General features: G+C 32.2%; 5 protein-coding genes across 6 annotated transcripts; 3 read left to right on the forward strand and 2 right to left on the reverse strand.

Annotated features, from left to right (window-relative positions):
- Positions 1-229: 229 nt before the first annotated feature.
- LOC137823026 (E3 ubiquitin-protein ligase UPL3-like) lies at positions 230-10682 on the reverse strand. 2 transcript variants are annotated; one of them, XM_068628095.1, is made up of 18 exons: positions 9389-10682; positions 9005-9115; positions 8770-8886; positions 8446-8616; positions 8206-8367; positions 7785-8033; positions 7520-7641; positions 6012-7440; positions 5655-5750; positions 3054-4625; positions 2733-2957; positions 2545-2649; positions 1843-1923; positions 1676-1744; positions 1449-1577; positions 1177-1299; positions 620-858; positions 230-462 (listed from the first exon to the last, which is right to left on the reverse strand). In XM_068628095.1, exons 1-17 carry the CDS (start codon positions 10226-10228, stop codon positions 793-795), a joined length of 5667 nt encoding a protein of 1888 aa, XP_068484196.1. In that variant the 5' UTR covers positions 10229-10682; the 3' UTR covers positions 230-462; positions 620-792. The 2 variants fall into 2 exon arrangements, with proteins under 2 accessions (XP_068484196.1, XP_068484197.1); XM_068628096.1 differs by having other exon boundaries at positions 9005-9257; positions 9389-10579.
- A 1996-nt stretch (positions 10683-12678) lies between these two features.
- On the forward strand, positions 12679-18535 carry LOC137821677 (synaptotagmin-2-like). Its single transcript, XM_068626386.1, has 12 exons — positions 12679-12823; positions 12912-13010; positions 13097-13147; positions 13217-13340; positions 13650-13768; positions 14180-14281; positions 15344-15418; positions 15898-15974; positions 16071-16317; positions 16767-17117; positions 17647-17775; positions 18307-18535. The coding sequence occupies exons 1-12, from the start codon at positions 12713-12715 to the stop codon at positions 18442-18444; spliced, it is 1623 nt and encodes a 540-aa protein (XP_068482487.1). The 5' UTR covers positions 12679-12712; the 3' UTR covers positions 18445-18535.
- A 1636-nt stretch (positions 18536-20171) lies between these two features.
- LOC137822279 (uncharacterized mitochondrial protein AtMg00820-like) lies at positions 20172-20495 on the forward strand. Its single transcript, XM_068627167.1, has one exon. It carries the CDS (start codon positions 20172-20174, stop codon positions 20493-20495), a length of 324 nt encoding a protein of 107 aa, XP_068483268.1.
- Positions 20496-29357: 8862 nt separating this feature from the next.
- LOC137821929 (myb-related protein 308-like) lies at positions 29358-30844 on the forward strand. The gene is made up of 2 exons (XM_068626737.1): positions 29358-30112; positions 30203-30844. Exons 1-2 carry the CDS (start codon positions 29850-29852, stop codon positions 30717-30719), a joined length of 780 nt encoding a protein of 259 aa, XP_068482838.1. The 5' UTR covers positions 29358-29849; the 3' UTR covers positions 30720-30844.
- A 31374-nt stretch (positions 30845-62218) lies between these two features.
- Positions 62219-64925, reverse strand: LOC137821433 (subtilisin-like protease SBT1.6). Its single transcript, XM_068626025.1, has one exon. It carries the CDS (start codon positions 64749-64751, stop codon positions 62409-62411), a length of 2343 nt encoding a protein of 780 aa, XP_068482126.1. The 5' UTR covers positions 64752-64925; the 3' UTR covers positions 62219-62408.
- Positions 64926-67820: the final 2895 nt, after the last annotated feature.

Genomic DNA, 67820 nt, shown 5'->3' on the forward strand with positions numbered 1-67820 from the left:
AAAATTATAAAATAATCACATAACATATTTTTATTTATATAATAACTTATTTAATTCTCTTTTTTATGTCATTTTAACATCTAGCTTATCAGTTTATTTTGTATTATGACAATAAGAAACTTGTCTGACTAATAATTAATTCATTAACTAGTTTTTGCTAAACAAATAACAAACTTATGATAGTTTTGCTAGGAAGACATTTGCTTAATAAAACTCCAAAAGGCAGAACTAAGAGCCAATAATCAAGCATAATATTTTAAATTATTTCTCTTCCCTTTACGCTTTCTTCGTACATGCTAATTGCGAATAATTGGACTTACACAAACAGAATAATGAAAAAAAATTAAATAAAAAAGAATCAAAATCTCATGATTGCTATTTTATTTACAAGTTCTAATAGGTAAAAATAAATAAGAGCTCCGTAAATGATCCTACACTTTGTAATGTGGCCACCCGATTCGACTGCAGTTTATAGGAGAAATTCTTAGTAGTTTCTCAAAAATAAAAAGGAAGAATGAGGCACTAAAGTAAAAGATCTTAACGAGCTGCAGCAGAGAAAATAAGATGTATATATCAACAGACACAGAAACATCCTCACTGGCAGAAAAGGCAAACTCACCTGAACTACTCCACAACCTTGCAATTCCCATTCAGCACGGAAAACGAGACTATTATTCGAGACGCGAGGAGGAAACTACATCCCAACCAAAACTTAACTGAGCCTCAATAATAGACTCAATAAACCCTGATCCATCTATTAACATACAGGGTAAGGTTGGTTAGTTCCAGAACTCATGATAAATCAAAGGATCCTTGGCCTTCACTGATTGCATAGAGTAGCTTCTTGTACATAACATCCTGTTGAAAATTGGACATCATTGATCAGCAACAAAAGACGCAATAAGCAAAGTAATGTATTTTGGAAAATAATTGCTTGGTTTTGCCAAGCTTTATAAAATGAGCAATCCAACTCCAAGAATTAATCCCAACGAAACATGGACGTGAAGATAAAATCAGTTTTATGACAAACCAATGTTTACTTGAATACCATTTTCACTGCACCACTTCCATTTTGTAGATTAAAACAAGTAGAAACTTAAAAATACACATTTTCCCCCAAATATAGTGCAGAGATTGCGTCGCAAAAATCATTTCTCGTATGCTGTATCACAGTACCTTGGTAGAGTAAGGAGGAAGCTTCAGGTAATTAGCGCATGTCATCACACTAGGCAAGTCATCGTCCGCGGATTCTGAAGGTCCGTTCCCGTTTGATGAAGTATTAACTGCAGTTGACGAAAGCTGCACCGAGACAAAAAAAAAGGCCATGAATGCAACGGCAACAACAAATTTTATATATAACAAAACTAATACACAAAAAATGGAAATATAGAAGTACAGGATGAATAAGCAACGAGTCATCATGTCATCACAAATCTATTTCCAAGTACCTTCCTCACAATCGTTAGTTTGGGATTTAGAACTGCCAGCCCACCAGGTGGCAGCCTAGGTGCGCCGGTAACAAATTGACAGAAGGCACGCTGCTGCTCCGGTGTGAATTCTCCCATAATTTCAAGTAACTGAAAATAGCATCCAACAGGACAAGTATGATAAACATACAACTATCTCTAGTCTTCCATAATACCCTATATTACTTATAATTGGGGGAGAAACATACATTAACAATGGGAGGGCTCTTTGCATTGTACCCATGGTCAAATTTTATATGATCAGCAAGTGTCTCAGCCTGCAGTAACAGTTTTAACAAAAGATATTATGATTTCAATGTTTTGTTTTATTAGTTTAACCACTATTAAAAGCAGTAATAAAAATTGGGTAAAATACCTCCCACAACTCCCGGCGGCCACAAAGCAAATAGTCTAGTTCTTGAGGAGTAAAAATTTGTAAAGATGAGATGTCAAAAACCTGCATTAAACAGCACAAGCATGCAAGTTATGTTCAGTTTTGAACTAAATAAAACGAGCAAAAAAATACTAGTTCCCTCTCAACATCTTCCTCTCCTCTACAAGAGAGACAAGCAAAACCATAACTACCCACTACCCATTTCACAAACAATTAGAACGTTGGAATTTTAAAATCCGATAACCAAACATTTCAATTTCTGTTTTGTGCAGGGAAAGTAATGGTTGGTGACTGGGACCAAATAAGTAAACGGACAAGTGCATATATTACAGAACACCAACTTAAGAATTTCAATGTAATGTCATCAAATTAATTTCATGCATCATATATAGTCATTCCAATCCAATCTACAATAACTACAATAGTTTTATTCCACTACACTTAAGTGATATCAGCTACATAAATCATACAACACCATCATTGCACACAGATAAAAACAAAATCCTCAGGGATGTAGTCGGAGACAAGTAGGGGAAGATATATAAAAAACGATGACAACGTTACAAGAAGATATTTTCCATTTCATTAGGAAGGGGAGGGGAGACACCTTTTTGAAAAATAACATACTCCACACCAACAATGTGCAAACCTTTTTAAATTAACTAATTAACACAAACAAGAAACCTGATTAAACCCTGCTCTAAATGCTTCTATTTGCCGCATGGTTCCACTCTTGACTGTTGCATCAACCACCAAGGATATGTACTCCTCCAAATTGTTGATATTGACCTAATAATTTGAGAGCAAGTTAAAGAATTTTTTATACCACGAGAACCAAGATCCAAGAACTAGTTCAGAAATTAACTCCATACTGTTTCATCTCCAGGTTTCAAGGTGTACTCAGGAAAACCAGGAAGTGTAAAATCTAAGCAAAGATCTTCAATGGGCGCACCATGAAAATGTAAGTTAAAAAGTGTATCAGTATAGCTACCACCAATAGATTCTACATAATGTTTCCGACGAACAAGGGCATTCAACTCTTGCAAAGTCTTCCCAAGTTCAGCATCAATGAACAGAATGTCATACAAATCAAGCTCCTGCACCAAAATGAAGATCAGAAACATACACTAGAATAAGTTTTCATTCTACAAACATCAAAAAGGTTGAAACATCAACATTATTCAATAACATACTTGGCCGAGAACAAGCTTATAGAATGCCACAGACAATGGCAGATCCAATAGTCGTCCATCTTGAAGAGCTTTTGCCATAACACGACCCAGCAGCCGAAAATACTCAATGACTTTTGCAAATGGGCTACCCTCTGATGCATCAGAATTTGTAGGCCAGGGCCGAGGAAACAAACCCATAGGAGCTTGAACAAGTTCTTCATCTCCAGCCAAATCAGGCCTAGAGACCACACTATTCTCTCTCTTCTCATCTCCATCAACCTCCATTACATGTTTATTTGAAGAATGGGATCTCCACATTTGCAGTCCAACCTTTTGTAAATCATGACTTAGGATTGTATAAAACTCAAGGGTGGGGCCCAGGCCAGTGCCAACCTCGCCAAAATATTCTACTTCAAGCACTGCTTTTTGGCTAGAATACATCTCCATAACTTTTGCAGCAGAATCCAAGACACGGTTTCGAGAGACGCGAACCTTTTGGCGCTGTAATCTCCCAACTCTAATCTCTCTCTCAGTTGTTGATCCATGACCATCAGCACCTTGCTGCTGCTGAAGTCGATACAATGCTCGAGATAACCCAAATGCAGTAGAATAGAAGTACTGTCGTCGAGTCTCAAAAGGAAACAAGAAAGGGCATGCTTTAGTCAACTGATAACACCATAAGGGAAGACTACCACTGCATAGTGCAAGCGCATCTTGTATTTGCCTGGCCAATTTTGGAGTAAGCTTCCCACTAACGAATTCCTCTGGAACAACCCTAGCACCAGTTGTAACAACTAGCTGGTCAAAATTAGAGATTTTTCCCTCAGCAAAGCTATCAGAAACCATTTGAGCCCTCAAACGAGGCGCGAGCTGGTTCAAACACTCTAACACACGCAGGAGTGCCAAAATATTGTAGGTGGGATTAGATTTCTCCAGATCACACGGCAATTCTCCCTGCAATATACTGTCTAAAACAGAAGTCTGATGCAACTTAGCTTCTGGGCTGGAATTTGAGGCAGAGCCAGATTTGGCAGGTTTTGAAGTATTTGAACTTGATCCTCCAATAGAAGCCTTATCTGTCTGGTTTTCTGCTCTTTGATAAGTGATAGTATAAATATCACCCCACAGACTGCTTCCATCACTGGATACAAAGTCACTGCCAGCCAATCTCTCATCATCATCTTCATCTAGCACAAGCTGTTTTTGAATTGCCTGGTATATAGTCAAATTCCTATTAAGCTGCTTCCCAGCAGCAGTAAAAATTAATTTTGGAGGATCATTAGAAGTACCAAACAACAGACGCCCATGCCTATCTCTGCCACCCCTGAAACCTCTGCTATTAGCATATCCAAGCCCAGCCATAGCAGCTGCAGCAAATGACATTGCACCCCTTGAGCTAGATGAATACCCACCTTTAAAATCAGCAGAGTCAGATCCCCTGGCTGTAACAGCTTTGCTACTAGAACCTGAGGCTGCGTTAGTCTGGCTATCACTTGTTGCTGGAGGAACAGTACTATCCTCAGCTGAGTCACCCAATTTCACATCATGTACTTTGTCAGGTAAGCAGAGAGGAAGAGAATCATCCCTCAACACCTGTAGAAAAAGATAAATAAAACAAGTAGATGATACATTAAATCATGGTTAGTGAAATAATATCACTTCTGTTTGATAAATTCAATGTCTAGGATGAATGCGGTGGAATCAAATGATAGATCCAATCTTGGAATCAACAATTAATTATCAATAAAGGTTATAAAATATATAAGAAACAATAATACCAATATGGTTTCATAACCTAAAATCAAATCAGTTATCCAAACTACTAAACAACTAATGATAGTATCCAATCAAGGAAACAAAAATGGCACGTATATATCAGGCAAAACTCAATTGTACTAAAACAGCCGCAATAAGCTAAAGGTAGTTTCCACTCTTGGAAACAACCAATGTTGTCAAGATCGAAATCCTACCTAAGATCACAGAACAGTTGCAAGTTCATAAAATGTAGATTATAAGATCGTATAAAACAATTATGCGCGTGGTTGTTTGCATATAAAATAGAAAATATAAAAATATACAGATGGCATATCACTAACACATACAAGAAGGTTTGCTAAAGTTCAAATATAACACAACAAGAAGTCAACAAAAGAAAATACTCCAAATATGATTTGAAATTGACAGATTTTTTAATCACACTTGCACAAGATTGCACAATTTCACCAGTTCAGTGATCTTGAAATCTCCTAACGTGTGATATAAAAAGGAAAGTGGCAGCAAGATCATACAATCTTGCAATCTTACAATCTAAATCATAATCCTGACAACACTGGTAACAACAACTAATGCTCATGATCTGATAGATAGAGGCTATAACTACAATAATGTCATTTATGTTTGCTGAAATCTCTAAAAATAGTAGATAGGAGAATAACAACGGAAGTAGATACAATGGCAAAACATAAATACATGAAGAAATTTAACATACTGAATGACAACTTGAACTGAAGAAAAAGCAAAGGCGTACACTCAACCTAAACATTTAAATCATTAATGGGGTATGAATATAAGAATAACCAAAAACAACAAAAAGATTAATTCCTAGCAGAAGTATAGACATACATCTTCCTGGTCTTCATCCTCATCATCAGAAATATCATCATCTTCAATGACCAAAGCCTCATCAATTTCAACAGGAGATATATCCAATTCTTCATCCTATCCAATAAAGGTAGAGAGAAAATAATGTCAAACAATAGAAAGACCTTAAACAGTAAAAGACACCACTCAAGTAATATGATACAGGAGACCAAATCAAGTAAAAAAATCAACTAACTATTAGATGAAGAAGGCTCAACAATGGTTTTTTCTAAAAAAGGAGGAAAGAACAATAAGCATAAGTATAAATAATATCCAATAATTAAATTAAAACAAAATTATTCTACTAATAAGACTCTTTCCCAAAATTTAGCAGCATACCTCAGAAGTTGATTCTCCACTTATAGGTTTCATTTGAGCATCTTTGTCAATATCTGCTCTTCTACGAACAGCATTTCGCGTTTGGGGTCCTCGTGCTTCCTCCTGTGTAGCCTTTAATACAGCTTTACCCTTGATCTTAGATGAACCGATGCTTTTATCTTGTAATGTTTCTTTTCTAGGTGCATCTCCTATATTAAAAGATGATCTGGATCTAGTTGAATGACGTCGGGTAGTGGATGGAGTATAAGAGCACGGAGATGAAACACCTGCCCCTGCAGGAGCTGTTCCAGATTCAGAATTGTCACCAGCTACAGTAGACTTTTGACCAGAATCACTACGCTGGACCCGAGTCCACAGAAATTCCTCAATAGCTGCTAAACTTGCTAATGGATCAATCAGTACCACATTGGAAGAATAATCCCTAAGTGACTTTTCACCCTGGGCTCGACAGAGACGCAGCTTTATGGGCTGAGATAATGCACTTAGCCCAGAGGAGAGACGTGCACTCCCACTAGATGAACGAGATGAATTACTTAGCATTACAGGGAAGCGCTCCAAGGAGGACAACGCATTTTGAAGCTTCTGAACCAAGACAGTCATAGGAGCAACAGCCCCATTATCAATACTCAAAGGTAGTGCAATAGCAACAAATGACTTGAACCTTGCAAGTGCCTGTTGACGAAGCTTGGGGAGACTGGTTTCTGACATTTGATCTTTGGCGAAATACCCACAAGATAAATAACTCAGCAAGGCTTCAACTACACCACTACCAATAAATTCAAAAGTAGATACACCATCACCTTTGCCAAGTTCCTTTAACATGTCAGATATCACCCCAATCAAATATTCTTCTATGTTACTAGAATTATCATCCAGACCAAATCCAGAAGCTTTAACTTTTCCCTTTGCCTTAGTTTTTTTATCATCAACACAAGTGTTCAGCTTTAAGCAGAGATTTTTCAAATGCAAAAGATCATCACTAACACCCACTTCAATAGACCCAGGATCAGAAGGAAAGTACTTGTCTTTAAACCCTCTAGCAACTGAGCTAATAGACACCCGAATACTGGAACTAGTGGTTGGGGTTTCTACAGAACTTGCTGGCAAACCAACATTTACCGGAACTGGACTCTTCATCAAATCATCCAAATAGTTTGCATCGGGATTTGAATTACCACTACGCAGGCGATAGTGTCTGGGGCGCGAATGAGTTCCAGATACAGAATCACTATCCTTCTCAGCAGATGTTTGTATAGATATATTAGTTGAATTTCCAGCCAAAATAAGTTGGTCAACTGCATGGACCACACCTTCTCTGATAAACATCTTAGAGAAAGTTCCAGGAAGCTTTTCCATAAGAATTTCTGAAATCTGCAAGGCAGGTACCAAAACATGCGGATCTTTCCATGCTAACACACCAGCTAAGAAACTATATCATCAAATTGACAATGCATAAGTTTTCTACAGAGAACATAGAGCAACAGCAACCCAATTGAAGTTCTAGATACCTTGATATATTTGTTACACTCAACAAAGACTGGATCATCTCAGCTGTGCTGAAATGCATCAATTTTCCAATGACAGAAAGACATCTGTGGCGAACAGGACCATTGACACTGGCACCATATATCTAATTCAAAAGCAGGGAAAAAATATTGGTAAGTTGCGGGATGGAGGAGTGAAGAAGTCAAGGACACAAAAATAGAGCTAGTTTTATAAAAATTTATAAATAATGAATATATCTTGACAATGAAACTAGTTTAAACATTTAACCTGCATTAAAACTGGGAGGAGATCCATCCCAAATTGCTGAAGTAACTCCGGCTGATCGTTTAATAATTTCTCACGAGCTGATATCTCATGAACATTTCCATTGGTGGTGTCTTCTTGTCCGGAACTGCCAGAAGGACATTTTTTCACAAAATACCCTTTCACAAACAAGTTGGAGCTGACAGGAAGAGAAATGGTTCCATGTGGCAATGGAGGCAGAAGTTCATTTGCGAGATTCACAATCTCAAATATCTAAATATTAGAAAAGAGAATGGGATAAATTCATTTTTAATTAAAAGAGAACTGAAAAGTTTTAAGGGATTTAAATGATGAGATCAATATCAGAATCTATGAAAATGAACCGGAGGGAGGTAAAATAAAATTATATGTAAAAACAGAAAAAGAACTCCAAAGTACATCATACCTGATCTGCCGGCCTACTTAATGCTGGTGAAACAGAGGTGATAGAAGAAACACCAGAACCGGATAGTATATCTTTCAGAATGCCACTAATTCCAAGGAGAAGTAATGTTTTGGGTCCAAGAGGGGATCCACTGGCACATGTGGAAAGAAGGCGAATAAGACCCTGCATGCACCAATGATGTCAAAGGAACATCCTGCCAAAGGTGAAAATATAAGATTTAGCGACAAAGACTACACTTACGGTATATGTTGGAGTGCTGAGAGAAGCCTGACCGCCTCCAGAACTGCTGGTAGAAATGAGAGAGGCAGCTTGTGTTACCAGTCCATGATTGCATAATTCATCTAATTTGTCTGGAGATGAGGCAAATGCTTCCGCTATTCGAGTCAGACAAACAGAGGCATGTTCCAGAACCTAGAAATATTATAATTGAAAATTGTGAAGACACAATTAGATAATTGGCAACACTGTCTGTAGGATCATTATTTACTCAAACAATATTTTCTTAAAACTAACGAGTGCTGTTTCCGTTTTATGACAAGTATAACAACAAAAACATAGCCTTACCTTGGAGTCATGGTACTGAAGAAGGTTTGTCAAAAGAGGAACAGCTTCCATTACAAAGTCAGCTGCATCAGGAGGAAGCTTTTTGCACATATTTGCAGCAGTAGACAATGCTACCCGCTGAAAAATATGATCATGTCAATATAGGCTTGCTGATTAAGGGTAGTATATGCAAAATGAATCATCACCCTTTGAAAATTATAAGCACTCTTATATGTAAGGATTTCGTTTGAGTTACCTGAACTCCTGTTGAGAAGAAGTCCAAGTAAGAAAGTACAGCCATCAGAGCTCCAGCTCGAAGACAGGCAGTTGGGTGCTCCTGAGAAATCTTCTTTAGCGCTTGAAGAGACTGTTAATATCAATAATCGCATCTGTTAGAATTCAATGCAGACAGCCACAGGTGTATCAAACAAAAAGAACCTCGTTGAAGACAGCAGCCCATTCGAAACATACTTAAACAAATGCATAGCCTTAGACAAAAAGAAACCAACCTGCGGTTTAGGAACGTCATACACAAGATAAGACATTTCTAAAAAGAATTCAACGTAAAGCAATCGCAACATCTGTTCTAGATTCCTGATACATAAACCAACGGCAGAAAAGAGATTGACTGAGAAATAACCTGTTCAGCCAAGTCCATATACTCTATCGTAAGCAGCCTCGCACAGAATATAGACACTGCCCCGTAATGCACTACAGCAGCGCAGGATGAGGGAAGAACGTCGCATAAATGGGTAAGCGCCCTGGCCGCAAGTAGCATAACATCGGGGTTGCTCTCTTGATTAAGCAACCCCACTAACACAGGAACAAACGAGTCAACGGAAAACGTACTAAGGGATTCTTCGGTGCCAATGGAAAGCATGAAACAAAGCTGCGACAATGCCTCGAGCTGACGACCTTCTTCTCCCTCAGCACGCAATCCAGCCAGAACTTTCTTGAGTCTACCACTCAGATGAGAAGAGGACGCAGAACCACCCATAGCCGTGGCAGGAAGCAGATCATCCAAACCAGCACCAAGTTTCCGAAGAAGCCCTTGAAGGGTACTAGCAGACGTCAAACTCCGATGCACACCACCGTCACTATAATTATCATCGTCGTCCCCAACACCTTCACTCTCCATGTTCAACGCCAAGACTCGCTCTCTTTCTACATCCCTAATTCCAACATCCTGTTCTTTCTCCTTCCCTTTGTCCGAATTGTCCCTTTCTAAATTCTTGCCACGGCGATCACGTCTTGACCCGGAGGATTCGTTGGTGGGGTCCATGAGAGAAACGGAATTGGTGGTTGTGGTGGTGGTGGTGGTGTTAGTCCTGACCGAACGAGAACGTGTATTAACAGTTGGGGTGTTCGGGATCGAAGAAGAGGAAGAAGAAAGACGAGAACGCTTGGCGGAACGAGTGATGGACGAGGATGAAGGGGCAGCTGAGGAAGCCTCCGCCCGCTTCCGACTACGAGTTTCCATACAAAACCCAGACTCACCCTTTCAGTTTCTCAGACCTCTCACCGATCGATTAATCCCTTGCATCTGTGCCCTATCGGATAAAGAACAAATTAAATCGACGAAAACCCTAAATCCAAAGAAAGTCCGAATCGGTGGTCGTACGAATACGAAACCGCCTTAGATTATTATGAACGGAATGAGATATTGAAGAAATAGTGTAGCGAATTGGGAAATGGTAATTGAGAATCTGGAATCGAATGGAATGCGTGCAATGTATTGCGTTTAGTGTAGAACACCGAAAGGAAATTGTTGAATGAAAACCCTAAGTAAGGTCATGTAATGAGCATCGAAGGGAATAAAAAAGGAACAAACAGGACATAACGCAGAACAGAAATACCCCTTTTATACGTAACTTTCTTTGGGCAAGGGCACTCAGTGACAACAAGTTCTCACTTCATTCCAAATTCAAAAAAACACAATTATTCCACCTACCCATCCATTCAAATTATGTTTTTATATTCATGAAAACATTATATCTTTCATATATTTTTAATTTATCAACATCGTTAACCATGTTCAATTTTAATATCATGTCTTCCTTTTTCATGCAATATAACAAGACGTAGTATTTTTTATACACAATGTATAAATTAAAAAATAATTAATATAAATTTGTAGTTATTTAAATTTCAGTAATTATTTTTCATTGTTTCAAAATTTTATTCACTTATTTTTTTAATAAAAACTTTCATGTTATTATGTAATTTGACATCTCAGTTAAGCTGACATCTCAAATAACAACAATCATTTTATGAAAAACGATACATAGAGAGACTATACATATTAAAAAAAATTTAAAAATAGATTAGATAAAAATTTATTATACCAATAAAGTTATTTTTTTATAAATAAATCATAAATTAGATAATTTATCAACACACGTATATTTCTTCACGTTTTCTCAAGATTTTTTTAATTTATAGTCAATAACTTTTAACCATATTAGTGTTAGTAATGTGATATTGTTAAAATTTTGAATACATTAACCTTGTTACAATTTAGATCAAACACTCAATATCAAACAGTCAAATTTATCTACTGTTATTATTTGTTCTTTGATTTTAATTCCAATATTTATTAAATATTCTAAAGTTATTGAGCTACGATTTCTTAAAATAAGTTAGAGGAGTACAAATTATTACAAGTTCAAATTTATATCTTATCATTTAATTATTGTTTACTACTTATCCATAAGAATGATTATTTATGTGTTATTTTTATTTTTAGTATGGTCTTTTCACGTGAAAGTGTGCTATTATTTATAATCAAATATTCCACAGAAAAAATATTGTATATCTCTTGGTGTTTTCATTTTGTCACAGAAAGTACATGCCACGTTTGTATAAATTAAAAAAGTTCCAAGTTTAAATTTTGTAATTAAACACACAATGCTTGTTTATTAATCGTGTTACTTAAAAAATTCACAATTATGTCAGCGTAATTATATCTGTCTTTTGTTCCTTAAAATACTCTTATACCATTTCATTAGTTTTACTCGTGATATATGAGTAAATTAGCTTATACGATTTAATTTATAAAGAAAAACATAGAGAAAGTAAAATTTAAAAAACTGAATAAAAATAAAAGAAAGTTATGTCTCAATAGTCTGATCTCTTACATGATCTACTGGGGCTAAAATTTTGCTTATTCTTTTTCAAAATTACATGTGACTTTCTAAATTAGGTGACAAATGAGACAATTAAAATAATACTTAACATATTTTTTTTAAATATATGTTAGCACAATAAATAACACTTTGTAATATGGTAAGAGAGTCATTTTGAATCTATTATAGCGAGTATTTATTGGGTTCATCGGGTCACTCACTATCGGACCGTTATCGGACCACCCATCATATGTTATCTCACACAAGTTGTCGGCGTGAGGGTGTGTTGGAGATCACACATCGGCTAGAGATGATGACGATTCATTGTATATAAGTAGGTGCAAACCTCACCTTATGAGTTGATTTTATGAGGTTGAGTTAGGCTTAAAGTCCACTTTATAATATAGAAACTAATTTTAGAAACAAAAAATAATTAGTTGCAATTAGAGACCATTTTAGAGACTAAATAAATTTTTGGTTTCTAAATTAGTTTAAATTGGTAGTTAAAACATTGGTAGCTTCTATTTCATGGTTTTCTTGTCGTGTAAATGACATAAAATTAATGTTTAATTATCTTTATACCCTTAATATATTTTGTAATTACAATTTAATTTGATTTATTTAGTAAAAATAGTATTCTTTTTTAGGATAAAACAAGATTCGTTTTATACGTCTTGGTTTGAAAGTAGGAATGGTGATCCGAAGAGAGCTGAACGATATTGGTAGTAACATATTTGTGAGGTGATTTACATTTAGCATAGAGCAAAGGAGAGAGAGAAGAAGACGAAGACGAAGAAGACGAAGAGAGAGATTGTGATCAAACAAATTTGAGAATTGAAATGGGTTTCTTCGGCACCATATTTGGGTTTTTTGGCTTTGGATTTGGGATTTCCATCGGTCTTACTATTGGTTATTTTCTCTTCATTTATGTTCAACCCAGTGATGTTAAGGTAAGAATTACATTACATCACACGGTTTCAACATAATATCTTATGTTTTTTGCTGTGCTTGTTTAAGTTTTGCACTTATGTATGGTAGGACCCTGAAATAAAACCATTGGCAGAGGAAGATTCAGAAAATGTAGAGCGAATGATTCCTGAAATACCACTTTGGATAAAGAATCCAGACTTTGATCGAGTAAGCAATTGATTACACTTTATGTTCATCTTTTGTTATGATCTTTTGCAGAATTGCAATGTTGTTGAATGGTGTTTTTCATGCAGGTTGATTGGCTTAACAAACTTGTTGAATATATGTGGCCATACCTAAACAAGGTGTTCAATTTTTATATATATTAACTCAGCTTCAACAGTGTTTGATTGTTTGAGCATGTGGTTTCTCAGGCTATATGCAAGACAGCAGAGACCATTGCAAAGCCTATAATTGATGAGCAAATACCACAGTATAAAATTGACTCTGTTGAATTTGAAGAGCTAACACTAGGGTCATTGCCGCCAACTTTTCAAGGTTAATTTATGTGGGTGGCATGCATTTTTGGATGAAAACCTTTTAGTTTGCACAAACAAATTGCTAAATATTATTTTTCTTATTTGTAAAGTATTTTAATCACATTTTAGAAATTAAATTTTGTTCTCAAGATAAATCATATTTTTTGGAGGGAGGTTATGTTACAACAAAGTGTTTTTGATGATAAATAAATAAAGAATCTCAAAAATTGTATTAAATATTTAGATCTAATTTGATTTTCACTTATATGATATATTTTATATGAGTTTTCTCACGTTTCTCTTTGAATGCATGATTTATTCTCAATAGGAATGAAAGTTTACGAGACCGAAGAGAAAGAGTTAATCATGGAGGTTTCTGTAAAATGGGCAGCAAATCCTAATATCATTGTTGCTGTTAAGAAATTTGGGTTGAAAGCAACCATCCAGGTGAATATTTCATAGTATGGAAATGAATATATTAATAAGTGAACTTTAAGACTAACTCAACTCTATAAAACCGGCTAATGAGGTTGAGTTAGGCTTAAAGTCAACTTCTTAATATGGTATTAGAGTCATTTCAAGTCTATCCTAGCGAGTGTTTGTGTTACGACTATCGTGTCATCCGCTATCGAACCACTCATAATATATAGTTTCATGCACGAGTTGACAATCTTGGCATGAGGATGTGTTGGAGATCCCACATTAACTAGAAATTAAAGTCTTTCATAGTATATAATTGGGTGTAAACTTAACCTCATTAAACTGATTTTATGGGATTGAATTAGATTTAAAGTTGATTATATACTCAGAAACTTATATATGTTTCTTGATTTTAAGATTTTTTATTTTATTTTTCAGGTGATGGATCTGCAAGTTTTTGTTTTACCACGTATTACTTTGAAACCTTTGGTTCCAAGTTTTCCATGCTTTGCCAGTATTTATGTGTCTCTCATGGAAAAGGTTAGTGTTGATTTGTTATTGCTTTCCCTACCCACTTATCACTTAAATACATGTAAAACATTTTATTTACTCATAACATATACTGTAATATTATATAGCTTTGTAATGTTTGTGTAAGTGCAACTTTTGAGACCAACATGAATATCAAGTGCAATTTTTTTGTAGGTAATTCCATTCTTATGAAAAAAGGAAATAATGATTTTTCTTTTTGTAATATTTAAGTAGTGTAATAATATAAAAATACAATGCAGTATTTTATCGTTGGAACTGATTAAATCTTAAAAACATCACTTTTTTTGAAAAACTTTTAGATCGTAGTTTAATTAATCAATATTGTTATTTATGAGTGATATCATACTTGGTAACTTGTTTTCACACCACTTAGTAACGTAGATAATCATTGCACTTGGTATATCAAAATGATGCATAAAGTCATTAAGATATTAAACATTTAAAAACTGAAAATATTGTTCTAAAATTAATTCTTTTTTTAGCAACTGACATGTTATTAAAATGACACTTGTTTTCATTTCTTTTTGGTTGTTTGAGCATTAAAAGAAAAAAATGATGATTGGACCTTTTTAGGTATTTTTCTTTTCTTCATGTCTTAGTAAATGATATGAAAAAGTCACACACAAATTTATCATTTTTTTTAATCAACAAAGAATAAACTATTATTTATACCTCGCCAAATTATATTTGACGTCTAATTTTTTTTTATAGTACATAATGCTCCTAAGAGGTAAACACGGTAGTATTTTTTAAAAAAAATGTTATATTTATATGTATAATGTGTGATTATGGTATTATATATATGAATGTGTAATGAGGGATATTGCAAAATTAAAGAAAAAAAAGACGAGTGTAGCTTAATCTTTTAGTTTTGTAGTAAACCTTATTAATATGATAATCATCAACTTTTATTCTCATACTTACTATGCTTATTTTATTTAGAAAGTTAACTATAGTTTATCTCATTATTTGTGCAAAAATTATTTGTTTTTATTACAACACTTAAATGATTACATTTGCATTTTTGCTTTGACATCTTTCATCATGTAGCCCTATGTTGACTTTGGGCTGAAGCTTCTAGGGGCTGATCTTATGTCTATTCCTGTACTTTACAAGTTTGTTCAGGTATACAACTCATATTTTATACTTTTATTTCATTCTTATGTAATTCAGTTAAAGTTGATTATACTTGTCATTTTAGAATAAGAGCATTCATCTCCCTTAGTAATATATAGTATTTTCTTTGTAAAAGTGAAATAGTGATTACTTGTGATCAGTATAATATTTTTAAATATCATAAACAACAACAAACATGTTACACAAAATAGAAAAATAAATAATACTAAACAAAGATGAGATGAATACAAAAAGAAAATATGCAAGTAGTGCTCAATTATAAGGTTTTGAAGATTGATGGTTTAGGTTTAGAAATATAATTTATTCATTTTGAAAAAAAAAAATTAAGGACGTTATTTTAAAACATTAAGTGGTATGAAAATAACAATTAGGTTATGTGTTTACTTTTTGCTTTTTAAGTTTAGTTATTACAAGGTAATTGAAAGATTTATGACTTTTGAACAACTTTATAAGATTGTTGTTTTCAGGAACTTATCAAGGATCAAGTTGCAAATATGTATCTGTGGCCCAAAACTTTAGATGTTGAAGTTATGGATCCGACGAAGTATGTTTATGCATTATCTACAGTATTTTTATCTTACGTCTTTATGATGCTTTCGTTTTTGCTATTTTATATTAATGAACTTTGTTGGGATTTTAGAGCATTGAAGAAACCTGTTGGGATTTTAAATACAAAGGTGTTAAGAGCAATGAAGTTAAAGAAGAAAGATCTTCTGGGTGCATCTGACCCTTATGTGAAGTTAACACTTACCGATGATAAATTGACATCGAAAAAAACTACAGTAAAGCATAAGAACTTGAATCCTGAATGGAACGAGGAATTTAGCCTGGTTGTTAAAGATCCCGAGACCCAATCTCTAGAGTTTCATGTTTATGACTGGGAGCAGGTTGATTTCTACGTCTGATTCTATAAATTTTTACTATAAGAAAATCATGAAATAGAAATTAATTTTAAAAACAAAAATAATTAGTTGTTATAATGATTAAATTACATATCATTTTAAATACTTTGAAAAATTTTGGTTTCTAAATTAGTTTCTATTATTGTTAGATGGTTTCTAAATTAGTATCTAATTAGCTACCAAAGTTTTTGCTACCAAATTTAAAATCTAAATAATTGGTAGTTAAAACCTTGGTAGTTAATTACATAGCAATTTTAAAACTAATTTAGAAACTAAAAACTTTTTGCATTCTCTAAAATTTTTCTTAATTTAATCATTATAACAACTAATTTTATTTTGATTTTAAAATTAGTTTCTATTTTTTCTTACAGTGTTTATCCATATATTATATTATAATTATACATTTGGATTGAATATTATTTTTGCACACGTAGGTTGGGAAGCATGACAAGATGGGTATGAATATGATTCCTTTGAAAGATCTTGTATCCGAAGAACCTAAACTTTTTACTCTTGACCTTTTGAAAAACATGAATCCAAAGGATGCTCAAAATGAGAAGTCTAGAGGGCAAATTATTATGGAATTGACATATAAACCATTTAGGGCTGAAGACTTGGCCAAAAGTTTTAAACAAGCACACTCGATAAAAGATCCTCCCGAAGGCACTCCTCCTGGTGGAGGTTTACTTGTAGTTATAATCCATGAAGCTCAAGACGTTGAAGGAAAGTACCATACTAATCCCCACGTACGTCTTATTTTCAAAGGAGAAGAGAGAAGGACTAAGGTAATAGTCTCAATAGAATCATTATACTTCTATGTTTTTATTTTTCTTTTACACAAATCATTAAAATTAAAATATAATGTTAGAGATTTCACATCGACTAAAGATGATGACATTTCATTGTATATAATTAGTGGGTGTAAATCTCATCTTATGAATCGATTTTATGGGATTGAGTTAGACTTAAAGTCTACTTCGTAATATAGTTATCACACCACCTATAATATGTTGTCTCACCCACGATATATGGATGCAAACCTTACTTCATGAGTCGGGGGTTGAGTTAGGCTTAAAGTTCACTTTGTAATATATAAAAATAAATTTGTAATTACTATCAATTTTATTTAATCCAAAATTATTTTTGTTTCTCTATTAAACTCGTTTTTTTCACTAATTAATAAAAATTATTGTAGATTCTACGTACAATTTTTTTATTTAAATAGTAAATACATGTTACAGTCAATCTTGATATGAAATTAGTTTGTGTGTGATATGATATTGATGAATGCATGTTTACTGTTAAAATTTATAGATAATGAAAAAAAGTAGAGATCCAAGATGGGAAGAAGAGTTTCAATTTTTGGTGGAAGAGCCTCCCACCAATGATAAATTACATGTGGAAGTTGTTAGCACTTCGTCGCGAAGCCTTCTACGTCAAAAGGTACATGATTTACAACTTTTGTCATTAATTATTTATGAAAATTTTAAAACATTTTAGCGATCTAAAATAAAAATATATGATCCAAAGTTATTAAAAAAATTCAAAAAATGTGTTAATGTTTTGCTTCTATAAAGTATGATGCAATTTGTTTATAAACTTTATTGTATTTATCGTAACTAATTTTTAATGCTAAAGTATACAAAGTTTTAAAGGTAGATGTACCTTGTTTTTATTTCGTAAGAGGATATTTTTCAAGGTATTGCAATTAAATTGAATTTCATTGGTTGTGTATCTTTGTATGAATCTTCGAGATTATAAGGTCATGTATTTTAGTTTGATTCTTTTAAATCATTAGCATTTTACTTTATAAAATAAATTGTTTTGGTTTTTTTAGATTTTACTTTTGTTCCGTTATCTTGTCTAACAGAGGACTATTTTTCACATGAAATCATGTTCTAATTTAGTTCCTAAAATATGTGAAAATCATTGTTTATCTTATACACTAATTATTGTTTTGTTTTGTGACACTAGGAATCTTTGGGCTATGCTGACATTAGTCTTATGGACGTTGTTGCGAACAATAGAATCAACGAAAGACATCATCTTATAGACTCCAAGAATGGTCGTATCCAAATAGAACTACAATGGAGAGCTTCACAAGCTAATTAACAAAATTCTTCATGGATTTGCTCTTTTTTCTTCTTTTGAAATTGAGTTTTACATGCAAATAGAGAATTAAGGATGAAAATAACAATTATTGGGATATAATTAAAGTAGGTTGGTTTATTTGTTAATCATGTACATGCTTGTAAAAAAATTCATTAGAAAACATAATTACATACATGATTAATAACATATGATTTGACTTGGACATAAATCATATGATAAATGCACGACACAATGGAGTTTGAACTTGTGTCCTTTGTCAATTTTATATAATTTGTGGAACATTTTTCATTTGCATAACATTGTGTGGGAAAAACACGTGATAGGAAAGCATTTAGACTAAGTTATTGAGTTGTTAAAGTGTCAATAAATGATTATTTTATAATCTCCTTTGAAATTTTAATAAGAGAGATGCAATTTAATAAATCTAAATATTTTTATTATGTATAAATTTTCATTTATGTTAAAACTATAATTCTTTTTTATTTATTTATTTATGTGTTCAATCAATATTTGAAAATAAGGATATTTGACTTTAACTTTTATGAAATATCTCTCCATAATCACTAATCAATGGATGATTATTGAATTGTCTCTTTAGGTGAGTATAAAATATGAAAAGAACCATGATATTTTGTCATGTAATAACTTTTTATATTCACTATTTTATCCTTTATCCTTTCATCATCTATATAAAAAAAAATATTTATTAATGAACTTATTATCTTTAAAAGTAATTTATCAAATGGTTGGTATGATTGTCAAAAACGAATTCTCATAAAAAGTAAGTACCATTTACAAGGTTGCTTTTTTGTTTGTTTTGCATAATATAAATTTAAATGTAACAAAAAAAAGTAACCCGATACTTAAGTGAAAATGTAAAAAAAATAAAAATTAATGAAATACTAATTTTATTCATGAACAAAGATGTATGCATAATAAATTACCTAAACATGTTGGAAAGATATTTAAGTAAATAAGGGATCTAAATCTTTATTAACTTAATCTAGCCAAGGTTTCAAAAACAATTTTATTTTGATTACATAAAGTCTAATTGTTTCATTTGTTTACAATACATATACTTAATTACATTATTAAGAATTGAGAATTGATTATTTTAAAGAGGGTAACTTCCCTACCGTGGCAAAGACAATTTGTTGGAGATCCCACATCGACTAGATATTAAAGTCTTTCATAGTATATAAGTGGGTGCAAACCTCACCTCATCGAGCCGGTTTTATGGGGTTGAGTTAGGCTTAAAGTCCACTTCGTAAAATGGTATCGTAACCCGCTCTGCTCTCCACTACGACTGGTTCTCTTCTATCTCTACGTTGGTAAAGGGCTTGTTTGTCAGATACAGGAGAAATGTACTACGAAGATGATTGGTCGCTGCATTGGTCTTATGCGGTTCTTCATTCTGTGCATCTTATAAATCGTCTTCCTTCTCCTGTCATTCAAAATGAATGCCCATATAAACTAATGCATGGAAGGACTCCTGATCTTTATAAACTAATGCATGGAAGAGACCACCAACTTACTTGGAAGATTACCATCACAGCATAATGGCTTCACCATGCAACAATGCAACGCAGAAAACCAAGGCATTGTACCCTCTTAGCTCTGTTATATCTTACAAGAATTTGGCATAACATCATTTAAAGTATGCTTTATCAATTTCATGTCAAAATGAACATCGAAACTATAAGGAAGCCAAGCAATATCTAGAATGGATGGAAGCCATGAAAGCTGAAATAAAGGCTCTTGAAGAGAATGAAAGTTGGAAGATTACGGAACTCCCACCAAACAAGATAGCCATTGGATGCAAGTGGGTATTCAGAATCAAACGAAAAGCTAATGGAGACATAGAAAGATACAAAGCAAGGCTTGTGGTGAAGGGATACACACAGCATGAGGGCATTGATTACATGGAAACCTACTCACCGGTGGCAAGACTCACAACGATTCGCACCATCCTTGCAGTTGCCTCCACCATGGACTGGCATCTTGGACAACTCAATGTCAACAACGCCTTCTTGCACAGTGACTTAGAATAAGAAGTTTATATGGAAATTCCACCAGGTATTGCTTCCAACAAAACACATCAGGTATGCCGATTGATGAAGTCTCTTTATGGTCTAAAACAAGCAAGCAAATGCTGGTATGACAAGCTCACTTCTTTTCTTTATTCCATCAAATTTACTCGCTCTAAAGCTGGCAACTCTCTCTTCGTAAGAAACACTGAAGGTTCTTTCATTGCTCTACTTGTATATGTTGATGACATCCTCATCGCTGGAAACAATGCCAATGAGATCAATATTGTAAAGGGTTCTTTAGATGCAGCCTTTAAAATAAAAGACTTAGGTCACTTAAAGTTTTTCCCAGGACTTGAGATAGCTATGACTGGAGAGGGAATTCATATTTGTCAATGTAAATATGCTCTTGAGATTTTGGCAGATGCAGTAATGCTGAGTGCAGAGCCAACGGCCACACCCATGGTGCAAAAGAATGAAAAACTGTTTGACGGAAATACAGAGGTACATGACATGTTCTTGTATAGAAGAATCATTAGAAGATTGCTCTACTCAGTAAATACACGACCATACATTAGCTTTGCTGTGCAATTCCTTAGCCAGTTTGTTGAATCTTCTACGAAGGCACACCACCAAGCTGCACAGAGGATCCTCCGTTACATAAAGGCTTCTCCAACACAAGGACTATTTTATCCCAAAAACACCAATTTACAGATCAAGGCATTCAGTGTTCAGACTGGGCGTCATGCATTACAACACGACGTTCCACCACAGGATTCTGTATTTTCCTTGGAGAATCCTTGATATCATGGAGAACCAAGAAACAAAACACCATATCTCGCTCTTCATCTGAAGCTGAATACCAAGCTCTTGCGGCTTCTAATTGCGAAATTCAATGGTTGAGTTTCTTGCTCGAAGATCTACATGTAACCACTAATGGAGTTGCTAGCTTATTCTGTGACAGACAGTCAGCAAGGCATATAACACAAAATAACAATTTCCATGAACGAACCAAACATATAGAGATAGATTGCCATGTAGTAAGGGAGAAGCTTCATGAAGGTCTCTTTCACTTACTACCAATCAGCACTGAAGATCAACCTGCAGATCTTCTTACCAAATCTCTTAACAGAGAGATTTTTTTCAAATTTCTTTCCAAGCTAGGTGTGTCAAACATTCACCCACCAGCTTGAGGGGGTGTTTTAGTATTTCTGTTTTATGTTGGATTGGACCGAAACCATTGGGCTGAGCTTTTATCTCTTTTAGTTTATGTCTATGTATATTTGTTGGCTCAGTGTGAGGCACTAAGTAAGATGTCCACGTGTAAAAAGTCATGCAAAGTAAATGAGTTAGAATAATATTCAGATTCTCTCTCTCCTTAGCACTATTCATCATCGTCTTCTTCTTTCACCTTTACGCTTCAACAACCATAAAACATATGTAGAACGTCAAAATGGTATCAGAGCCATTTCGAGCTTATCCTAGCGAGTGTTTGTGTTGGGCCTATCGTGCCACCCGCTATCGGGCCGCTATCGGACCACCCATAATATATAGTCTCACGCACGAGTTGGCAGTCTCGGCGTGAGGGGGGTGTGTTGGAGATCCCACATCGACTAGAGATTAGAGCCTTTCATAGTATATAAGTGGGTGCAAACCTCACCTCATCGAGCCGGTTTTATGGGGTTGAGTTAGGCTTAAAGTCCACTAGTTAAAACCTTGATTGCTAATTAGATACCAATTTAAAAACTATTTAACAATAATATAAACTAATTTAGAAACCAATTTTTTTTAGTTTCTAAAATGGTCCCTAATTTATATACTATTGCAACTAATTATTTTGGTTTCTAAAAATTGGTTTTTATTTCATGATTTTCTAGTAGTGAATATTCATTTCTACGCTTACCTTTTTTCTCCCTTTCCTTCCCATATTACCTTTCAGCAATTCATCTTTGCAGTTTCATGCTCAATCTTCTGCTATTCGCATCTCTCTATGTGCATCAAATGTATGGATCTATTTTAATTTTTGCCAATATTACAATCCCCATTCGGGGAATAATCCAGTCTCCTTTGTCTTAGATTTTATGGCACATGAAGTGAAGGCCATGCATGCAAAGGTTATATATATATATATATATATATATATATATATATATATATATATATATATATATGCATATTTCTACCAGGTGAACATTGTCTTCATCGAGTTCCCATGAAAACAGATGCATATTGTCTTATTGGGAGTTAGTTAGAGAAGCAGGAAGGGGAGGTTAGATACACTGAATAATATTTTCCTGGGTTTAACGATGATTTCTGATGTGATGCAATATTAAGCATTAATCTTTATGTACTAAAAAGTGATACACTTCTTATCCTAATTTAATAAAAGGAACACACACATTAGAAAACATAGTGAAATTTGAAACCATTCATAAGAGATTATATTATCGAAGATACTCTATTTACTTTACAATAATGATAATAAGAGAGGTAATACCTAAATTCTCTATCACACCCATCATTTGTTTGTGGGCTAAAATATTCAATTTCTACTCTTGTTCTGAATTCTTTAAATAAAAATAATAGGATGAGTTGGCTTAAACAAGCCATTTTCACTTCTATGCTATGTTAAATATCATCTGATATGGAATGGAGTGAAGCATACTGTAGTTACTATTCCATTGTTATAATATTTTATGATTGAATTGGGAAAAAAAGGAGTTTGGTTCTTTCCCATACCTCCCAAATTGGAGGAGTGAAAAAGATAGGTGTTGTAGCTAACTAGCTATGTGTGCAATATTTCCTCTTACCATTATTCTGTACAAGTTTGTAGCCTAAAATCTCTAGGTTGGAATTTGTTTCACTTATTTCGAATGCCTACATATATATTGAACCTACTGCTGTAAATTATCGTAAAAATAATATACTTCTTCATGACTCAAGACACTCTTTCCTGCACTGCTAAGAAAACCTTAAGCTTTCCTTCACTACAGTCATAACCACCTTCCTCAGTTGATTTCACTGTTTCTGCATTTTTTTGTAGAACTGCATCCAAGCCAGCCACCATTCTCCACTTTAGACTTCTGTTCACCACCAGTTTTTAGACCGACAACACGACTGACCATCACTACATTAGTACAACACTGGGCCACCCACCATCAGAAACCATTTCACTTGTTCTCACATATTCTTTTTCTTGGCATGTCAGAGATACATGTGTTTTGGTAGATTGCAGTGTGACCATTTCAGGTGTCTTATTTCAAATTCTGTCCCTAATCACATTATTTGTTCTTGTTGGTTTCATAGTTGTGAGGGACCTAAGACCGTTTTGCTGCCTCATGGTTCAACCGAACCGATTTGAGAATTCATGAACTTTCAAATGGATTTGCACACCCCTTTGGCAGGATGAGTAAGCATCTTTTAAAGTTTATGCCGAAATCTTACAAAGAGCGGGTTTGCTCCTAGTTCAAGAGGCAACAGGTGACTGTACTAGCTCAAATTCCAAAGTACCTTTGGTTATTATGGCACCGCTGCTATCTAGTGATCCTTAATTACAAGTATGAATTTTGTAACAGGGTGAAGTAGACTTCACATTGTTGATCTCTCTTGTATATATAATGCTGCTACATGAATTCATTTTTGCAGTTTCACTATCTGCGTATTTGTGCTTAGTGTCAATAAGAGTGACGTGACAGTCATTATAGAGATATGAATAGCTTAAGAGTAATATCTAAACAAAGGCAATTGTGGTTATATCTAAATAAAAATATTTCTATTCTATAAGTGGGTTATGAGCCGGTTTTATGGGGTTGGGTTAGACTTAAAGTACACTTTGTAATATGGTATGAGAACTATTTTCAAGTCTATCCTAGCAATTGTTTGGTGGACTTATCAGGTCACCCGCTATCGGACCGTTATCGGACCACGCACGAGATGTCACTCTCGACGTGAGGGGGTGTGTTGGAGATCTCACATCAACTAATGATGAGCATATTTCATTGTATATAAGTGGGTGCAAACCTCACCTCATGAACCGGTTTTATGGGATTGAGTTAGACTTAAAGTCTACTTCGTAATATGGTATTTTCAAGTCTATCTTAACAATTGTTTGGGGTGTGTTGGAGATTCCACATCTACTAGAGATTAGAGCATGCAAACCTCAACTTATGAATTGGTTTTATGGAATTGAATTAGGCTTAAAGTCTACTTTATAATAAAATATCTTAGATTTGAGTTGAAAAAGCAAATTCTGGACAGATTAGGAGTCTAGTTAAGTAGACTTGGTGAGAGAGAGAAAGCTCTATTGCAGGTTTATGTCTTTGATATCACAAAACAAATCGCAGGGAAAACACCCGAGATAGTAGTGTTTATGATAATAAGTAGTTGAAATGAGATGGATAATCATGTCCTTTAACTTTAGACGAGCCTTCCCGTGACTTGGTACTTGTGTTTTTTATTTATCAATCCAAAATCAAATGTATTTGTCTATGAAGCAAAATGTTGTTTAAATCCAAACATTGGCATTGCGATAAGATGAGTTTTGTGAATGGGGTTGTTTTTCCTACACGATGTTGGTTCAGAGGAATTCACGCTTACTGCTCAAACTAACAACCTGTTACTATTGGTACTCGTATATTGCAGTATGTCCGAATTAAAAAGGAAAGAAAGGGGAAAAAATAAAAAGGAGAAGAACGAAAGACCTAAGGAACAACGTGAGACAGGTCGAGATAGATCTGTATCTGCAGTTGGTGTCTGTCAATCACAATAATGTTACCAAACTCCATAAAAATAATTGTCGTATGTGAAGAACATATTTCTTGAATCACGAATGATAACTATTAACTCTTTATCCACCCTATAGTCATATACGTGTCGATGAAGCAGACATATCGAAAAAGGTTGGGGTTTTGGGAGACCCACGTGGGAAGGACAACCAAAGTGGTAGGTAAGGGTTCTCAGGACAACCTCCCACAAGTACCTAAGCACATGACATACTCTTTTTGCTGTGTTGGCTCTCACTACATACACTCAAACAATCATGTAAATGCAATTTTTTGCCCACAATTTCTTCCTAATCAACATCACTCAATCCCTTTTTCTATTCATACTTTCCCCTCAAAAATTTCGAGATTCCTATTTGGGTGGTCTTCTTATTGGAAATAATTTTGCATGGTGTCTCCATGAGGATTAGGTATTCCTTACACTTTTTAGTTGGTTTTCAATGGAGATCCACAAAAAAAACTCTATGATGCTTAAGTATATGGAGTATAAAAATGATAAATACTTAACAATAGGAAAGTTAAAAGTAGGAGATAAAATGATAATATATATTTATAAATTTTTAGGTGATTGTCTTTTAAGTTAGGCTATATGATTGTCTTCATTGTTTTATAAATAATTATTCATAAAAACTTTTGAGTAAACTGTTCTATTCATAATTATCAATGATAACTGTTCTAAACAGAAATTCTCTGCCTAAAATATCAAAAGTGGTTAAAGATAGAAATACCATTTCATTGGTCAGTATTCAATGTATTAGCTCATATTTTCAACAACATATTACATAGTATATATGGGTATATTCTTAACCTCCATCTTACGGTTATGATTCTGTCTTAACTGAGTATTTAAGGCTAATTACTATGAATCCCATGTCTCTTACCATAATGTCCGCCTACTATGACGATCAGCAACCGATCTTGATATACTCAGAATCAGGTCAGGCCATATCCTTACAATAACAATGAAAACTCTTCGAGGAGATGTATTCAATTATCTGAACTCTTTAACATTTTCATACATATGAGTTTTTGATGTGAAATTACTATGCCCTTGTGTTGTTCCTCCTTTTTGGGTTTGGGTTACCAATGTAGGTTGATTGATAATTTCGAATAACAATACCCCAACTCATAAGCAACCTTGCTGAGACTCAATTTACTAATTATTAATGTCATTAGTTATGCGTTTTATCCTGTTTATTGTCCCTCACTTTATCATTACAACTATTGCTCCCCTCCCTCTTATCGTTATGACTTCTCTATGATTAGGTTGGAATGAATATAATTGTACTAAAATTGATCTAACTCCACCAATTCACCCCTAAAGACATTTATAGAGTGAAATACCTGTAATATAATTTTTTTTTTCTAAAACTAGAGTATGCAACAAAAAGCCATTTTTATACTGACATAAAAACTGACTGGTTTCTATCACGTGTCATATTTCTGTAAACTAAAGTTTCCTTCTCTTTGTTTATTCTCCCTCACCGTACAAATCACAACTTCATTCTCTACTTTTCTTAATTCTTATACTAAACTTGAAAGTAATGGCTATTTTAAAATAGTATAATAGATTCCCACTGTCCCAATTGAACTATTCTATTCTTAACGGCAACTAGGGTGGATGACCAGACTTTTCCCCCTCCTACCCCAAAATTCAACATATGTAAATTATTGAAAGTATGGGTAATCACAACTTAACCAAATTAAAAGTTTGTACAAAAACATTCTAACCAAATCAACATAATAATTTCTTTGGACAAAGTTTATGAATAGAATTATTATTTTAAATAGGGTTCATCTATCTCAATTTAAGATGATCTAATAATTATATGACTAGGCGATCCAGTGATTCATCTATAATACTCAAAAAGCACATTAAGTGTAAAAAAAACAAAGATGTTGAAAAATTCTCTTTTTTAATTTATTATTTTTGCTAACTTCTATTTATCGTAAATAAAATTTTGGACATTGATTAATTGAATTTACTATTGAATTAAGTAGGAAACGACTTAAAGTCAATTAACATGCATTTGATTGTTTACAATGAACCGAATTTAATTTGATTGTGGAATCCATAGCTATCACCAATAAAAATTAATTAGTTGTTTGACTTAATTTTATAAAATTCTAACAAAATGGAATGACCCACCAATTAGAAGGCTTCTGTGAGTATTGTCTACTTACAAGTTGAGGTCAATTACCTTTATGAACCATAGCCTTTCACCACTTGTGTTCTTACTTTCGTCATATAAATTCAAAAGTTTGTAATAAAACAATTGCACTGCAACCTTGGAAACCAATAGGCAAGTTTTCTAGGACCAAACAGAATGTGTTGGGTGGTACCTATGGCCAGATTGTGTGAAGAAGACAACCTAGTATGAAAACTTGTAAGGAATTAAAAAATTTCAAACTCTGCCCTCATCAACAAATTAAAGGTTGGCTACCTTACTAGGCTAGCGTTTGAGACGAAAAAAATTAGACGAGAACAGATATTGGATGACAAAGACAAAGATTTAGACCAGGAACTAAAAGACACATGATCTGACCAAACCAAAACGTAAAAAACGAGGCAAAAACTAAGAATGAAAAAGGACCAAGACGGAGAAGGTGAAAGATAAATATTTTCATCAAGAAAGCTATTAGTTGTTAGCTGTTGGTTTTTAATGAAGAAACCTAAGATTGAAAGCAGAGTGCGTTTATTTTGATATGAACCCAAATCAATTTATTGATTGGAGTTTTATATTTTTGAGTTTGGTACAGAGCAACAAGTGCACCTGTATAAATGAATGTGGTGTTATAAGGAGAGAGTGAGTATTGAAAAAAGTGGTTGGTTTTTGTAAAGGCTTCATTATTTTGTTGGGAGTGGCAATCTAAATCATGGTGTTGTTCAACATGTAACCGAGAGTAGAGTGGGACTAGAATTGCAAGGAGTGTGAGATAAAGAGTGAAAAGGTGGATGAAATCATGATAACTAGCAATCTTTTCTCCTCCCTACTTCAACCCAACTTTTACCTATGCCACTAACTCTTCACCATCTACTTCCAATCATATTCACCAAAATTAAATGTCAAACCCAAGAGTTATACAAAATAAAACAGATATAAAGAAAGAAAAAAAGATAAAAAGGAGGGTTTGGTTGGGTTGGGGGCAAAGATAAACGGAAGGTGGAAGGTGAACCAAAGCCCATACACAACCACTTCCATACATTCTATCATTTTATCTTTCTCTTTTTATCAATCAATTATCATCATCACCATCACCATCACCCTTCCTTCAACCCAACTTCCAACTCTTCTAGAAACCTGTCACTGTCCACACACACTATCTCTCTCTCTCTCTCTCTCATGCATGATAATGCACCAAACCAATATAATAAAGAACAGCAACTACCATTACCATCTCTATGCTTTCACACATGAATACCCAAACTACCGATACATTTCTTTCCAGGAAACTCACAACAACCAACTTACTTAAATCACTAAATCAATTTTTCCTTTTTCCTTTTTCACAATATCCAATATCTCACTTCAATCTTTTTTACTACGCCAGATGCAATATTAAACATTCCTAACTCTATTTTTCGATTAATATATGTTCATGGTTACGCACCATATCTAGTTTTATTAAACGGTATACTAATTATATTGGGCGGTTGTTACTTGGTGAAATCAGGATAACACAAAGAAAATAGTACGTCTTCTGAAGTGCAAGCTGACGACAATATTTGTAATCAATCATCTTAAAAAATAGGATAATATAATACTCTCTTTTTTTTATTCTAATTTTAAATAATTTAATAAAGAGAAATGAATCTCCAACTTGTGTTCGACGGATATTAAAAAACCTTTTCTGCTTGAATTGAAAAACAAGTAAAAGTATTTCATAAAACTACCTAACAACTTAATCTTACAAATCATTTTATAAAAGGGAAATAAATAAATAAAAAAACTCTTACAAATGATGCATATAATTTAAAGTGATTAAATGCGGAAGTAGCATAGTCCTTACGGTAATAGCAACAGCATCACATGTTAGGAGGCCATTATTGAAAAAGAATTGATAAGGGAGTGACTTTATTTGATTTTTGAATAATTTATTTATGAGGAGGAAGAGGGAAAAGGATATAAAATGATGTATTATTTATTGGTTTATGCAAAAAGGGAGAAAGTTCACATCTTCTTGCCTTGTCCATACTTTAACATATCCTTCCCAACGCATAGCTAATATCTTTTGAGGCTAAGAATAACATAATATAATAATATGAAATTATAGTACTAACAATCTAATCTAATCTAATCTCATAAAATGAATTGAGAGAGAGAGAGAGAAAGGTACCAGCCACTCTCCTCTAACCTATCTCACCAACTCACGTCTAGAAGCACCAATATCAGTAATCACTTTTTCCTTTTTCCTTTTTCCTTTTTCCTTTGTTGGGTCAAAAGCCTATAAAAATCACCTCTCAGGGCCGGCCACCCTTATTGTTCCACCAAAACCACTACACCAAAGCCAGAGAGTGATTCCAACACATACCCCATTCATTCATTCATCTGGAAGTTGAAGAAGAAGAAGAGGAGAAGAAGAAGAAAAAGAAAGGATGGGAAGGTCCCCTTGTTGTGAGAAAGCACACACGAACAAAGGTGCATGGACCAAAGAAGAAGACGATCGCCTCATAGCTTACATTAGAGCTCACGGTGAAGGCTGCTGGCGCTCTCTCCCCAAAGCCGCCGGCCTTCTCCGCTGCGGCAAGAGCTGCCGTCTCCGATGGATCAACTACCTCCGCCCTGACCTCAAACGCGGGAATTTTACAGAAGAAGAGGATGAACTCATCATCAAACTCCACAGCCTCCTTGGGAACAAGTAAGATATATATATATATAATGATAAACACCTAAACACCGAGATTATTAGCATTTGTTGGTTTATTGATGAGGTGGGTCCAAATGATAGGTGGTCTCTGATAGCCGGAAGATTGCCGGGGAGAACAGACAATGAGATAAAGAATTACTGGAACACTCACATAAGAAGGAAGCTTTTGAGCAGAGGAATTGACCCTGCAACTCACAGGCCTCTCAACGACTCTCCTCGTCAAAATCAGGTTCAAGAATCCGGCGGCGCAGCCACCATATCTTTTGCTCCCAAACAAGAGGAAAAGGAGAACGTGTTCGTGGAGGTTAAGGATTCGAAAAGTCCCACATCGGAACGGTGCCCTGACTTGAACCTTGAGCTAAGTATAAGTCCTCCCCATCCTGAGCGGGAGGAGGGTGATGATGAAGATGAATTGAAGAGTGTTGGGAGAAGCCTTTGCTTTGCCTGCAGTTTGGGTTTGCAAAACAGCAAAGACTGTTCCTGTGCCCTCAATGCCAACACTGCTAATGCCAACGCTTCTGCTGCCACTGGCTTCGATTTCTTGGGCTTGAAAACCAATCCTTTGGACTACAGAACCTTGCAAATGAAATTAAATTAAATTCAATTCATTTCAGAATCTCTCTCTCTTTCTTCTCTTCTCTTCTCTAATTTGTATAATTAATTAATTAGTTTTGGATCCATGGATGCAAATGATACAGTTCCACCCAGTACAGTTCAACACTATGTTCCTGTTCCTTCTTCTTCATTCTCTTTCCCAACTGTTAGCTACTGTTTGAAACACCACGTAGGCCTCTTCGCCTTTCACTACGATTTCGATTCCGATTCGCATCAATTCGATTACTTTAGATTCACTATATTCTGTTTTTCTTTTTGTATAGGATGGTAAACTTTCTACTCATTTTAATCTAATTTAATCATCTTACATGATATTATTAACTATTTGGTTACATGTATTTCATAATTAAATAGCACATAATTTTTTTTTTTATAATTTAGATCAATGTTTTTTTGCATCACATGTTAATCAAGGCATACTGATAAAAAAAATTGCGTCTGTTGTGCTAACTAATATCTTACGCGCATTAATTAAAAATCACAGATGTACTTAGTGTTTTTATTTCTTAAGGGTTAAGCATTTAATAGTTTAGAATGTGAGATATCATTAGTTTTGTTTCTTCAACTAATGGCAAATCTCTTTCTTAATAATTTCATTTGAGGTGTGTATATGGCATGGCATGAAGAGAGTTGAAAGTAATGGAGTTTGGTTTGTACTTGAGGATTGTGATTTGAAGAGTTAAACGAAGAAGAAGAAATGAGAGTGATAGTTGTGGGTGTGGAAAGAGTAAATGGATAAGGTGTGATAGGAAAAGAGAGTGAGTGTGGGAGCTGAATAATTAATAGGCTACCTAAATTGCGTGGATGAACTAATGTATTATTTGTATCACATCATATATATTCATTCTACCATCCTCCTAACATTTAATTATTTAGGTCACCATTCAACAAACTTCATTACTTTTGTATGTAACGGTACACATGATGAGATGTACCTACTCACATTTTCCCATTATTTTTTTTCTACCTTCTTTTCACCCTTTTCTACTTCAATTACTACATCAACCCTTTTCACAAATTTTTAATTTGCAATTACATGCAAAATTACTCTAAAACCCAACTTCATTCAAATAATTATTTTCCCACGTTAATACAATGCATATTTCTATACGATTCTAAATTTGGTGACACGTTTTTGGGTGCCCAGACCATCATAACATGCTTCTTTATCATAGTATAATAATTGAGAAATACACACCAAAAACGTGTTGGAAACAAATAATGTTAGCAGTTTTACATGTGATGCTCTTCTTCATTAAGTTGACCAAACCCAACAACAATCACCATAATTGCATTCATTAAGTACCTTAGCTAAGGTGTTGCCGTTTAAAAGAATGTTTTGTGCTAATTGTTTGGCCATTTGCCTAATAGGTTAATCTGGTAAAAAAGAATGAAATTCATTTAAAGAGTTAGTTGCACGACCTATTAATAATTAATACAGAAATTTAATAAAATTATTGAGAATTTTAAGAAAAAATAAGAGAATGTTTATTTGTGTTATTTAATATGAGTGGAGAAAAATTCAAACTTTAAGCATTAGATAATATTAGTTAAAATTCAAAAGATAATAGGACAAGAGTTTATAAAATACTTCTTTCATTAAAATCAACACACACGAAATTCTTGATGTTTTAACTAAAAGCACTGTGAATAAGTATGGTTACTTTTGGCTATAACATTTTGACGTCCTAGGAACGGTTAAAAGTCAAATTATTCCCCAAAATCACCATGAGAGGTTCTTAACCCTAAGCCCCCAAAAGAAGATTTTGCAATCTTGCAAGTAGTTGATAAATTAAGAATGCAAACCAAAATAATACAACAACAAACATAGGATTTCAAGTACTAAAAGCACACATCCTTTATTTTTGTTTAAGATTTTCTATAATTTTATTGAATATCTCTATTTTGATGATTAGTGAGTTCTAAAATCAACTTTTTTACATAAGTTACATACTCTTTTAATAGGAGATCAAACAAACTAACAATACACAACTTTGGACTTAAGCTTTTTAAGGCAAAAAACCTAATTATACTCATATTGTGGACGAGTTAACCCTTAAAAGTTTGTTAAGTTGAAACAACACCGACCCTTAGTTAACTAGAGTATTGTAAACGAGAATCAAGAAGATAAAAATCATTTTAAAACGACGTGACATTAAAACAAATTAATTAGTTAACCAAAGCATTTTGTCGTTGATCAGAGTAAGGATTTATGAAATTGTTTCAATAAGGTTACACTATCTTAGCATATATAAGCCAAGTAAAGACAAAAAAGTCTTGATATAGTGAAAAAAAGCTTACTTGTTCCATGAAATAAACAAAGCAAGAGTTAGAACACCTAAATATCATTTGTGGTATTGTAGACTTGACTAATTAAATAACGTTTGCTTTACATAATTTGTTTTTCTAGCCAAAGTTTGTTTAATACCAAGGCATGACTTGTATCAATAATTGAAAAACTTAATTCACAAGCAAATTATGTAAAGTGGGAAGGGGCTTATCATATGATTTTAATAGTTAAGTATAAAAATAATGTAACTAAGTGATATCTTTTTATCAATGCATGATGTGTGTCACTCAAAAACTTTTTGAAGGAATTATCAAAGTGAGGTGTGCACACCTTCTGTATTAGAGTGGTAATGAGGTGTACAAACCTCGAAGAGAGTTTTAATGGGTGTACAAATCCTTTGCGCATGTTCCAGCTTAAAATCATAACGAGGTATACAAATCTTGTGTGTATATCTCGACTTATAATCATAGTGAGACACTTAGAATCGTAATGAGATGTTCAAATCTTAATTAGAGTCATAATGAGATGTACAAACCTTATTTATATGTCCCGACTTAGAGCCTTAATAAGATACTTAAAATCGAAACAAAGTGTACAACTCTCAATTAGAATAATAATAATAAGATATACAATTTTCACGTGCATGTTCCAACTTAAAGTTGTTGAGGTACATAAAGTTGTATTTCACATACATCTCCTGATTTAAAGTCGTGATGAATGTAAGAAAAATTCAAACTTAAAAAAATAAATAATATTAATTAAATTAACTAATTAAAACTTATAAAATATATCTATAATATATATATAAACACCAAACGTTCTTGATATTTTAATTGAAAATGCTAAAAATCGTACCGAATACTTTAACATAGAAGGGGAAGAATGGTCTTCGGAGTTTGAGAAACTTGAAATAGTTAAGTGTGAACAATAAGATTAATTAAAAAGGTGGTAGGAACTAAAACACAAGGGACAGTGAAATGATCCTACCAAGCGTCCAAAATTGATCTGGCACATTAATTTAAGGTCATGTCATGATGGGGTAAGTCACTAATCTGATTGGACGTGGCGGTAGAGGATTGGATGCATGTGCATTCATATTTATTTTTGTGTGTTTGGATTGAGGAGAAGATTTGAGGGAGTGGATTTAGAGTGATTTGAGAGAAAAGTGTAAAGAAAGTGAGGTTGTTTGAATTAGGTGTGTTTGGATTGGGGAGAGGATTTGAGGGAGTGAATTTAGAGTGATTTGAGAGGAAAGTGTAAAGAAAGTAAGGTTGTTTGGATTAGGGTATATTAGAGTGGATTTGTGAGGAAAATTTATTGAAGTTTGTGTGTGATAAGATGGTTGTAAGGAGATTTTTATTTTTTTAAAATTGTATAAAATGTAAGTTTACAAATTTACTCTTTTATTAAAAAAAATATTTTCACAAATCAAAATTAAAATTAATTTTTTTTTATTATTGATATTATTATTTAATAGATTTATTTTAATTATTATTAAACTTGTAATTTTTTTTATTTTTTTTATAATTTATTATTATTGTTGTAATATATATATATATAATTTATTTTATATATATAAAGTTAAGGGTAATTTTGACTTTTTAATAATGTTATTTAAACTTTTTGTTGGTTTTGTTGCTTTTCTTCGCTGCACATCGAAGATTGTTTTTTCTACTCTCCCACAACCATTCGCTTTTCTTTCCTCACCATTACGCAGATACAAACACATATTTTATTTGCTTTTCAATCCGAGTGAATACTATTCACTCGGATGCAAACAGGTCCTTAGGATATATTAGAGTGGATTTTGTGAGGAAAGTTTATTGAAGTTTGTGTGTGATAGGATGGTTGTAAGGAGATTTTTATTTTTTTTAAATTGTATAAAATGTAAGTTTACAAATTTACATTTTTAAAAAAAAAATATTTTCATAAATCAAATCAAAATTAAAATTAACTTTTATTTTTGTTAATATTATTTAATAAATTTATTTTAATTATTATTAAATATGTAATTTATATTTATATTTATATTTATTGTTAATAATTTATTATTATTATTATTATTATATATATATTTTTAAAATATTATTGATCAAATATTTCATTTAAAAAAATATAAATGTATTTAAAATTATTTCTATATTATATTATTATTTTATTATTTTTTATATTTAATACTATTATTATATCAATTATCCTTTGTTATAAATCATTATATTTATTATTATTATTATTATAATTAATTATTATTAATAATATTATTAAATAATTTTATAAATCAAGGGTAATATGGTCAATTCACATAATCTATGTGGCTTTCTTGGCAAATCTTTAGACACTCGTGAAGATGAAAAAATGTGTTTCAGCACCTTTCTTCGCTCACCAATACACGGACATCAGTGGAAACAAACGCACATAATCTTCGTCTTTCTTTCTTCGTATACCGTGAACAACCAAAAACAAACAGAGCCTTATAGATAATGCTTTCCTTTTTTATTTTGGAAAATAAAAATAAGTACATTTTTTTTATAAAGGATTAATTAATGTTGTGGAATAAATTTGATTATATATTAATGTATTTTGAAACTTAATTTTAAACTAATTTTTATCATATAAATATAAATATAAATTATTTTAAAATTTTAATAAAGAAAACATTATATTTTAAAATAAAAAATATATTAAAACAAATCATCAAAATTTAAATTAATTAATCTTATTTTATTTATTTATTTTTATAATAAATATATATATATATATATATATATATTAAAAAGATATTAAATTTATTTTAGTTTAATATTTGTTTGTCCAACGCTTCTCAGTGAGTCAAAAGCTAGTCAGGATTAGTTTCGCTGAAAATCGAACTTGTAATTTTGACTTTAATACCAGTTGTTGGATTGAACACTCATTATTAGGTTAAAAATTATAATAGTACACAACTTTTTCTATTTAAAAGTATAACAACTAAAACGTCAGAATTCGATCATAACTTACTTTATTTGACCTCCGTCACACGATAATTTATTTCACCAAACAATATAATTAGTCAATATAATTATTTTTAGTCTCTATATTAGTTGATATTTAATGATTTTTTAGTGATTATTATATTTTTTAATGTAATAGAATATATAATAGATATATATATATATGAAAATTATTTTATTATTATTTATAAATATAATCAATTATATGTTTTATTTTAATTGATTATACTGTATTTTTATGTTTTTATTTTATTTTTCAATGTATCGTTCTTTACCTTTCACTTATCTTTATTTAAGCACTAGAGTATATGTATAATTTGAACACATTTCAAAAGTATCTTTAATGCATATCATAAATATAATATTTTAGGATTATAGTTTTTATTAGAATAAATTAATATGGGAATAAATTGAAGACCTGCAAATTTAAGAATAATTATTTTTTGCTTTAAAGATAACTTTTACTTCTGAAAAATATTCTACAACACTAAAGACAACAATAAATAATAATATTTAAACATTTTTAAGTTAAAATTTAGATAATATATAATTAAATGAAGTTTTAAATTAAGATGTCATACAAAGCTTAACAAGTATTAACTGCTAACTATCTATCATCTATATATAAATAGATTTTTTTTTTAACTTTTCTCAATTATTTTTTTATTTTATTCTTATATTAATATTTAATTTTATTACTTTATTATGACATCATTTTTTAATTTTTCTAGAATATATTAAAATAGTTATTATAAGCAGTTTTAAACGTAGATTAATTTTTTTTAATTTAATTTTCTAAAATATAACTTCATTTCTTCAATTTTTTAATTTAAATTTTTGAATTTTTAGAATTTTATTATTGTTTTTACTCTCTTTGCTCTTTCTTCCTTTATCTCTCTTATTTCTTAAATATATTGAAACTGATGTACATAAATCTATATTTTATTTAAATAAATATAAATATAATAATAATGCAGATGTAAATAATACCTCTGTTTGTTGCCGTAGTTTAATTATAATGTTAAAAGATTATGTCCTCATTTAAAATCATAAAATCACATCCAACATTACTTCCTCCAAGCACAAATAGATGTTAATCCTCCACCATTCTAGGAACCACTCCCTAAACTCATCATTGAGAAGCAATTAGGCATTATTACAGTAATGAGATGGTTATTGTAGTTAGAAGTTAGAAGAGAAAAGACATAAGATTGAATATTTAATAAGTAGTGTTGGTGAAGAGGCATTAACCAACAGTATTTGTTAAATAATTTAGTAAGATGAGAGAAAATAAATAGAAAGAGATAGATATGATATGATACAGAGATGAGAATAAAGGACAGAGTGGGTTGTAGATGATTGGCAGGCAGATCCCCAAAACCATGGCCATTTCCACACTTTTCAACCATCATCACCACACTTTTTCATTTTCAAATGTGTTAGGTACACACATCAGAACCTTCCACCAGATATTTCTACTCTTTCCTTTCAATTCAAAAATTAGGGTTCTCAACTTTCAATATTTATATTTTCTTACTAAAATCTCAAAAACATAGGCTTGGTGGAGTAGGAGACTTCTCTTTTAATTCTTTGCCCTCTTTTCCCGTCAACCACCATACTCATTGTTCCTTCTCTACTTTCTACTTTCTGCTTTCTGCTTTCTAAATGCTTAAATTGGTTCAACTTCCACCAACATCACATGCGCTTCACTTCTGCTCCCTCCTTTTCTCCTCACTTTCCTACCCTTACCTCCACAAACAAATTTATAAAGAATTACACATGTTTTTCGTGTTTGTATATTATAATACAAAATTGTTTTTCTTTCATGTGTTTTAAATTTTAGATCATTTAATTCATTATTTTTTTTATACATAAAATAATTATAAGTTTTTTAAAAATATTATTACTATTTTTATTATAGTCTTATAAAAAATTGACTCAATTCAATTATTTTATTATAAATATCATTTAAAATTTATATGAAATACAAAAATCAAAAATCATATTTAATCATTTTTCAAACTATAAAAACACTACGCTACTAGTTATACTTTGTTATGAGATTGTACTTAATTGTAGATCTCAAATTAATGAAAAGGAAAACAAATTTCACACCATTTGAATAATTATATTTACTTACTTAGAGGGAGAAATTTCATGTAATTCTTCCTTATAAATTATTCAAAACTCTAAACTATTTTTTTTAATTATCTTAAAATATTTATAAGATAAAATTATAAGTTTAATTCTTTATGTTTGGATTTTAGTCTAGTTTTCTAAACATTTCTCGTTCGATTTAGTCTTTTCTGTGACTTTTCTTTTTTATTTGTTTTCAATTCAATTTAATCCTTTATATTTTGCGTCTACACTTTCCTTTATGTTAGTCTGTCTTCAAACTTGTTATGATCAGGAGAATGTTTTGATGTTTAATGCGAATATAGGGATAAAATTTTGGTTTGATGACTATAACATGTTGGTTATTAGGTGTTTAAAATGGAGAAGGAAACATTAGAAGTAACGAATAGTATAGTAAAAAACATTTAGATTAATATTAAATTATGAGATAAAAGAGTTAAAAAAAATTAAGCAAGAGTAAATAAACGAGAAAAAAAGTTGTCTTAAAATATCAATTTGAATATAAAAAGTTAGAAAACTAAGTTTTGTGTTAAACTTAGAAGACAAAACTATAGTCGCACTTATTTATAATCTCATATACTTCAAATATTCAATATTTTAATACCACTTGTTTTTTTTAGAAGTAAATGATATATTAATTCAAAAGGATATATTAAAAAAAAATTATATATAAAGTAAATAAAATCAATTTAACTTGTTGTGCATTGCCTTGTATAAAAATAATATATTGATTTTTTTATTCTACAGGAGACCTTGCTCTGTATTTGTTAGTATTTTGTTTATATTTTGAGTGGAAGTATTTATTATCATGTAAATATCAATCAGTCGATAAATAAAAATAAAATATTACATAGATATTTCAATTTTTTGTATACTCCTTTTCACATCTAATAAAATAATTTCTTACAAGACAACTTGTTTACTTTTGGAGTGCAATGCTTTCTCAATTTAATAAAACATATTTATTTTTTAATAAAAGATAAATTGAACTTAAAGACTTTGTTTATTTCAAAAAAATATTTAATTACAAAAGTTTATTTTACCTTTCACTTTTTCTTCCATGAAATATTTCTTTATTAGGATAATTATACAAACAATTTTGACTACTTATTTACATAATATAATGAAATAATAACTATTGAAATGTCACCCAAACTAGAAATGTGTCATATAGGTACCTGAAGATTACACATGTCACGAACTCATGTGGTAGTGCTAAAAACACCACCTTCTAACATGTTGTAGGAGACAAGTCAGAGACAGTTAGAAGACACGTGGAAACACCTTCATCTCACATCACTGCTTAAATAGATATTTTGCAGTTTCTTCATTCCTTTTTTACTTTAGACTCTTCAAAATGTTTCTAACTTAAAACACTATTAAAAGTATTTAGAGTAAAATATCAAACTTAAAAATCTTTAAAATATTTCAAAATAATTATTCCACATCATGTTTGTAAGTTTAATTAAGTTACTGTAAGCTTATTATTTTATAATTTAATTTGTTTTTTGAAGCGACAATTCGGGTAAAATTGAGTGGAAGAATTTTTTTCTTTAATTAAATTCAACTCAAACAAGTTATAACTAATGCTTTGTTTGGATTAAGAGGAGAATTCAAAGAATAGATTTAAGATGATTTGAAGTGAAAAAAGTTAGAATGTTTGGATTAAGGTAAATAAAGTGAAAATTGTATGAAAGTTTGTGAGTGATGTGATTGAAATTTTATTTTTTTTAATTTATAAAAATGTAAGTTTAGATATTTGTCTTTATATTTAAAAATTGTTGAAAAAATAATTTGATTGATTTTTGTGAATTGTAATTGTTTTAAAAAAAATATTTTTTTTAGTAATTGAAATATTATTTCCGGTATGTATTAGAGCTAACTTCAAAAAATAATAAATGATGTAAAATATTCGTACCATGTTTATGATTCTCAGAAACTTTAGTTAGAAAAAAGTTGTAATTGTGATTTATTTATTTTTAATTATAGTTGTATGAAATTAAAAGATTATTTTTGTTACTATGTTGGAACATATTATTTTCGATACTCTATTGGATATATAATTTGATGAAACAAAAAATATTTATGAAATAAATATTAATGCAATAAATTTAAAATTTAAAGCAAAATTCATGGATAAAGTCTGTGCATAACAAATATTATAAATGTGCATAGAATTCGTGTCATAATTAAGATTACAAATCCAAAAAGAAAACTGCATATGCATAATAAAAGATAACCAAATTTTTACATAGTTTAAGGATTTGTAGTTATTATCTTCATAAGCATTCAGCCAAACTAAACTTTTTTTTGCATATATACATAAATCAAATCATAGTACACTCATACATACATAAAATAAATAAAAATTATTAAAACATGAGAACAACACACATACATACATAAAAATAGAAAATGAAAAAAAAATTATCAAAACATGGTGTTTTTCCAGTACTAAAACACTCATTCTACACCAGTTGAGTTTTCACAACTTTGCATCAATTATAAGTTGTTATTTGTGTACCTGAGTCCACTTTCCAACCACAACCACCATGCACCACCCACAAACAACGACCACCAACCGCGCACCAGTTGGATATGTTTGTACATTCTTTCACCCTGGAATTGTCCTCTTGATTGGGCCTACAAATATAAACAAAAGCCCAGTTAGACTCATATTTTCAATTAAATCAATAAACAACTCTAGGTCTTTATCCTCCTTATTATATGGTTGTGTGAGGCTGGACAGTTTCCATCAGTGAGGGATGCGAGTTATTTTTAAAGTATTAAAAGTATGATTAAAGAAAAAAAAAAGATATGTATAACAGTTATTTCTAGCAATGTTGTTTTCAATAAAATTACATTTTTCGTATATAATTTGTGTTTTATTTTTTGGAAATAGGTTAGAACAATTCTCGGACCGAGGAGCCCGATCAATAGCAACTCAGAGTTTTAAATCAGGTTGCCATAACCATGAACTTGAGTAGTTGGTCAGAAGCAACCTAGAGTTTTAAATCTGGTTTCCATAAACACGAACCTGAGTAGTTCGGTCGGAAGCAACCTAAAGTTTTGAATCTGGTTGCCATAATCACGGACCTGAGTAGTTCGGTCGGAAGCAACCCAAATTTTGAATCTGGTTGCCATAACCACGAACCTGAGTAGTTCGATCGGAAGTAACTCAGAGTTTTGAATCTGGTTGCCATAACCACGAACCTGAACAGTTCGGTCGAAGGCAACCCAGAGTTTTGAATCTGGTTGCCATAACCACGAACCTCAGCAGTTCGGTCGGAAGCAACCCAAAGTTTTAGATATGGTTGTCATCACTTTGGACCTGAGTAGTTTGATAAAAAAACAACCTAGAGTTTTAAATATGGTTGTCTCCACTCGGACCCAAGAAATCAGCGTTCATAAAACAACTGAGAGTTTTAGATCTGGTTGCCATCACTTCGGACCTGAGTAGTTTGATAAAAAACAACCTAGAGTTTTAAATTCGGTTGTCTCCACTCAGACCCGCCACGGTCATAAAACAACTTAGAGTTTTAGATCTAGTTGTCACCACTTCGGAACTGAGTAGTTCGATTAAAAATAACCTAGAGTTTTAAATCTAGTTGTCTCCACTCAGACCCAAAAAGTCAGCGATAAAAAAACAACTCGGAGTTTTAAATCTGGTTGCCATCATTTCGAACCTGAGTAGTTCGATAAAAAACAACCTAAAGTTTTGAATCTAGTTGCCTTATACTCGAACACGAGCAGTTCAACCAAAACCAACTCAGATCGAATATGCAGGCCTAAAAGGTTTGGCTTTAAACTTGATTTATTGCTTTAAAATATATTGTTTTTCAAAGATAGATCCAACAAACGATCATACTTAGCCGCAAACAACTTCGACAACTACCTATGCCATGTGTGTTAGAATGTATGGCCTTAAACGAGAGGGGTAGTGAATTGTTTAAGAGGGGTTTTTGAAAACTTTTTCAGCTAGAACAAAATCCTTTGTACGAAACTCAATCACAGATTCAGTTAGCCAAGATATAAAGCACAAAACAGCAAAGCACCAGAAAAAAAATTGGTTATTTCTTCGAAACAATCGGTTGTTTATACCAGCAAAACAATGACAACTGAATTTAAATGAGTTTAAGGGAAGAAAGAGATACCCAAACAGTTTATACTGGTTCACTCTTAAGCCAAGAGCTACATCCATTCTCCAGAAGCCACTGGACAATCCACTAAGCAATCAAAACAGATTACACACAAACCACCAAAGAAGTGACCTTGAACCCTTCAAGAAACACACTTTCTTTGGCACAATACACACCACGAATGTTGATCTTGACAACCTCAAGAGCACACAACACTCCTTGGCAACAACACCAGAATTTACAAAATGTTCATAACGAATTACACTTGTTTACAGAACAATCTAAAATCAATACAGATGTAATTTTATTCCACTCTCTCTTGAGAAAACCCAAAGTTTGATGTGAATGTTCAAAACTTGAAAGCAATCTTTCACAACTCAAAAATTCAAATCTGTTTTTCTTGTTTGTTATAAAACATAAACAAACTATTTATAGCTTTCAAAGATTGGTCAAAACATTTAATAGAGGAGCGTATTCAGTTAGAAATCATTTAAAGCACACTCAACTAACAAAACAAAATTTTGTTAAGATTTTCAAAGAAACAATCGATTGAAACCACGAAACAATCGATTGTTTTGGTTTGACAGCAAGTCAATCAACCAAAACAGTTTTCAACCTTTTCAAAAACACCTAAGAGCAAAACAATCGGTTGTTTCGACAAAAAAATTGGTTGTTTCGACAAAACAATCGATTGTTTCGACAAAACAATTGGTTGTTTCGACAAAACAACAGGTTGTTTTTCACTTAGTTTGAAAAACACTTTAAACTCAAAAAGGTTTTAAAACACATTAGCTTTACATTCAACAAAGAGTGGATTACACAAATAAACTACCCAGATCCTATCCTAAACACAACAGCAACTCCAGCCTTGTATCAAACACTTGGATTTGGATTCTTCAAAGCCTTTGATCACTCTTGATCAACAATGTGTTGATCAAGTTTGGTTTTAACTTATTATTATTGCATAAAATTTATATTACTCTTCAAGATAAAATATATTGAACGATCGGTCTAGGCCGCAAATGTTTTTAACAAGCCTTTTCGCCCCACTCACTCGGTGATAAATGTTTAATTTCAGTAATATTTCATATTAAAATGCAAAGACTTACGAGGATTTATTGCTAATTTATATATAAATTAATCCATAATTTATGAATTTATACCTTTTTACATTTTTAATATCTTTATTTGAATAAGAGCATTTTATTCCCAAATTTGGTGTTAATTGCATGTTTTAGCGATTATTGTACTTGATAATTCATTGTTTCTTGTGAGATCGATATTCGTCCTTAAGGACAATTATTACTTATGAAAAACGCGATACACTTGCCGTAGAAAGTCATCACTCAGCTCAAGGCTGGGGGGTTGTGTACCGTCCCGTACTTGCTAGGAGTATGGTCGATCAAACACACCGACCAATTATGCTCCTACGTATAGGTGAATTCTGGAGGCCAAACAGTATCTTGGACATCAACCTTTGCGCCTCGTGAGCTTGCCCTAAGGATGGGGGGTTGTGTACCGTCCCAGAATTGCTAAGAATTAGGCCGAATAGACCAACCTATCGGGTCACCCACCAAGGCCGACCAAGCTAGACTAAAACACGACAAGGTGGGCCTAAAAAACCCCATCTCATTGATTTGGTACAAATAGTTGTACCGTCTTGGACATGCTAGGAATTGGGCTGACCGAACAGTCATAAAGCGTATAGAATGGGCCCAGACCCATCTTGGCCCGCTTTTTCAAAAGGTGTGGAAACAAGAAGTCCCGCCACAACATGATCAAGGTGTTTTCGAGACACAAAATCCCAACCTCGTTAAGTGTCTTGATTTATTCATATAATATCCTCGATTATGTCACATAAATGCTATAATTACCTGCACGATATTTCCGATTATATCACATAAATGACCTGCGTAATATCTTCAATTATATCATAAACGCTATAATTACCTGCACAATATCCCCTGATTATATTACATAAATGCTCTGATTATATTACATAATACTTCGATTTATATAGATGATATAGATAATATTCAAATTTTATGAAATGATACTCTAATACGCCACATTAAAACGTGGAGAAACCAAGATCAAAGAGACCCATGAATGCTTATAAATACATGACCACTTAACTTGCATCTTTGCACTATATTCACTACATACATAGTATTTTGCGCTCTTACTGACTTGAGCGTTGGAGTGTTATTGTAGGAGGAGTCTCCCTCAATCCCTGAGGATTGAATCACTAGAACTTGAAGGAAAACTACTAGAAACTCATCCAGTTTTTGACCGACCTCGAGTTGACGAAAAGAAAAAATAACTATTATAAAATTTAATAAACACATTATGGAGAATAATTTTATAAATAGATGATTGTGTAATATTGTCATCACCATTAAACTATTTTCTTACAAATAGCATACTTTAAAAATTACTTAAAATGGGACACGTAAATAATTATTGTCATATAAACTGATTAAAGTTGATTTGATTATAAATATGATTTTTTTTTTGCTTGTTAATTATCTCAACATGCTTCGGAATGCATCTCATTGTTTTTTTTTCTTATTTTAATAACATTGTCATTTGTCAATATGAGTGACTATATGCATTTAAAGTAATTTTGTTGGCTAATAAAGTTCTAAACTCACAACCCAAGGCCTTCTTTGTTAGTTGTTTAAAGACTACCCATCTAAGAAACCCAATCAAATTTGGATTTTGACTTTGAGGAAGAAACAGAAAAGGACAGAAATAAAAAAAATGAGAAAAATTAAATTAAGCATTTAGTAGTTCAGCGAAAAATTAAAAAAAAGTATTTAAAAAATATATAATTAAATTGATGTAATAAAATATATAAAATAATAAAATGAATGTCATTATATTTTAAAATTATTTTTCTTCCTCTTCTGACTTAACCAAATTAGTAATCCCTTGCTTTTCCGTTTGTCTCTGTGAAACAAACCCTTAATTTCTGGATATAGAGATGGATCAAAACTTGTAAATTGGCATATTTAGGTAACTTGATGAAGAAAAGGCAAGGTGTAGTGTGTAATCATAACACAACCATAAATGATTGATAGAACATTTCACCCCAAGAGAGAGAGATTTGGGGAAAAGACAAAAAAGATTGCAACTTTGAGAAGCTCATCCTTCATGGTTTTGTATTGCTACCAAATATTTCCACAGTTATGAGTTGGGCAAATTGGTTAGCCATAGTGAATAAATATGAGTTTTGTGTTGTGTTGTGTTGTGGCTTTCATTTTGGTTGCTTTTCCAGGCTTCAGCAATGAACTCAACTGTGAAAGCATATGGTGCAATGAACAAACAGGTAAATGCCAAACATTACCACTTTTCAGGGACTGAAAGGAACATCCCAACCTTTCCCTGCCCTATTCCTATTTAATGCACAATACTTTTTCTTTCCACTTATTTTACCACTTCCTTATTCTTTTCCATCACAAATAACATTTTTCTAACTACTTAGTTCTTCTCAAACCAAGCAATTATAGAAGAAAAAATATGTTAAGTTTTTTATGACAAACTTAACTTTTATATCTTAAATCACTTTTATATTTTCTCACATGTTAAGTTTCACTATGAATTAGTATACTGTTCACTTCCTTCTGGTTATAGTATAGCCATTCTTTATTTTGAAATCACCAAAGGGTAATGGCAAAGTCTAAGTTTTGTTATTTTTTTTGGTTGAGTATTATTAAGCAATGACCGTTGGGAAATTAGAAGTAGTGTTGTGGTGATAAAGTTACAAATGACTTTGGCCATAGCTAGGGCTCCTTCTACCAAATTGTGACAGCGACAAGATTAGAGTGGGAGCAGGATTATTTTTTCACACCTGGTGCAAGTTAGCAAAAACGTAGCTGGTAGGAAAAGTTGGCAAGTTAGGTGAGATATCAGTCATTAAAATGATGAGAAGAAGATTTAGATAAGCACAGGAACCAAAATAATCATATATGAATAACTGCACACTGTACTATTTCTCCTTTTCTTTATTTTTTGTGACTTTATTTTTTGTGAGATTGTGAACTCATAATAATCTATAAGAGATTTGAAATATTTTGATATTATATTATAAAATATATTTTTAAGTTTAACTCAACTTATCAAACCGACTTATGAGATTGAGATTTGTACCTACTTATATATAATCTTCATTTCTAGTAGACGTGAGATCTCTAATAAAATAGAAAAACACAAAAATATACAAAAATTAAGTAGAAAAAAAGAAATTGTTTAGTAAAAAAAATAATAAAAGAAAAATTTGTTTTTATTATTTACTAATTATTATAAGAAAAAAGAGAATATATTTATAAAAAAAGTACTTATAAACGATCGTGGTCATACAATTTCTTTTTTCCATTTTAGTAACGTAATCAACTATGTTGCTGTGTGTCCATTTCTGTACATTTTTCCAAAGAAAGTTCGTCCATTCTCTCAATTTTTTCTTCTTCACACGTTCATTCGTTAGAATCACTGCTTATCCTTCATTTATTCACCTTGTTTATTTCTATCACATATCCTCCATTTTTTCACCTTGTTTATCCTATTGATGCAATACTGTGTAGAAGATAATTATTATTTCTATATCCATAAAAAGATATACAATATTTTCATCATTTATTAATATTTACAATTTTTCTATAATACATAGTTATTTTTTATTATTATATTTTTCAAGTATTTGTCATAGGTTGAAAAAAGTAAAAGGAAGAAGATGTTGAATGTAGTCAAGGTATATTAGAGCATATAAAATGGGAAAAATTTTAATAAAAAGGAAAGATGCAATTTTCGGAAAGAATTATCAAAATAGTAAAATGATCAAATTTAAAAAAAAATAGTTGTGCCATATTTTTATTATGAATAAATTGTGTACCCCATTTTTATTATGAATAAATGTGTATGTATAATAAACTTTGAATTTGTGAGAATAAAGTTCTGTCTATCAGGTTGACACAATTTCAACGAAAGAAAAATTTAAATTTTTTTAAATTGAAATTATTTCGATGAGAGAGAAGTCTATTTTTTTTAATTGAAATTATGTTAAGATAACATGATTTGACTCGAACAAATTTAAAATTATATTATAAATAAATTATTTAATCACAATAAAATCGTGATATGGTCGGATGATTTATCTATCTTTATAATTTTTTACAAAAATTACACTAATTTTTTTTAAATATTCCTGAAAAATGGATGTACCATGTGGTCAATCAATTACTAAGGTAATGTTCCATGAGACAAAAGTTAGTAATTAAGTAGATGGTAGTTAAACAATTAAGTAATATTTAATATTATGAAAACTTTAACTTTATATTTATATTTGATAGATCAATTTCAACAATTTTAAGAAATTGATTTCGAAAAATTCATTTTAAGAAATTGAAACGTATGATATTTAAATTAATTGTAATTCAATTTTCTTCATTTTTAAATATTTTATCAGTATAATGTAATTAAAATATTTTAGATTTAATTTTTTCAAATAAAATAATTGAATTTCTCTTTTTAAAACAGATTTCCATTCTCAGAGTATTTACTTTAAAATTATACTTTACAAAAAATATCATTGAAATTTAAATATTTAAATATTCAAATAGTATTTAATATTTTGATTTTTAATATATATATATATATATATATATATATATTCAACTTTATCTCTTTTTGAGTGAATTTTAAATTTTATTGTTAGTATGTTTCCATTTTTTTAAATTTTTTCATTTAAATAACATATTTTATCTCAAAGAATTTAAAATTCACCAATTAAATAAATTACTCTCTTAAATGACCTCATCTAAAATTATTATATAAGATATTTTTATTGAAAAAAATAATAAAAAAATAAAAAGATAGACAAAATAATCAGATAAACTCTATAATTATAATCACTGGTGGAACTTATAAGGGATCATGGTAGTCCGAGTCCTCCAATTTCTCTCTACATCGATTCACCACTTTTGATTTTTTTTTTTTGGAAAACAAAATGAAGGGTTTCTTACTTTTTTTTTTTTTTTATCAATTCGGATACTTTTTTTAAATGTCGTGTCCGTCGGATACATATATCAAACATCAACACTAATACGAAACTCGTAAGATATATATCGGTAAAGTGTATAATTCAAAAAATATTTATTGAATTTTTGACAATTTTAACATGTTCTAACACAATTTTAAAAAAATATTAATTTTCTAAAAATTCAAATTTATCTTTAAATATTTATTATGATTATAAAATTAAGGAACAAATCTTTGAACAAGTCACGTAAAATATCTTTGTGTTTAAAAAAATCTGAAACATACTTGTACAAATAAATTTTTATTGTCAATTTATATAATTCAAAATTATGTAGTATATAGATATGTGTCCGCGTGTCCTATATTTTAGAAATTATACATATTTTCGTGTCTGTGTGTCCGTGTCGTATTTATTAATGTCCGTGTCAGTGTACGTGGTACATAGGTTCTTGGTAATTAAGAAAAAATATATAGGTTCTTGGTAATTAAGAAAAAATATATAGGTTCTTGGTAATTAAGAAAAAATATAGTTATTTGATAAAACTTATTTACATGCAAAATAAAAATGATAAAATACACATATAAGAGAAAATGAGTTCGCCAATATTATTTTGCGATCGGTAAAAAAGACTGTTAGTTATAACTTTTATTTGAGATTAAACATATTAAAATTAAGCATGTTATTTTAGGTCTCCAAATTATTGATTGACATTGAATATAACATAAACTTATCTAAAAAACGAATTCAAGGTCCTTTAAGTGTGTACACACATATATATTATAAAAAATATCCTATAAACCATTTAGCAGTTACATCAATGAGAAGTCACTTCCACCTGCAATAACATTTCTGATCTTTTATTTGATTTTTTGAACCTTTCACACCTATCAGTATCTTTTGCACCATCCAAATAATGGTAAAGCTCATATTGTGTCTGTTTTTGTTTGGTACACAAATGTCACCCGCATCTATCAGCAACTTTGGCAAACATTATAGTTAAATTACCAACGTTACTAACTTTTGTTTTGCATCTCCTTAGACCAGCTACGGCTAAAGTTGGTAAAATGAAGTGGCCCACTCCCAATAACGAATGGACAAGCTCCTTCTCAATTTCACACACTAATTTAACCAACCTACCTCAATACTATCTTCTTTCTTCACAGACTTAGACTCTATTTCAATTTAGATATAAGGTTTCAATTACCAACCCAATTAAGATACATTTCATTCTCATGTGTGTATATGAACAGAAGAAAATAAATGTAATAAATTAACTACAATTCCTCCTATCCCTTTTAATTCGGTAGTTTTAGATTAAATAAATGGTCTCGTTTTGAGTATATTTAGGTTGGAAGGGTTTTAACCAAGACAAATAATCCTTGACTTAACTAAGACAAATAATCCTGATTCTACAATATCAAGATTGTTCAACATTTTTATTTTATTTTTCTTTCTCAGTCAGTTTTTCCTTTCTCATATAGCTCTCTTCCTGACGCCTTTTCGCTTCTTCCTATTTCTTGTAACTCCTTTGATTACTTAACTCTCCAGATTCTGTAACAGTAATCCTCAGCACAAAGATAATGTTTTCTAAGAATTATAACTGCGTGATACGAAAATAAAAAGATGAATTTTGCTGCCAACATTCTACCCAACGTCTATTTAGAAAAATGTAGAGATTTATATGAAATCCTAAAGCAATATAATATTTTGGGAGTTTGGTGAGACATGACACTGTCATCACATGTTGTTGGGCCTTTATCCTGCAACTAAACTAAAAGTTTCGAGACATATCAACGATTAGCTTAAATATGATAATGACATTTTAAACGGTGAACTACAATTATTGGATGATTTGTTTTCTCAGTTTCTTCACTTTCACGCATCTAAAATCAGTCACGACACACACAGTTTTCCACAAAATAATAATAATAAAAAAGTTAGAAAGATAAGATGGGGGATATTAGGAGAGTATTTTGTTTATTTTAAGCAGGATCTCACTTTACGATGGAGTGCCCTCAGGCTCAACACATGCATTCAGCTTTGGAAGCAAGAGAGGTGAAAACCTAACAGTAGCAACTTGCTCATAAGCAAATAGGGCATGGTTGAGTTTGAGAAATTTAAAATATTGTATGAGCCTTATATCAACTAGCACAATCAATCCACTTTGACATCATTACCATCGCCATTAGATGTTGACGTGATGTTGATTTGTGGTCACATTGGCAAAACCATTAAGTACTCTAAAGACGAACTAACAACTTTTCCATTTATTGTCAAAGAGTTTGGTCAATTCCGTGTGGAATGGTGTGGTTTATGAAGAAAAGGATGGCTGGGGTAATCAAATTCCAAGTTCATAATATCTAATGCTTGTGAGTGACTAGTTAGACAAAACTGGGATGATGCAATTTCTTCCTTTTTCACTCAACAAGTAGCCTTTAGGGACCCATTAGTCTGTTGGACGCAAAGCAAAGTTGGCTGTTTCTTCCTGCACATCCATATATTCTCTCAGCTCCATAAATTTTCATATTTTCAAAAATACTTCTATGTAATATTTCGAATTATATAATTTAAAAATCTTTTTTTAAATTTATAATTAGTTTCTAAATTACATAATCTGAAAGTCTTTTTTCATATACATGATTAGTTTTCAAATTATGTAATCTGGAAGTCTTAGGTTCCAGATTACATAATCTGGAAGTTCTTTTTCTCAAATGCGTGTTCAGATTACATAATCCAGAAGCTACTTTATGGGGATGACAGAAGAACTTATGGAGGTGCAGGAAGTAACAATCAGCAAAGTTGGCTCTTTAAGAATAGGCTACTTTAAATTAATCCAAAGCCTGAAATGGGTTCTAGGTAGCTTGAAATGGAGGGAATTTCTTCCTGCACACCCATAGTTTCATCCTGCATCTCCATAAGTGTGATGAATTTCCATTTTACCCTCAATAAAAAATAAATAAACTCACAACATTTTTCCTTTTAACCTTCTTCATCTTCTCTATCCCCATGTTTTTCAAGTAAATGTCAATAGTAAAGGGAGTCGTCTCAACCTTTCACTACTTTCGTCGCAATTGCAACTCTATAACAATTTTTTTTATAATTTTCTTACTAAGTATTATGAAAATCCTAAATAACTTTATTAACAATATACACGTCACTTAACATAATAAGTGCAACAACATCACTAGTCGCACTGCATATGTCACTAAATCTCATCCCTCACGTGCAAGAATTTATTGGCTAAATCATTAAAGCACACAATAATCTTAAAAACCTTCTTCAGATACTTGTGCAAAACTATTCTGTTTGGAATACAAATTTGTATTCCATATTGCACAATCAAAATATAAAATTTGTATTTCAAATTGTACAATTCAGAATATAATATTTTATTTTGGGTTTAAAAACACCTTTCAGATTGTACAATTTATCATGATGCATTTTGAATTGTACAATGCAAAAGGTAATTCCAGATCTATAAATACTTTATGAATTGTACAATCTGAAATTCATAATACTAGACGATACAATCTGAAATGTTTCTTTTAAATTCATAATTAATTAATGGATTGTATAATCTACAATTTATTTATTTTCTTGGTAAATATAGTTATGATTGTACAATCCAAAACGTATTATCAGATAAAAAAAATCCTTAAAAATCCTTAAGAATTATGTAATCCATAATACATAAAATCCACTATTGCGGCAAGTGTGGCCTGACCTATGTTTATCAGAAGGCCGGTGCCTAATTCCTAATTGTTTTCGTTATTAGTATATAAATTTGGGAATGTTCTGTTCGTTTAATACTGTTTTGATAAAACTTCTATGGATACTCTTTATTCTCTCCAATGTGTTGTTATTTTTGTTAGAATGAAATTTAGAATTTGGTTTTGAAAAAAAAAATACATAAAATCCAAATTTTTATATTTTGATTTCTATAATCAGTAAAGTCTTTGAATTCTATAATCCATAATTTTTAAAAAAACATGGATTCGAAATGGTATTTTTAGGATTTACATAATTATGAAGGTGTAGAAAGAAATTATTGGGAGTGCAGGAAGAAAATCACGAAAGCTTCATAAAAAAAAAGTAGGAATCCATAAAGGATTAATTCAACAAAGTTTTTTCCTGCACCCCTTCATTTTTCTTCTTGCACTTCCACAATTTTTAAATTCCAAAACTAGCCTTGACTTTTTATTTGAAAAGGGAACCTGCAATTTTTTGAATTACGGATTTGTGAATCCATAATGAATTTTTTGCATTACGGATTATGAAATCTGGAAACATACTACGGATCACAAATCTGGAAGATTATCGGCCTAACAAATTTGGAAGATTTACGGATGCACCAATATGGAGTTTTGCGGATTCAATATTTCGGAAGACAAAAAAAAAAGTGTGGATTTTCTATTCCGTAAACATAGCGGACTGCATTGTTTGGAATCACAACATATGTATTGGAGAAACAAAAATCCGCAATAAAAATGTAACTATAGATTCAGAAAGCAAAAAAAAATTACTTACCTTCTTCGAATAAAGAACCGCCAAGAGAAACCACCGAACCACCAAGTCGCTGGAAACATCACCGATTACCACCAAGAGAAACGCCTTCTTGTGCCAAGAGATGGAGTAGCGTTGCCGTTGAGAGAGCATGCAATTTGTCTATGTGCAGTCTGTGCAAAGGAAAAAGAAAGGGTAGAGTGTGGGTGTTGTGTGCATTTTAGGATTTTTAGAAAATATTAGGGATAAGTTTGTTTATGCATAACATTGTGGGGTGTAGAAAGAAAAATGTAAAGATACAAGAAGAAACTGTCTTAATTCAAAATAGAATGCATTGCCTGCCTACATGTCCGCTCTAAACTAATTTAGAATTAAAATAAATTTTATTAAAACAATTATAACATTTAAATATTTTGAAATGTAAGATTATTTAATAATTGTGATAAGTTATTTTATTTAATAAATATTTATTGATTAAAAATAAATTTAACTTCATTTATTTTTTTTAAGTCATTAAAGGTCCTTTAATGAAATATGCATAAGACACTTAAAAAAATTGAATTTAGGGGAGAGGTTTTTAACTGAGGTTAAAATAAACTCCAATAAGTAGTGGAGATTTTTCTAAACCCTATAAGTGTTAGAAATTTTATTAAATTTTTTTGAACCCCTGCATTATTAAAAACTATAGCAAAATTTTATTAATTTTTCATTTTTTCTTTTATGTTCTGTTTTTCTAGAATCACGTAATGCTTTTAACAATTTCGAAGGCACACATATTCGTTTTGTAGAAAAAACTTTTTCTAATCTTCATCTCTTCGCACAAGAAAACATTCTTTGTGTGTACTATCTTATGTTTCCCTTTGCCCTATTTTATTTTAAAAATTGATTTTCTCTCATTTCTCACGTTCTTTGTGGTGCTTTTGAAAACTCTATTTGTTCGTCTCTTTGTTTTGCTTCCAAATGAAAGATTTTGAAAAAAAGAAAACGAGTCCATTGCATTATCTCATTCGCAATCTAATGTTTTTTTTTCGTGGAAGCGAAATGTTAGATAGTTCCTTCATTTTCATCCCAATCTAATGACTTTGGAAAGATCTCAAGTACGCTCAAGGTTTGTTTTCATTTCTCTCACATATAAACTCACATTCACAAAAAATGAAGGATTAATTATGAGTTTTTGGATGTAGATGCTTCACACCATTTCTTCGAGTGAGAGTGCTGCTTGCAAGTGCTATTTCTTCAAAAAAAATAAAAGGTAAACTGATGCAAAACTAGCTTGTTTTGGTTTCTTCTTTGTTGTAGTTTTGTATGTTGTGGAAGAATGGACTTGAAAATGACATCAATGGTTGAATGGAAGTGTGGAGAAGATGAAATGAAGAAGGGAAGTAGTGGCTTAGAAGAGGTGTGGCCAACTTCTAAGAAGATTCAAGCAAAACACTAATAGAAGTGCAAACTTGAGAATGAGAATTTGAAGACAAACGAGCTAGCAACTTGGGCAACATTTCATTATCAATTCAAAATCTAATTTACTAGGGGGCCAGCACTTGTATTTATAGTGCTATGGGCATCCAATGTGCAAGTTTTAACCCTAAAAACTCTCCACTCATAGAAGGACAAGTGACTCTCTCTAATTGGAGGAAATCTTCTCAAATTAGAGATTGACAAGTGTCCTCCTCTAATTGGAGAGAATCCTCTCCATTCTCATGAAGACAAATGTCCTTTTGGCATTGGTGGGAATCCTCTCCATTAAGGAGATGACATGTGGACCATGCCTTCATTGCCACTCCATGCTTTCTATTTGCACTTTAGTAACTTATTTGTGCACCCTCGATGGTCTAGAGTTACAATTTGTAACTTTAGCTAGACTATTTCTTTTTCTATTTACACCCTACTCTAATTGGCCCAATACATGGTCTAAAACATGGCCCAAGACAATGGACGAAATACAAGCCCAAAATAAGCCTTACACTACTTTGTACATTGTTTATAAAACTAAATAAAAAATGGAGGAGCAGACAACAATTAATTCTCCCTGAGATGAAAGTCTTTTAAGCTCCTTTTTTTTGCTTCCAATCTTCTTAGCCAAATGTTTTGAGGTTAAATGGTTTTCAACAAAACCCTAAGCATCATGAAACTCTTTTATAAACCCTAAGAATGGATATGCTAGTTTATGATGATGTGTCTAATAATTGGGAATTTTTTATTTTAAGTGCAAGGAATTTACTAAATTTGTTTTCTAATTGTAATCTAAAACCGCAGGTTTAATCAAGGAAGGTGAAGTAGAATAACTTAGGGCCTTTGTTGATTTTCTCGTGGACTTGTGCAACTCTGTATCACCTATTAGAATACTTTACTGTTTTTTACCAGTTTTTTTTTTCTTTTCGAAATGATCTATTCAACATTGGAATAATGCAGTTATTTGGATTATATAGTTTGTTGGGTTTTGGTTATTTTAAAGCGGTTAGCATTTTTTCTATTAGCTTGTTTTTGCAGCTACTTTATATAGTTTTTTTTTTCTATATATTCTTGGTAAATGAATTTATGAGAAATTATCCATCTAAGTCTTTTCTTCTTCCTCTCATTACACCATTTTTAACCTTAGACAACACACAAAAAAACATTGTCTGAAGTAGCAAAAATGTTGCCTTAACTTTAGACAACGCTTTTTCAGGTGTGAAATACGCAACCGTGAGCTTAGGTTTAAGCAACACTTTTTTGCAGTTGTTGTCGTATACTGGTAGAATTAGACAACGTTTTTTGAAAAAAAAAATTAGGCAATGGATTTTCTCATGATATTTAGACAACACATTTTTCAGTGTTGTCTATTGTTCAAACAATATTTTTTTAAATGTTGTCATTGGTAAAGACAACACTTATTTACATGTTGTCTATCTTTTTAGGCAACACTTATTTACATGTTTTTCTGTGTTTTAAGCAACACTTATTTTGTGTTTTCAGTGCTACATATTGATAAAACATGCAATGTTTTTTTTTTTCATAATCAGCGATTTTTCTTGTTCCAAAATCGAAGTGCGCTGTCTAGAAGTTCTATATTATTAAGTCATGTACTATGAGTACATCTTAGTAGTTAGTTATTAATTTTGGGATATTAGTAGACCATTGAAGAGAATGTGCAGCTTTGGTGCTTGGTAAGGTTTGATAAACCTGCAACATACATAGCTTGGTGGCTTCACTTTTTTTTGACAAGGCACGAATCTTCTCTTCTACTGGTCATGACAACTCACCGTCGTTTTAATTAGAGTTGCATTGCGTTGTCTTTTCTTTAAAATCTGAGGTTGTTACCATGTTAACAGTTTGGAGCATCCGAAGCACTATTCATATATATTATTCTATTATTTATTCAACTCTGTCCACTGCTTTGCTGTTTCAAACTTACAATGCCAAATGTTACATTTCCACTTCCACCCTTCGGCCATAAAAGAATGAAAAAGCTTCTCATCTTTGAAGTTTTCATAATTTTAGTGATTACTATATAATGATGATCTCTTTCCCAAACATATATAGCTACAAAGAAAGGGGGCACACATGCATATATAAAAAACAAGCTCCCGTGGATGAGTAACTTAAATGGTTGTCTCTTAATACAAATTTTGTCAGGGAAATATGAAGCTAAAACTTTGGATACCATCTTATTAATATTAAACAAAGTTTATTAGCGTCAGGCATTTCTCCTTTTGCAACAATTGCTACTGCCTTTGATTATTCTTAGGAGTTGTGGCCAGTTTACTTTGAGGTTACCCCAAGAAATCAAATATCATATGTGAAACTTCGGACCCACGATTCTTCTGACTTCTAAGGATTCTTTATAAAATAAAAAAACAAAGAAACAAAAACTTTATGATCACTGCATTTCTAGTTTCTTTTGCCTCACTCTGTCTATAGTTTACTACAATGCTTTTGCTCCACAGACCATAAAATTAACCTGCATTGTATGACAGAAACCAATTACATAGCATAATACACCAAGCACAGATCCATACCTTCGGAATCTTGGTTAACGTAAAACACATAACAGAGGAGAAGACCATGTGAAGTAGAGTCAATCCCAGAGGATAGGGGAAGTTAATTTCTTTAGAGGACAAAACCCACTGCAGACACAAATTGAAAAGAAAAATTAGGCATCAGCTACATAACAACACAACGATTAAGCATTTTCTCCTCTATTATTAATTTCTCAAATGAATTCACTCACAAACTAAGAATAGAATAGATTATCCTTGTATGCATGCTTGAACTTGAAAAGCTTCTTAATTTTTGCATGTACTCTTTCGTAAGAGACAATAATCTTTTGTGCATCATAAGATATATGAGCTTGCTGAAGATAAGCCAATTTCAGAGCTGAAACAGTGTCAAACATTATTGTTGGTTTATTCATTATTATTATTATTTTTTTTATCAGTAATATTGTTGGTTTATTCATAAAAAAGGAAATGGGGGCAAGGGTGGTTCTTAGGAATATTAGGAAGATGATACCACCCAAAAAAACTAATAAAGCTTGAACAATCAGAGACTATAATTATTGACAACTATTAAACTGCATAAAAAAATGTATAGCATCTTCTGTAAAAATGGAGATAATGATTACATTACACAATAATTTTTTTTTTTCCACCTTTATGCTTTGTTTGGATTAGAGAGTGTTGGGAGTGAAAAGTTGAGGATGTGGGAAAGTGAAAGTGTGATATGTTAGAGTGATATGTGAGGAAAGTTGATTGAAATTAGTGAATGATGTAATGGTTGTAAGAATATTTTAATTATTTTTAATGGTATAAATTGTAAGATTACAAATTTATTTTTGTGTATAAAAAAAATAATTTTGTGTACATTTTAGTTCATTAAAATAATGTAAAATTTAATTATAAATAAAAGAATATAAAATTAAAATAATAATAATTAATAATAATATTATTTAATTATTATTAATTTATTTAATTTATATTTATTATCATTATTTTAAAAATTCATTTTAAGTAACATTATTATTTTATAAATTAATTTTACATATTATTTTTATTTTAATATTTAAACATTTATATTATTAATATTAATATAAAATTTACTGTTATAAATATATAAATATTTATAATATTATTATTTATTTTATTATTATATTATATAATTATATTATATTATTATAAAGCCTAAAATTTCAAATTATGTATTTTATTAGTTCTGATTAATAAGAAAAAAAATAGATGTACAATATATGATTAATTCATAGGAAATTTTATAAAAGAAATGAGAGTACATGCGTCATTACCATATTTCTAGGTGACTTTCTTTCTTCTCCCTCTTCTTTCTTTGCACTTGTGAGAAGGAACCTTCAGCTTCCAACCATCTACTCCCCCGTCCCCACACTCTCATTAATCAGCTGATCCAATCAAACAAGGGGGTGATTAGGACATCCGTCGTCGCCTATAGTCCACCCCGAGAAACAAACACTACCTTAAACTTATGTCTCATGATGAACATTTCTGCATGAGATGACTCTTTTTCATTAGTATCCTTCACTTCCTATCACATAAAAGAAAAAAAGATTAGCGAAAGAAAAATAAAACCATCAATACACTAATTATGAAATTCGCCTAACCTTTCATATCGTATCTCAACAAAAGCTTTAGTTTCTTCTTATGATAGTAAATTTTGCTCTACTTATTTTGTTCTTCTCACTATGAACCTTTGTAATAAAATCACAGGTTAGAGTTTAGTTTGTAATAAAATAGAATATGTTCAATGATTGAACTGATATACCTGATCCAGGTGTAGGTGTGGTATTAATGTCTTTTCGCAGAGAAAAGAATATGGCACCGAATTTGGCCTTGAAATGAATGACATAGTAAAAGATTAATAAAGCTTAAGAGAAATATCTAAAACATTAACATCACAATCTGAATCCAATGGTGAAGCCTTCTAAAGACCACAACCACTGGGCTCAGAGGAACAAATTTCAAGTCAATGACACTTTCCGTGAGTCCAATCTTTCTCAACATTTTCATTCAACTTCATTAGATCAAACTTAAATTCAAAGTAAAATCTTTTAAATCTCAGTCATTTGATTTTCATCTACCTTGTGTTGTTTGTGTAAGAAAACTCATATTACATTACACAAAACCTAGTTTAAATTCTTTTTCAATCACGAGCCATGTTTTAAAATATTTTCATAGCAAAAAGGAATTGTTGCATGAAGATTTCAAGTACAAGAAAGGCATTGATTCGGTTGTGGAGGTGAAGAAGGAGGTTCATGCAACACTCAACTCTATTCAAATGTGAAGGTGAAGAAGGAGTTATTTTTTAAATATGTGGATCAAGAATGTCTCACATATGCTATGGCTTTCGAAGACATTGGTGTCTCATCCGTGAATAACTACATTTCAAAATATGGTTGACATAAATTAGTTTTAAGATACATATATGTTCAAGAATTATAAAATTAATTTAACATATCATGTTACCTCTTTCCAATCACTTTTAAGGCCTAGTCTTACAATGGTAATCATCCATTACATAACGTAATAGCCACACTCATAGTTTTTTGGTTGTTTATTACACTCATAGCTTCCTGATTGTTTATATCGACCATTATTTTATATCTTTTGATTGTGCTAAGAAACTTAAGTTGCCAGTCCGAGAATTAGAAATTGAGTTAGTGGTATCCACACCAACATAAGGTATTATAGTAACTTCTTCTATGTGTGTTGAGTGTCTAGTAATTATAGATGGGCAGAGATACAAGATCAACATGATTTGTATACTTCTAAAAGATTTGGAGGTTATATTGGGAATGGATTGGTTGCCTGCTAATCATATCCTTATAGATTGTGGTCAGAAGAAGTTAATTTTCCCTAAATTAAAAGGAATGCAGGTTATCTCAACTCAGCAGTTTGAGAGAGAGATACAAGAAGGTGCAAAATGTTTTGTGCTCTTGACTTGTTCTATAGTTACTGCTAAAGTACTAAAAAATATGTTTGTAGTTCAAGAGTTTATGGATGTATTTCCTGATGAGATTCCTGGACTTCCACCTAAAAGAGAGATAGAATTTGCAATAAACTTGATTCCTGAAGCAGGCCCCGTGTCAATTTCTCCATATCGAATGACACCACTGGAGTTAGCTGAATTGAAAAAACAACTAGAAGACTTATTAGAGAAACAATTCATTCGACCTAGTGTTTCTCCATGGGGAGCTCTAATGCTATTAGTGAAGAAGAAAGATGGTTTGTCACGTCTATGCATAGATTACAGACAATTAAACAAGTTAACAATAAAGAATAAATATCCTCTTCCTAGAATTGACGATCTGATGGATCATTTGCATGGGGCAGTTGTCTTTTCTAAAATAGATTTGCGCTGAGGTTATCACCAAATTTTAGTGAAAGCGAAAGGTGTTCAGAAGACTGCTTTTAAATCAAGGTATGGTCACTATGAGTTTCTGGTTATGCCATTTGGTGTGACCAATGCTCTAGCTATCTTCATGGATTATATGAATCGGATATTCAAACCTTTTCTTGATAAGTTTGTGGTAGTGTTCATAGATGACATCTTAATTATTCTCGTACAAGGGAAGAACATGCATAACATGCTAATAACAAAATAATCTTCGGAACGAAAGATTACTCTTTATTTTCAATGGTGTTGTTTATATAAATGATTTAGACATAGAAGATTCACATAACAGTAAAAATATATTTGTTATATTTTGATAATCTAAGTCTTTGCTAGAATCCTTTTATTGTAGGATTGTTATTTTATAAATATAATCGAGATGTAATGATGTTTCTCTTGAACTAATCTTGTAAGTATCTATTTTAGAATAGTTGTTATATGATAAAATGAACAAATTGAATTGGAGGTTTATCTCTCATACACATTTCTTTTATGTATCTGCATGATCACGAATCTCCTCCAAATTTTAAATAAACATAAAACGACATAATAGATTAGATAATATTTTTTTTTATAACTTAATTGATATGGTGATCATACTATATTTCTAGTCTATTAAAAATGAAATAGATAATTTGTTATAGTTGGAATTGAAGGTGAAGATGGATTGATGAACTAAAAGGGTAATCCATTGATTTGGTCTCTCTTTTGAATTCACACTCTTAAAAGAAAAGGAGTTAAATTAGGCAAAAAAAAGTTATTAGTGTTGTGAGATCGGAGTGCCATTTAGTTTGTGAATTGATATATAATTCATGTGTGCGTGAGAGGTATCCCTTACCACGTTCCTTACAAAAATATCACAAAACTAACTTCAAACCGTGAAATACATACTATACTACTAAATTAGTTATGTCACCACTAACTTGCCCCCTATTGCTCCAAAACTAAACGTCGATATTCAAGTATAATATCTACACTCCCCAAATGAAAAATCGCATAATATTCATGCAACACCTATAGATTCAACAACTGAGCTGGCAAAATTAATTTTGTTTCACTCATTTCCACTACCACAATGATTAACACTTTTCTGACCCACAACCTCACCCCTCTACTCCTTCGGACCAATGGAAGGTTGCTTTTCCATAGTACATTTAACTCATATTTATATATGAATCACAATAATCATCATCAAATACAATAAAACAATTTAATATATTTTATCAAGATTGTTACGTTAGTCTAATAACTCAAGCACTAATTTTTATGACTTATTATTATTTGAAATAAAAACATGTCTGTACCGGTATGGGGCGAAACCGATTCCTGGTTTTTTTGACAGAGACCCGCCTGACTGCTCGATACCTGGTCTACCTGGCCGAGATCAAGTGAATCTGGCCGAGACCTACGAGACTTGGCTGAGACGACCGAAACTTGGTCTAGCTGACCAAGACCAGGGAAACCTGGCCGAGACCTACGAGACTTGGCCGAGACGACCGATACCATGTAATCTTGGCCGAGATCAGGGGAATCGCCACGGTCGGCCTGGCCAGCCGACCCATATTACCGTTAATGCTCAAGCCAAGGTCAGTGAAGTTAATCCGTCATTAAGAATTAGGTAATACAATCCTAAGCAGGTCCACTCTGATAAACGGGCCCAACAAGGTAGGCCCATTAGAATAATATAAATAGCACACATCCCAAGGAGAAAGGTACGTCATTTATTACTATTCACCTACGAGAGTACTGATCACCCGCTTACTGACTTGAGCGCGTCGCATGTACCGAAGAGAAGCCGAAGGACGAGAAGAACCCCAGTTCATCACCCAACAACCTGACCAACCGAAGAAAGGAGAAGAAGACTTCAATAATTCACTAGGTCTGATCTCCCTATTAGGAAGAACGTCTTTACTAATTTAGAATTAATTTTGTCTCGGCAAATCCACTCCAAAGTCATAATTGAATAAGTAAATGTTAAGTCTAGGAGGGTAGATGGCAAAAAGAACTTTATCTTGTCCATACATTCAATGTTGACCTCTTTACTTTTTCTCTTTTGAACGATAACAGCATCCAAAACTTAAAAACAGAAATAATAACTATAAAGCATATTTGTTCTTTCTTTCATCTTTGAAAAAGGACCACATTAATTGAAAGTGAACAACCGAAAATTTCGGAAGATTTAAAGCGGTTGAGCTTGAGTAACAACTATGGGGCTCCGAACCACGTGCTTCCCATCGGTCCACGAAAGCGACCCGAAGACCGCTCCGGCCTCACCCAGCACCATATTCCCTGCAACTCCCGTCACCGTCACCACGAAACTCCGCTTCTTAACCGCCTCCGAAAACACTAGCCTCGACGGCCTCACCGTCACCGTTACTCCCTCCGCTTGCATCTCCACCCTCACCCAATACACCGAATATGGCTCACCCACGTTCGTCACAGTCCTGAAGAACGTCTTGCTCAGCAACGACAACCCTCTGGAGGACGACGCTGGCAGGACCGCCACAAAGGACGGGTAGTTCAGATTCTCAGGCAACGGCCTCCTCCGTGGACAATTATGCGGCGATCGTGTAATCACCTGAATCATCCTGGCCTCGTAGCCAATGGCACACAAAAACATGACATAATCATCGTTGGTAAGGTCGTAAAGCAATCCAGGGTCGATGGCGTGAGCGAGGTTGAGATGTCCAGCGCCGAAATCGTAGGGCGTTGAGCCATTCCCAGTGGCTTGATCAACCATGTGGCCGTTGGTGTTGTCAAGAACCGTTGCGGTTGTCATCATTGCAGACCTTATAGCTGCAGGGCTCCAATCAGGGTGCGCGGATTTCAACAACGCCGCTGCCCCACTCACGTGAGGACACGCCATCGATGTGCCCGACAAAATGTTGAACTCGCTTCTTCTGGTGTCGGACTCCAGCCCCGAAGGCCCAACCGCATCGGTCCACGCCGCCAGAATGTTAACCCCCGGCGCCGTCAAATCAGGTTTAAGTATTTCCAAGCTCAACGCGTTGGGTCCCCGAGCCGAAAACGACGCCACTACGGGTGCCGGTTTGATTCCCACCACAGTTCCTTTGAAATCGATAGTGGCTCTTGGGTTCTCCGATGATGAAATGTATTCTTTAATTTCATCTCCCAGGTTAGCTCCAAGGGCACACGTGGGAAGAAGATGAGCGTCTCCAACAACTCCTTCACCGTTGGATATGCCGTTTGTCAAAATCATTCCCACTCCTCCTGCTTTCTTCACCTCCAACCCCTTCGCTACTCTCGGATTACTTCCTCTGTCGCAAACCACTATCTTCCCTTTCACAAGGTCTGGGTCTAACGAGTTTTCCATGCACAGTGAATCCGTAAGAACCCCTGATTTTCCCGGATATATTAAGGGAAACATTCTCCCCTTCAACGGCACTCCGGAGTAGAGAGACACGCCGGAGAGTCTTCTTCCGTTTCCTAATATGACCTCCGCCGGAAAATCGCGATCAATGGTGCCTGCTCCGACAGTGATCAGCCAGGGTGCAAGGTTGGTCACCGACATTCCACTGGGCCCGTCATTCCCACCCGAGGATGACACAAACACGCCTCTGGAAACTGCACCGTAGGACCCTATCGCAATTGGGTCAAGATAGTAAGGAGAGGAAATGCCGTCGCCGCCGCCGATGGACATGGAAATGACGTCGACGCCGTCGTTTATGGCAGCGTCAAAAGCAGCGAGTATGTCGGAATCAAAGCAACCAGAATTCTTCCAACACACCTTGTACATGGCAAGTCTCGCTTTGGGAGCCACTCCCTTTGCAACTCCAGAAGCATATCCCGCCATGTTGGCGTCGAAAACGTAGCGGCCCGCGGCTGTTGAGGCCGTGTGGGTTCCGTGACCGTCAGCGTCCCTTGGCGAAAGGAATTCGACGGTGTCGTTAAGGGACGTGCCACTTGCCTCGTGACCTTTGGAGAAGAACCGCGCACCGATTAACTTCCTGTTACAGTTATTGGGAGAAAATCTTACACCTGCCTCGCAACCCCCTTTCCAGCGTTCAGGAATGGGGCCAAGGTTGGAATCGCTGAAGCTCCGGCGCTCCGGCCAGATTCCGGTGTCGAAGACTCCAATGATGACGTCGGATCCGTAGTCAGTTTCGGACCAGAGTCCGCGCTGGTTTCTGAGGCCAACGAACTGAGGAGAGCGCGTGGTGTGAAGGTGGCGGCGGCGGTCTTCGAAGACAGCGAGCACGGAGGGGTGCTGGGCAAGAGAAGAGAGTTGTTGGTGGGTAAGGAGCGCTGAGAAGCCGTGGAAAACGGTGTCATAGAGATGGAGAATGCGAGTTGGGTGGACGAACTCGGAGGTGTACCAGTGGTAGTGCGTGGGATAAACGGAGGGTTTGGATTCTGAATCGATTCTGAAGATGAAGGTTTTGGAAAGTTGATCATGCGGTGTTACTTGAGAAAGTAAAGTGAAGAGAATGATGAAGAATGTGCAGGAAAGTAACGTTGAAGGAGCACGATACACCCTATTCGCACCCATTTCCTTCACCATTTTTCTATGTCTGGGTGTCTCAGTGATGAGGACTCATATAAATACAACACAATAATCACAGTAATCATACCATTTCACTTTTCTTTCTTCCCTCTTCCCTCACTCTTTTTCTTCCATTTCTCACACTCTTTCTATACAACAACTTCCAATATAAGATTCTCCATTATCCATTTTTCTTTCATCTACCTAAATTTAACACTTCATATTTATAACTAATTAATTAAACAAAACTAAATTTTATTTATCAATTTTTTCACTTTACATATGTAGAGATCAAAAGTTATGTTCACATTGGTTAAAACCCTTTAGAATTGACCTTTTATTAATTCTATTACTGTTTATTTAACTATGATGATGTAACAGATCATGCAACTAATGAATTACTGTAAAAAAATGGTGCTTAGAATTTCATGGTGGATGTTCATGGTCACTTCCTTGCTTTGCATATTGGACAAACAATAATCTATTAAAAAGCACTGTCACGGGATTCCCTAATTATGCCTTAACTATTCCAGTAGGCTATGATAAAGGCTTAATTTTGGATTAAAAAAAGTGATTTTCCTATTAAAATCATAATTTTTCTTGGTTATTATTATTTTTAATTAAAACTAGCCATAATTGTTAAGATGGAGTTTTTATTTTAATTTCACAACAACGTTACTAATTATATACCACGTCTCTTCTTACTTATAAGTAAAAAAAAAAACATATATTACTTATTTAAATATAAGATAAATGTTAATTACTTTTACTTCATGTGATAATATTTTATTTAAAATGTTTTAATTTTAATTAATGTATTACTCTAATAAAATCATTTAAAAATTATTAAAAAATGAATAAAATATAATAAACTTAATTTATTGTTTTAATTGGCATCCACTTTAGTTTTTCTTCTTCTTATATACTATCTCTCTTTATATATGTATTTATGATTTTCTATTGAATCAATATTTTAATTAATTGATTCAAGTTATCTAGAAAAACAACAGTTTTTTTACGGATAAAGACTAAATATTAGTTTTTTTTATCTAAAAAACAATAATTAAGTATTTTTTATTCAAATATGTAAAAGTACCTGCTTTGTAATTTTGATTATGCTCATATATTCTTCTTAATTAGAAAAGGTTATCATATCAATAAATTAATTTATTAAAATATGTAAAATTACACTCATTTGTGATTTTTTTTTATCGTGTTCAGATATAACTTTTTAATCAGGGCTTAAAAACAACTAAAAAAGCACTTAAATTTGATATGAAAGTGAGTGGAAGCGAGCATGAGTCCACCATTTTGTAACTCTGTTAGAAAAGAAGTCAGTGGTAAATCGTAGTTATTGTGGATAGAGTTTATTAGGAGTAAAAACAAATGAAAATAAAAAATAAAAAAAATGAACTTATCATTCCTATATTTAATAATGTCATTATATTTGACGGCTTACTTACGTATTAGCAAAAAAAAAACATATTTATTAAGAACGTGTATTCCTCTGAACTTTAATTAATATACTTAGTAAATTTAAATACAGAGAATTAAATTTATTTAATTAATAAAATGTAAATTAGCGTCTCTATTTAATATTATTTTTTATCAGTAAATTTATTTATATATATATATATATATCATTTTAAAAATATTCTTCAATTTAAACCTAAGCATATAATTATGGATAGTTAATGAACTGCCATTCCTTTTTATGAAATTAAGAAAATTAAATAAATTTAAGTAATATTCTTAATAAGTGAAAAATTAGATCTTTTGCGTAAAACTGTTTGAATCAGAAATTAAAAACATTTTCTTAAAAAAATACATGTGAAAACGTATTAAAAAATCAGAAGAGACAAAATTTGGCACAGTTAATTTCCTTTTGGTTATAATTGATGAAAAATGTTATTTTTATTGAGAGTGAATATATTGTATTTAAATATATTAAGTATTTTATTCTGAATTATTTAGCTGGGTGGATGAAAGCGCATATCATGAATGTGCGATGAGTTATCTTCTGAGTGTCCCATGTACTTCACGCATTCTTCTATCGTCATACTGCAATAAAACTGTCATGTAATTTTCTCCTCTTATCTACTTCCAAATATAAACCTTCGCATAAAAGCCCTAATCATCATTTTCTACTTTTTCAACCTTTTCTACTTTTTCTACCCACCCACATCTACAACTTTTACAAAAATAACTAAATATTTTCTTTCTTCCAAATTTTTTATAATTTATGCCAATATAAGTGATGTTATTGTTTTGGATAATCATTAAATAATAATCCAAATTTTTTATATAATCAATACAACTCCTTATATATTTTGTACCGGTATCCCTGCCCGAGACTCAAGTGGTTGACCGAGACCTAGTCAACTTAATTAAGATTGAGGAAAAACTGGCCGAGACCGGAGAGACTTGGCCGAACCGAAGAGGCCGACGGTCTACCTGATCGAGACCTTAGAAGACCTAGCCGAGACGGCCGAAGGAAGAAGGAGAAGACTTCAATAGTTCTCTAGGTTCCATCTCTATAGTAAGAACATATTTTAATATTTTTTATATAATTTAATTTAATTTTTATTTTTTATTATATCTTTATTTTTAAATTTGTCATAATTTAATATAACTCTAAAGATTGTTAAACTGTATTTATAGTTTTATCGCTTAATATAAACAATTATGTTTATTGAGAATGTAAAAATATTTTCATAAAATTGTAGAAATAAAGAAATGTATCTATTGTTTCTATAATCTATGTGTAATAAATTGCTGATCAATGGGGAAGGAGGTAGTAAAATGCATATATGATTTAGTAGTGATATCATAAGTAACACATAACTCACAAATCAAATTCAAGTGTGACAAATAAGTAATGTTGGTCAGCCAATTTTTATTTTATTTTTTCAAAAATATACACATCTTAAATATTTTATAATTTTTTATATATTAAATTACTCAATTATTGAAATTTAACTTATCATTTCAATCTTATATATTAAATTTCTTACTTCTTTCATTTCTTCTTTATTTCTGAGATTCCATCAACCCTACTTAAAAAAAAGTGGAAAAATGATTTTGTTT

This window comes from Phaseolus vulgaris, chromosome 9 (genome assembly GCF_000499845.2).
Source record: "Phaseolus vulgaris cultivar G19833 chromosome 9, P. vulgaris v2.0, whole genome shotgun sequence".
Classification (NCBI taxonomy): domain Eukaryota; kingdom Viridiplantae; phylum Streptophyta; class Magnoliopsida; order Fabales; family Fabaceae; genus Phaseolus; species Phaseolus vulgaris.

What these genes read in the sequence shown, in the direction of transcription:
- LOC137823026 (XM_068628095.1), bottom strand. Translation starts at nt 10,228, where the DNA reads ATGGAAACTCGTAGTCGGAAGCGGGCGGAGGCTTCCTCAGCTGCCCCT. An exon ending in ATATGGACTTGGCTGAACAG is followed by an intron (nt 9,116 to 9,388) that starts GTTATTTCTCAG and finishes TGATATTAACAG; the next exon opens with TCTCTTCAAGCGCTAAAGAA. An exon ending in TCTTCTCAACAGGAGTTCAG is followed by an intron (nt 8,887 to 9,004) that starts GTAACTCAAACG and finishes CATATTTTTCAG; the next exon opens with CGGGTAGCATTGTCTACTGC.
- LOC137821677 (XM_068626386.1), top strand. Translation starts at nt 12,713, where the DNA reads ATGGGTTTCTTCGGCACCATATTTGGGTTTTTTGGCTTTGGATTTGGG. An exon ending in GGTTGAAAGCAACCATCCAG is followed by an intron (nt 13,769 to 14,179) that starts GTGAATATTTCA and finishes TTTATTTTTCAG; the next exon opens with GTGATGGATCTGCAAGTTTT. An exon ending in ATGTGTCTCTCATGGAAAAG is followed by an intron (nt 14,282 to 15,343) that starts GTTAGTGTTGAT and finishes TTCATCATGTAG; the next exon opens with CCCTATGTTGACTTTGGGCT.
- LOC137822279 (XM_068627167.1), top strand. Translation starts at nt 20,172, where the DNA reads ATGGAAGCCATGAAAGCTGAAATAAAGGCTCTTGAAGAGAATGAAAGT.
- LOC137821929 (XM_068626737.1), top strand. Translation starts at nt 29,850, where the DNA reads ATGGGAAGGTCCCCTTGTTGTGAGAAAGCACACACGAACAAAGGTGCA. An exon ending in CACAGCCTCCTTGGGAACAA is followed by an intron (nt 30,113 to 30,202) that starts GTAAGATATATA and finishes TCCAAATGATAG; the next exon opens with GTGGTCTCTGATAGCCGGAA.
- LOC137821433 (XM_068626025.1), bottom strand. Translation starts at nt 64,751, where the DNA reads ATGGTGAAGGAAATGGGTGCGAATAGGGTGTATCGTGCTCCTTCAACG.